The sequence below is a fragment of the Ranitomeya imitator genome, chromosome 4, assembly GCF_032444005.1.
Source record: "Ranitomeya imitator isolate aRanImi1 chromosome 4, aRanImi1.pri, whole genome shotgun sequence".
In the NCBI taxonomy this organism is placed as follows: Eukaryota; Metazoa; Chordata; class Amphibia; order Anura; family Dendrobatidae; genus Ranitomeya; species Ranitomeya imitator.
The window spans coordinates 187,142,608-187,214,696 of record NC_091285.1 but is presented as its reverse complement, the minus strand read 5'-3'; the positions used below and the strand labels follow the sequence as shown (position 1 = coordinate 187,214,696).

The window sequence follows — 72,089 nt, the reverse complement described above, 5'->3', positions numbered from 1 at the left end:
GGTTTCTAAATTCTTCCTGAAAAAATCATTTTATTCTATTATTTTTTTTTCCTAAAGTCTCCCTTAAAAAAAAAAAAATCAAATCAGTGGGAGATTAATATTTACATTTGTGCTTCAGTGACAGTCCTGCGTGTGTGGCATCTCTCTCATTTGTTGCCACCAACAACAGAGTGTGTAACATTGTGCCTGATTTTCGTTGTGGTCTCACTCACCTGTAAAGGGGTAGCTAAATCATACTGAAGTTATAGCTCACCGTGTAATTTGCGTGACAGCAACAAATACCGTTAGTTTGTTTACGTTTTTAAAACAATGAGGAAGTATGGTGGAAGAGGTCGTGGCCGGGGGCGTTCATTGTCAGCTGGTAATGAGGGTAGTGGTAGTGGTGGAGCATCAGCTGGTCGTGGGAAAAAAAATATTGCACCTAAGTCTGGAGCTGTGGAGCCAGGTTCGTCGTCTGGCTACACAAGGCCTCGAACGCTCCCATTTCTGGGAGTAGGAAAACCGCTTTTAAAGCCGGAGCAGCAAGAGCAAGTTTTGGCTTATCTTGCTGACTCAGCCTCTAGCTCTTTTGCCTCCTCTCGTGAAACTGGTAAATGTCAAAGCAGCGCGTCGTTAGTGGATGTTCACGGTCAGGGACAAGTCGCTTCCTTGTCCTCTTCAGCAAAAACAACAACAGAGAAGAATGCAGCAGGCGACACAACGGGTTACTCCATGGAGCTCTTTACACATACCGTCCCTGGCTTAGAAAGTGAAGCAGTTAACAGTCCATGCCCATTACAAGTTGAATCTGACATGGAGTGCACTGATGCACAGCCACAGCCAGACTACTATGCTGGTCCTTTGACTCAGACCACAACATTGCCCTCGCAGGGTGCTGATCAAGAATCAGACCCTGATGAGACTATGTTGCCCCATCACGAATGCTATACCACCGACCGACACGGTGACACAGACGAAGTTGCACACGAGCTACAAGAAGAGGTAATAGATGACCCAGTTCTTGACCCCGATTGGCAGCCATTGGGGGAACAGGGTGCAGGCGGCAGCAGTTCTGAAGCGGAGGAGGAGGGGCCGCAGCAGGCATCAACATCGCAACAGGTTCCATCTGCCGGGCCCGTATCTTGCCCAAAACGCGTGGCAAAGCCAAAACCTGTTGGAGGACAGCGTGGCCATCCGGTTAAAGCTCAGTCTGCAATGCCTGAAAAGGTATCCGATGCTAGAAAGAGTGCAGTCTGGCATTTTTTTAAACAACATCCAATTGATCAGGGCAAAGTCATCTGTCAAAAATGTTCAACTACCTTAAGCAGAGGACAGAATCTGAAAAGTCTCAATACAAGTTGCATGCATAGACATTTAACCACCATGCATTTGCAAGCCTGGACTAAGTACCAAACGTCCCTTAAGGTTGTAGCACCCTCGGCCAATGAAGCTAGTCAGCAACGCAACATCCCTTCCGGCAGTGTAGGGCCACCATTTTCCGCACCACCTGCAGTATCTGTGCAGGTTTCTTTGCCAGGCCAAAGCAGTCAGGGTCAGGGAATCACCAGTTTCGTAGTAGGAAACACTGCATCTAGGGCACCGGTGGCAACAATACCATCTCCCACCGTCTCTCAGTCTGCCATGTCCACCGGCACCCGCGCTAGTTCCACGATCTCCAGCTCTCCAGTCCAGCTCACCCTACATGAGACTATGGTTAGAAAAAGGAAGTACTTAGCCTCGCATCCGCGTACACAGGGTTTGAACGCACACATAGCTAGACTAATCTCGTTAGAGATGATGCCCTACCGGTTAGTTGAAAGCTTTCAAAGCCCTGATGGACTACGCTGTACCACGCTACGAGCTACCCAGTCGACACTTTTTTTCCAGAAAAGCCATCCCAGCCCTCCACCAGCATGTTAAAGAGCGCATCGTCCATGCACTCAGGCAATCTGTGAGCACAAAGGTGCACCTGACAACAGATGCATGGACCAGTAGGCATGGCCAGGGACGTTACGTGTCCATCACGGCACACTGGGTAAATGTGGTGGATGCAGGGTCCACAGGGGACAGCAAGTTTGGGACAGTTCTGCCTAGCCCACGGTCTAGGAAACAATTGGCTGTAGCCGTTCACACCCCCTCCTCCTCCTCTTCGTCCTCCTGCAGAAGCGAGAGCTCGTCCACAGACCGCAGTCGCACAACCACTCCATCCGCAGCTGCCACTGTTGCACACCAGGTCTCCCATTATGGGGCAGCTACTGGCAAACGTCAGCAGGCTGTATTGGCTATGAAGTGTTTGGGCGACAACAGACACACCGCGGAAGTTCTGTCCGAGTTCTTGCAGAAAGAAACGCAGTCGTGGCTGGGCACTGTAGATCTTGAGGCAGGCAAGGTAGTGAGTGATAACGGAAGGAATTTCATGGCTGCCATCTCCCTTTCCCAACTGAAACACATTCGTTGCCTGGCTCACACCTTAAACCTGGTGGTGCAGTGCTTCCTGAAAAGTTATCCGGGGTTATCCGACCTGCTCCTCAAAGTGCGTGGACTTTGCTCACATATCCGCCGTTCGCCCGTACACTCCAGCCATATGCAGACCTATCAGCGTTCTTTGAACCTTCCCCAGCATCGCCTAATCATAGACGTTGCAACAAGGTGGAACTCAACACTGCACATGCTTCAGAGACTGTGTGAACAGAGGCGGGCTGTTATGTTTTTGTGGGAGGATACACATACACGGGCAGGCAGTAGGATGGCAGACATGGAGTTGTCAGGTGTGCAGTGGTCGAAGATTCAAGACATGTGTCAAGTCCTTCAGTGTTTTGAGGAATGCACACGGCTGGTTAGTGCAGACAATGCCATAATAAGCATGAGCATCCCCTTAATGCATCTGCTGATGCAAAGTTTGACGCACATAAAGGATCAGGCGTCTGCAGCTGAGGAAGAGGAAAGCCTTGATGACAGTCAGCCATTGTCTGGCCAGGGCAGTGTACAGGACGAGGTAGCGGGCGAAGAGGAGGAGGAGGACGAGGAGGATGATGGGGATGATTATATTTTTAATGAGGAAGCTTTTCCGGGGCCACTGGAAATTGGTGGCGCGGCAAGGCCGGGTTCTGGTTTTTTGAGGGACACAAGTGACGTGGATTTGCCTGAAACTGCCCCTCAACCAAGCACAACCGCAGATTTGAGAACTGGAACTTTGGCCCACATGGCGGATTATGCCTTACGTATCCTCAAAAGGGACACACGCATAACTAAAATGATGAATGATGACGATTACTGGTTGGCCTGCCTCCTTGATCCTCGCTATAAAGGCAAATTGCAAAATATAATGCCACATGAGAACTTGGAACTAATATTAGCAACCAAACAATCAACTCTTGTTGACCGTTTGCTTCTGGCATTCCCTGCACACAGCGCCCGTGATCGTTCTCACACGAGCTGCAGGGGCCAGCAGACCAGAGGAGTTAGAGGGGCAGAAATCAGAAGTGGCGTTGGCCAGAGGGGTTTTCTGACCAGGTTGTGGAGTGATTTTGCTATGACCGCAGACAGGACAGGTACTGCAGCATCAATTCAAAGTGACAGGAGACAACATTTGTCCAGTATGGTTACAAACTATTTTTCATCCCTTATCGATGTTCTCCCTCAACCGTCATTCCCATTTGATTACTGGGCATCAAAATTAGACACCTGGCCAGAATTGGCAGAATATGCATTGCAGGAGCTTGCTTGCCCGGCAGCTAGTGTCCTATCAGAAAGAGTATTCAGTGCTGCAGGTTCAATACTAACAGAAAAAAGGACTCGTCTGGCTACCCAAAATGTAGATGATCTAACCTTCATTAAAATGAACCACAACTGGATTTCGAAATCTTTTGCCCCACCTTGCCCGGCTGACACCTAGCTTTCCTATGAAAAGGTCTTGCCTGTGGACTATTCTGAATGCCTTTTCCAATCTCGTAATTTTCTGCACCTGATTGTCCAGCATACGACATGTTTACACCTCACTAAATGGCCAAACTCCCCACACGGGGCCGTGGTATCGACACTTGGCGACAGCACCCGTGAGAGTGCAGTTTGTCTGAAGAGGTGGGTGAGCCCGCTTTTGGTCGACGGCACTGCCACTGGGTCCCTCCTAGTACAATAAAGTGTCTCTGGCGGTGGTGGTGCGCACCCAATGTCAGACACACCGTTGTAATATGAGGGGCCCTGGGCCTGTACCGCCGGCCACAAGACAGTTTCCCCCCACCCCAGCTCAAACAGTGCTCTACCACTTGCAAAATTATCTCACAGCTCCACCAATGTTTAGTCTATGCGCTGACATCCTTCAATGCCTGCCACTGACAATACCATTGTATTGACATTTTTGTTATGTTAGGCCTTCGATGCCTGTCTGTGGTCACTCCTTCCACTAGGCCTCCACTGACCACACCACTGCTGCCCGTGTACCCCTGTAACCAATTTAAAATTGCCTACAGCCATGTGTTATTATTTTAGGCCTTCGATGCCTGTCTGCGGTGACTCCTTCCACAAGGCCTCCACTGACCACACCACTGCTGCCCGTGTACCCCTGTAACCAATTTAAAATTGCCTACAGCCATGTGTTATTATTTTAGGCCTTCGATGCCTGTCTGCGGTGACTCCTTCCACTAGGCCTCCACTGACCACACCACAGCTGCCCGTGTACCCCTGGAACCAATTTAAAATTGCCTACAGCCATGTGTTATTATTTTAGGCCTTCGATGCCTGTCTGCGGTGACTCCTTCCACTAGGCCTCCACTGACCACACCACTGCTGCCCGTGTACCCCTGGAACCAATTTAAAATTGCCTACAGCCATGTGTTATTATTTTAGGCCTTCGATGCCTGTCTGCGGTCACTCCTTCCACTAGGCCTCCACTGACCACAGCACTGCTGCCCGTGTACCCCTGGAACCAATTTAAAATTGCCTACAGCCAGCCCAATTTTTTTATTTTAGGCCTTGGATGCCTGTAAGCGGTCCATTCTTTCTACTACTACTACACTGACCAGGGCACTGCTGCCCGTGTACCCCTGGAACCAATTTAAAATTGCCTACAGCCATGTGTTATTATTTTAGGCCTTCGATGCCTGTCTGCGGTCACTCCTTCCACTAGGCCTCCACTGACCACACCACTGCTGCCCGTGTACCCCTGGAACCAACATCAGAAAATATAAAAATAAGTATTTTGCTTATAAAAAAGAAAATACTGGAGAGATATCAAATGCAGACATTTTAACATTAAAAACAAACACATACAACAAAAATCTGGTACAGTACTAAAAATGGCCACCAGCTACAATAACTTTCTCCTGCAAGTAGTTAACTGAAAGGTTTTTTCAATTTTAAACACAGATATGGCATCCACCGAGTGTTGTCCTGTCGCGTCTTCTTTATATTATTGCCAAGAAGATGCAAAACAATGAAAATAATAAAATCATTATTTACCAAAAAAATAGAGTAAGTCAAAACCACATTGCAAATAAACATTCATTACAAATAAAGAAGCAGGGCGCGTCCGAGGGTGAGTATATACCTAATAAGAATATAATCACCCTCGGACGCGCCCTGCTTCTTTCCGACAGCCTTCCTTCCTAAGAATCAGCCCTTCTGTGGTGTAGAGAGAGGGTTTGTTACACTCCAAGGTGTTCCCCAGGTTGCCTTTCCTGAGCTTCGATCTTCCGGCTCTCGTTTAGTAGTTGTTGGAAACTACGCTGCATTGGGCCAACAAATTGGGTATGGGGTGTAGAGAGATGGTGTGTTCCACTCCAAGGTGTTCCCCAGGTTGCCTTTCCTGAGCTTCGATCTTCCGGCTCTCGTTTAGTAGTTGTTGGAAACTACGCTGCATTAGGCCTACAAATTGGGTATGGGGTGTAGAGAGATGGTGTGTTCCACTGTAGAGAGATGGTGTGTTCCACTCCAAGGTGTTCCCCAGGTTTCCTCTCCATTGCTTCGATCTTCCGGCTCTCGTTTAGCAGTTGTTGGAAACTACGCTGCATTAGGCCTACAAATTGGGTATGGGGTGTAGAGAGATGGTGTGTTCCACTCCAAGGTGTTCTCCAGGTTTCCTCTCCATTGCTTCGATCTTCCGGCTCTCGTTTAGTAGTTGTTGGAAACTACGCTGCATTAGACCTACAAATTGGGTATGGGGTGTAGAGAGATGGTGTGTTACACTCCAAGGTGTTCCCCAGGTTTCCTCTCCATTGCTTCGATCTTCCGGCTCTCGTTTAGTAGTTGTTGGAAACTACGCTGCATTGGGCCTACAAATTGGGTATGGGGTGTAGAGAGATGGTGTGTTCCACTCCAAGGTGTTCTCCAGGTTGCCTTTCCTGAGCTTCGATCTTCCGGCTCTCGTTTAGTAGTTGTTGGAAACTACGCTGCATTAGGCCTACAAATTGGGTATGGGGTGTAGAGAGATGGTGTGTTACACTCCAAGGTGTTCCCCAGGTTTCCTCTCCATTGCTTCGATCTTCCGGCTCTCGTTTAGTAGTTGTTGGAAACTACGCTGCATTAGGCCTACAAATTGGGTATGGGGTGTAGAGAGATGGTGTGTTCCACTGTAGAGAGATGGTGTGTTCCACTCCAAGGTGTTCCCCAGGTTTCCTCGCCAATGCTTCGATCATCATGCTCTCGTTTAGTAGTTGTTGGAAACTACGCTGCATTAGGCCTACAAATTGGGTATGGGGTGTAGAGAGATGGTGTGTTCCACTCCAAGGTGTTCTCCAGGTTGCCTTTCCTGAACTTCTATCTTCAGGCTCTCATTAAATTGTGGTTAAACGGAACAACTGCATTTGGCGTACTAGTTGGTTTGGGGCCTACTATCGGTGTCTGCCGCTCCTTGCTGTTCTCCTGGTTTCCTGTCCTGAAATTCCGTTTTCAGGCGCTCGTTAAGTAGTTGTTAATGTTAGACTGCATTTGGCCTACTAGTTGGGTTGGGGCCTACTATCGGTGTCTGCCACTCCTTGCTGTTCTCCTCCACTGAACAAAGCTGTGCCGCCTGTTTACTACTGTTGCCAATTTTGAACTGCATTTCGACTACTTACTGATTTGGGCCTACTCTCTGTGTCAGCCTCTCATTCCAGTTGTCCTCCACTGCAATGCCCCCTGATTAGTCCTGTGTTACCAATTTTGAACTGCATTTAGCCCACTTTATTCTTTGGGCCTATATCTGTGTTTCCTCCTCATCCTGCCCATTGCCCAGCCAGTGATAGATGAGTCTGCTGGTACATTGACCCATAACGCAACATTTCCCGTGCACGCTACACTGCAAGATTGTGACCCTGCTGAAAGTCAGGTCCCCCTTCCCGCATACCATACCACCTTACACGGGGACAAACAGGAAGGTGCAGATGAAAGTGCAGGTTCCTTCATCAGGTGGGGGGAGGAATACTAGTTGGCGACGTCACTGGCACAGGGCCTCTCATGGTACGCAAAAGTGTTGCTGCCGGTGGGAGGCGCCCCCGCCGTGCAAACACACCGCTGTACTTTGAGGGGCCCTGTGCCAGTGCCAATGCCAACGAGTGGGCCCCCCCTGCTTGCTCAGGTTCACAGCACTTGCAAAGTTGAAATACTTACCTATCCCTGCTCCACTGCCGTGACGTGGTCCAGATTTCCTGGGCCCACTAATTACTTGAACCAGCCCTACCCACCACAACTTTAGCCAAATGACCCCCAATTTCAAATGCCTTCCAATTATTATAAGGTAAATTACGCTTGACAAGCTTCATTAAGAAGAATGGATGGTTTTGACATTAAAATGGGCACTCTAGGTGTTTTCCTGGCCCCCACTCACTGCCGACTATGCTGCCCCATTGACTTGCATTGGGTTTCGTGTTTCGGTCGATCCCGACTTTACGTCATAATCGGCCGATTTCACTCGACCCGACTTTTGAGATAGTCGGGTTTCGCGAAACCCGGCTCGACTCTAAAAAGGTCAAGGTCGCTCAACTCTATGTCAGTATTGTCTTTTGCTTCCTCCCCTGCCCGGGAGCTGTGGTATGTTCTGTACACAGTCAGACACAGACAATTTTTAAAATGAACTTTTGTTCATGGGAAAACCCCTTTGAAAAGCAAATAACAACGCCAACATGGCTCCTCCTAAAAAGTACACCAATGACAATGAAAGGAAAGCAGCAAAGGCACAACATCAAAGATAACAACGGGCAAATGAGACTCTTGAAGAGCAATTCTCAATGCTGCAAAGCCTGCCCCCATTGTGATATTACCGCCCTCCATCTAGTAGTAACATAGTTAGCAAGGCCAAAAAAAGACATTTGTCCATCCAGTTCAGCCTATATTCCATCAGAATAAATCCCCAGATCTACGTCCTTCTAAAGATCCTAATAACTGTAAGATACAATAGTGTTACGCTCCAGGAAGACATCCCCTGGACTGAGTTCGCCATCACCACCTCCTCAGGCGAAGAATTCCAGATTCTCACTGCCCTAACAGTAAAGAATCCTCTTCTATGTTGGTGGAAAAACCTTCTCTCCTCCAGATGCAGAGAATGCCCACTTGTGACCGTCACCTTCCTTGGTATAAACAGATCCCCGAAGAGATATTTTTGGCCCCTTATATACTTATACATGGTTAATAGATCACCCCTCAGTCGTCTTTTTTCTAGACTAAATAATCCTAATTTCGCTAATCTATCTGGGTATTGTAGTTCTCCCATCCCCTTTATTAATTTTGTTGCCCTCCTTTGTACTCTCTCTAGTTCCATTATATCCTTCCTGAGCACCGGTGCCCAAAACTGTACACAGTACTCCATGTGCGGTCTAACCAGGAATCTGTACAGAGGCGATCATCCTGTGTGCATGGAGAGTCATTGACTGTCAATGTGCTGCAATGAATGACGATTTTTACACTGTTTACATTGGCCGATTATTGGCAAACGGGTGTTCTTTAGGAATGCTCACTCAAGAAAATTGGCCAGCGAGAATGCAGCTTTACACTATACAGAGCACTTAGTTCAGGCACTCTGTTTTTATCTTGCGCCCCATCACGCTCCACAGCAGATGCATGTCTTTTGTAGATATACAGTACTATAAATTTCCACGATGGATAAAACTCTTGGTGGCCATACACATTATAGAGACTGGCTAACCATTCAATGTGCTTGTTTGTGTGCTGAGTCTTCCCCAAAGGTGGATGTCTTGGGGGAAATAGATGATTCTTGCAATTGCTTTACACCCTCTCCACATTGAGGATGCATGCCCACATCCCACTGTGCATGGTTATGGTAGTCAAAAAGAATAGTGGTATGCTTCCACGGTCAGTAAACGCTGCGGATAGGACGCTGCGTTCATCCGCAGCGTCCAATCCGGAGCGGCCAGATGTTACAGCATAGTGGATGGGATTTTATGAAATCCCATCTCCACTATGCATGCGGCGCATCTTTCTAGACCGCAGCATGTCAATTTATCTTGCGGAGACGCTCCGTCTCCGCTAGATGAATATCACAGTCCAATGTATAGAATGCGGTGATTCCGCATGGTTTAATGAACACATGCAGAATCACAGCGTGTAAAAAAGCTGGTAGCGCTTTGGACGGAGCAGACATGTGCTGAGTCCAAATCACTGCTAATACTGAACGTGTAAACATACCCAAGCTGTTGGCATGTGTGTATAGCCATCTTTATTATGATTGTAGGTGAGAACACCAACATCAGGTAGCATGGTGGCTCAGTGGTTAGCACTGGGGTCCTGGGTTCAAATCCCACCAAGGACAACATCTACAAGGAGCTTGTATGTTCGTGTTTCCGTGGGTTTCCTCCAGGTTCTCCGGTTTCTCCCACAGTACAAAGACATACTCATAGAGAATTCGATTGTGAGTCCCATTGGGGACAGTGCCGATAATGTCTGTAAAGCGCTGCGGAATTGATGGTGCTATGTAAGTGAGTAAAATAAATAAATACATACATCCCACAATTTTACAGAATAAAGTTCATCCACTTCTTTGGCAGCACAGTACAACTCTGGAACATAGAAGCTGTAAGCCTGGGTTCACACGCTGCGTATTTGGTACATATTTTACACCTAATTTCCACAGCATTTTACATTACCAGCAAAGTGGACGAGCATTAAAAAAGTCTCATCATTTACTGCCTTTTTTTGGTGCAGAGAAAAAAATATTTTTTTGGTTCAGATTAATTAATTTTAACAAGTACTAAATCCGCTGGCTTGGAATTTCTTTGGTGTGTTCTTTTGTGTGCAGTTCCGTAAATTAAAAAAAAAAAACAACAAAAAAAAACATAAAAATTCATGAGTAAGAACGGGAAGTAAACAGAAACGCTGGATATTTGTTGTTTTGTTTCTAAACGGAAATCTGCAATGTGTAAACCAAGCCTAAAGCCTCATTCAGACATGTGATTTTCACCTACATACGGTGTCCGCGGTTTTCACAGATCGGAACGTAGCCATTATAATCTATGGAGCTATTCACATGTCGGTGCTTTTTGCAGAGTCAGTAAATCAAAAAATCACGCAGACGTCTGGTTTTTGATCAGCGTCGTGGATCAAAATGACCCATACAAGTCTGAAGGATTGTGAAAATTACGGACAGCACGCAGACGGCATCGTGTACTATCTTTGTCTTGTCCATGATGGTAAAAACTGAAACAATAATGAAAATCAAAACCAAAACACCGATGACCGTTTTTTTGCTTACGTGAAAAATCACGAACGTCAGAATGAATATGGCCTAAGGGTACGTTTACGCAGATTATTTTTTACATTGATTCTGAAGCAGATCTGTGCCACGATCTACACAACATACACTTCAAATACTCTTTCAAGTTATTTCCTATTGATTTCAATAGGAAATCCCCATCGCTGTTGAAACTGCAAATTATTTTATAATTTTTTTTTTGTTCAGTTTATTTCAAACAAGGTTTGGAAAACCTCGGTGCGGGGATAAAAAAAAAGTGACAAATCGCTTTGCGGATTTCAAACTTGACACTTCCAAGCCAAAAGGTACCGGTATGTTCACAAAGTATTTTCATATAGATTTTGAATTTTTAAGCGAATCCGCTTTGAAGTCCATGTCAAAAAGCTCTTTGTGAACATATCGAAATGCTGCTATAAATCACGTGGAAAAAAAATTATAAAACTGTCTTCAAAACTGCTTCATAAACCAATTTAATCTATATTCACAGTTTTGGGTTTTTTTTTTTAAGGCTTTGGAATTTTCTGGTTGAAAAATCCTTTTTAAAAGTTTTTTGTTGTTGCTGTTTTTACACATTTTTTGGTATGAGACCTTTTTTCTGCTTCGGTTGCTTCAATAGTCCGATTTGGAACGTTTATTCAAGCAGAATCCCCTCCAGAGTTGACACTTGCTTTTTTTTCACATGAAAAGTAGTGCCATGTGTACTTGTCATGTTTTCACATTGAAATCAACGATAATCTGATCTGTTTTGTTTGGGATTTTGGAGCAGATCAGTATGGACGAGTGGTGTAGCGATGGTGGGAAGAGAGGCCAAATTTTATGTGGGTGCAAAATTTCACATCACCCCCACTTATTCAGAGGCATAGTTGCTACCCCCCACCCCTCAAGCTAACTGGATGATTAAAGTATCTGTTAAGGTATCTAGGTTGGTGAATGAAATTGTAAACTGCTGTTGCGTTCTGCATAGGCAGCAACCGAGATTGGAAAGCTCTCAGTATGAGGAAGTGTGCTTTGTCATCTCCATTGCTGCCTATGCAGAATGCATCAGACAATGACAAACTCCACTTGACTGCTGCATTCGGCAGCGGCAGCCACTGATGTAACAAAGCTCTCAGTATGACGAAGTGGGCTTTGTCATCTCATTCGCTGCCTATGCAGAGTGCAGTAAAGAATGCAAAACTCAACTTGTCTGCTGCGCTCTGTATAGGCAGCGACCGAGATGACAAAGACTGCAATGTCCTTTCCCATAACTGTTAATTCTCTGAAAACAGTAACCGAGACCTGCTAGGAAAACTGTCCTGATTTTAAAAAGGTGTCCCATGTAAAAAAAAAAAAAAGAGAGAAAAAAACCCAAATAATATACTAACCCTATGATTTTTACATTTTTTAAACCCTATCCTATCATTAGTGATAGGAAAATGTTTATGGCTAAAGTAATGAAATAGTTACTAAAAAACTACCACATGTAATCAGAAAAAAATAAAAAGTAAAGAAATATAAAAATGTATATATAGTGTGTGTGTGTGTGCGTGTGTGTGTGAGCCCTTGAGGTGCTGTGTGACGCTTTTATTGTGAGGCTGTGTGCACACGTTCAGGATTTTTCGCTTTTTTTCCGAGGTTTTCCCTCTATAAAAATGCGATAAAACCGCTAAAAAAAACGCTTACATTGAGCATCCTATTATTAGAATGCAATCCGCAATTTTTCTGCACGTTGTGTTTTTTTCCTGCAAAAAAACGCATCGTGGAAAAAATCGCAGCCTGTTCATTAATTTTGTGGATTTTTCGCGTTTTTACCGCTGTATTATCGAATTGGGGAACGCAAAAAAACGCGATAAAATGCATGCGTATTTTCTGCAGAAAAAGTCCAGTTTTGTTCAGGAAATTTCTGCAAAGAATCCTGACGTGTGCACATAGCCTGAATGATGAGAGATCTTGAGGCTGGAGATATAATGAATATTAAGACCACGTGCACACGGTCAGTATTCGGTCAGTATTTTACCTCAGTATGTGTGAGTCAAAACCAGGAGTGGAACAATCAGAGGAAAAGTATAATAGAAACAAGTCACCACATTTCTCACCCACTCCTGGTTTTGGCTTACAAATACTGAGGTAAAATACTGACCAAAACCTGACGCGTGAACATGGTCTTACGCTAAGCATTTTGTCTATGGAGTTATAATCATTTGGTTGCGACACTGGAAATCTGCTCCATTTGTCCAACGTTTTGTCATTTATAAGACGTATTTACTTCTCGGTCATTAATGGCTTATACCCATGCCTGTAGCTATAATTTTTTTTTATTACAGTGCAAGAATAATGCATGAGGTAACGTAAAAAGCGCCATATTTTCCACAGAGCAAGTGGATTTCTGTAGGACATATATATGTCCCTTTCCTGACACAAATGATAAATATGGACATGTTCACGTCGATGGGCAGTGAAGTCGCCATTATTGGTGCCAGTCTTTCCACAGAAGCAGCCCCATGTTGGTGAAGATGTTTGGGAGCTGGCACTGCCTGTGACAATGAGCCACCCCTGGTCCCTCACATAACTGCTAGGAATGTCATCATTAGGTCCAGGGCTATTGTATGGAGAGGCTGGAGCCATGCTGGGACTCAGAAAGCCCAGAGCTGGGCAGCAAAGTGAAGCAGTTTAATCCTCCCGCACAAAGATGGGGGAGAAGTTAGCTAATTTGAGTGTGAAAGGGTGAGGAGAATGGGGGGAGGGCAGTGAATAAGCCCAGAGGAGGGAGGGCGAGCAGGGCCTGGGGGCGGCGTTTGTGGTGGGATTCCCTGCAGCATTGCACCCTTATAGTCCATTGTTAGTGCTGGGGAGGAGAGTGGACACGAGCTCCGAGGCTGGGATGTGTGTGAGGAGCGCGCACTAGGCTGCTGTATGGGCACATAGGAGCTGGCACAGGGCGGCGCTGGCACAGGGCGGCTATCTACAGGCTGGAGCCCCTGCACCAACCGCTCCGGATTTGACTGCGGGACGGAGGCGCAGGATGTTTGGCGCATGAGGAGGATTTGTCGCAGTGGGGCTGTTTACTATGACGGATTTATGGTGACGGGACGCTTCTCATCACCGGGGAGAGCCAATAAGGGAGTTATCAGGTGAGGGGCTTCTACACCGTGCTGTGGGGGGCAGTGGGCACGGGGAGGGGTGCCAGCCCAGCACTCTCTCTGTGGGGGGGGGGGGATACTGTCATCAGTCCTCCGATATCGGATGGGGAGGTAATAGTATCCTGTGGCTACTTAGTGTGCTGAAATGGCTACTCGGGTAGGGTCAGTGGCTTTTATGTGCAGGTATAAGATCACAGCAGAAGATATTGGCTATTGATTATACTGAAGTGGCTACTGATTTGGGATATGGGCATGTACAGGATGATAGTGACTGTAGATTATGTGACTGGCTGCTTATTATACTGAAGTGGCTACTGATTTGGGATATGGGCATGGACAGGATGATAGTGACTAGATTCTGTATGTGACTGGCTACTTATTATACTGAAGTGGCTACTGATTTGGGATATGGGCATGTACAGGATGATAGTGACTAGATTCTGTATGTGACTGGCTGCTTATTATACTGAAGTGGCTACTGATTTGGGATATGGGCATGTATAGGACGATAGTGACTGTAGATTATGGGACTGGCTGCTTATTATACTGAAGTGGCTACTGATTTGGGATATGGGCATGTACAGGATGATAGTGACTAGATTCTGTATGTGACTGGCTGCTTATTATACTGAAGTGGCTACTGATTTGGGATATGGGCATGGACTGGACTATAGTGACTGTAGATTATGGGACTGGCTGCTTATTATACTGAAGTGGCTACTGATTTGGGATATGGGCATGTACAGGATGATAGTGACTAGATTCTGTATGTGACTGGCTGCTTATTATACTGAAGTGGCTACTGATTTGGGATATGGGCATGGACTGGACTATAGTGACTGTAGATTATGCGACTGGCTGCTTATTATACTGAAGTGGCTACTGATTTGGGATATGGGCATGTACAGGACTATAGTGACTAGATTCTGTATGTGACTGGCTGCTTATTATATTGAAGTGGCTACTGATTTGGGATATGGGCATGGACAGGACTATAGTGACTGTAGATTATGCGACTGGCTGCTTATTATACTGAAGTGGCTACTGATTTGGGATATGTGCATTATTATGATCGCAATGACTGCAGAAATTGCACATCGCTGGTTATTGATTATTGAGAAGTGGCTACTGATTAGGTGTTAGTTCCCATTATGTGCACCTACAGGATCACGGTGACTTTGCAAAGTTTTTATTGGGTTGGCTAATTATTATACTCAGGTGGCTACTGATTAGTGATCAGTTGCCAATTTGTGCACCTATATGATCCTACCAACTGCTCATTGCTGGCTGTTGACTATAGTGAAGTGGTTACTGACTTGGGATCAGTTGCCATTATGTCCACTTACAAGATCATAGCGATGGCAGAAGTTTCATGTAGTTGGCTATTGATTATGCTAAAGTGGCTACTCATTTGGGACCAGTTGCTTTTTCATGTATAGGATCATAGTGACAGGCGATGTTGGATGTGGCTGGCTATTGATTATGCTAAAGTGGCTACTGATTTGGGATCATTTGCCATTATGTCCACCTATGTAGTGACACAGGCTTCATACCGTTGGCTATTTATTATACTACTCATTCTGGTCAATGATTCTTATCTTGGGCTCCTGGCATTTTAGAAAGTAATACATGTGACTATAACTAGAGTGGCTAGTTTGGCTCCAGAAGTGGCAGTGCTGGCATGTAAGCGGGAGGGTCTGGCAGTCTCTGGGGTTTGTCTTGTCTGATTTTCGGTTTACTTCTCCTTATCTCTGCTGATTGCGGAGCTGCTCTGTGTAAACTCTCACTCTGGTACCATAGCTATTCTGTCAATCTATAACCAGGGTAGCCTTGGCGCACAAAGGCCTTTGTGGTTTTGTGTTCAAAGATTAAGCTGGAGCCCCGGGTCCCTGCCGCTAGTTACACATTGATATCCCTTGGAATGCAGCGACTGGAGGGGAATTCTACCCCCACCTACATACAGTTAATTTCTCTATTCCCTAATGTCCCTGCCGGCTGATCTGCTGGACAAGGGGATCAGTGATCTAATGAGAAATCGATCTGCGCTGTATACTGTGTGTATGGCTTAATCTCACATCTGTGTTCTCAAATCCAGTGGATTCGAGAGATGTCATAGGAATGTAATGGCAATTACGGTGTTAAATCTGACTCGCTATCTGGTGTGCCATGTTTTCAAGTGGATTATGATGCTTTCCATAAAGCCGAAATCACCGAAAGTCATTTTGCTTCACGTTGGAAGCCATCGGTGGATATATTGGACTTGGGATCGGCAGACTGATTTTATTGCACGTCAGATCAGTTTTGTTTTTGCAGATGAAACAGATCGCTGTCGGATCCATTGGCCAATTTGGGTTAATAGTGGACAAAAGTTGGTTGTCCCATTCTATGTCATTCTACAGTTTAATATTCATCTGATTGGACAAATTGTTCAGCTACTTTACGATATCTTATTATCATTCTCTAAGGCTACTTTCACACTGGCGTTTTTTGCCATACGTCGCAATGCGTCGTTTAGGGGAAAAAACGCATCTTGCAAAGTTGTTTGCAGGATGCGTTTTTGCCCCATAGAGTAACATTACCGACGTATTGATACACGTCGCAGCCGTCGTGCGACGGTTGCACCGTGTTGTGGCGGACCGCCGGGAGCAAAAAGCGTTAAATGTAACGTTTTTTGCTGCCGACGGACCGCTTTTTCTGACCGCGCATGCGCGGCCGGAACTCCACCCCCACCTCCCCGTACCTCACAATGGGGCAGCGGATGCGCCGGATAAATGCATCTGCTGCACCCGTTGTGCGGCGCATCAAACGCTAGTGTCGGAATATCGGCCCGACGCAATGCGACGGGCCGAATCTGACGCTAGTGTGAAAGTAGCCTAATTTGATATTGTTTCAATTAGAACAATTGGTCAGATATCTTTATTCTATATTATTAGATTAATATTGGTCTGGCTGGACAGAAGATGGTCAGATATCTGATTTTAATTAATTCCATAATTTGATAATCGTTTGATCGGACAGAGTTTGGTGAGATTTCTCATTGTACAAGTTGAGTGATCCTGGATTTTTGGACAAAAGTTAGTCAGCTATCTGATTTTTATAATCTATAATTAGGTTAATATTGGTCTGATTGGACAGAAGTTGGTCAGATATCTGATTCTATATCGCTCTATGATTTGATACTCGTCTGGACAGAATTTGGTCAGATTTCCTATTCTATAGCATGTTTTCTAATTAGATTGTTTTTGAGCTGATTGGACAGAAGTTGGTCAGATATGCTATTCTCTACGATATTCTATAATTATATTGATATTCATCTGATTGTACAGAGGTTGGTCAGATAACTGATTCTAGAATTAGCTTGAGATTGGTCTAATTGGACTGATGATGGTCAGATATCTAATATATTCCAGAATTGGGTCTGATTGATCAAAAATTGGTTAGATGTCTGATTCCATATCATTCTATAATTAAGCCAGGTGTACATGTTAGACGGCTGTCGGCCGAACGATGCTTGGACCGATCATTCAGCCAACAGCTGTCTCTGCCATACGTAGGAGCGCTGGTTCTGCCTATCGTCTTGGTGAGAAAGCCACTGACACATCTGCCGGCAGCTTATCTCCCGGAGAACAAACCGATCGGCTGACCAAATTCAGACCTGTCTGGTCACCATCTTCCCTGACGGTAGTTGGTTGGCCCTTGCACCCATACACATTAGAGTGTCAACTTAACCTGTCGATATCAGCAAATTCGACCAGCTTAATATGCTCTTGGTCCTTTTAGATTGGACAAGAATAGGTCAGATATCTGGCTATTTTTGTATCATATTCTATAAATATAGAATATGTAGAATTATATACACATCCATACATTTTTATTAAACTATCTGTATTTGGAAGTGATGTTGAGGCCACATAACGTATAAAATACATATAATACCTAATGTGAATGTTCTTAGTGTATTTTGTAAAGATTTATTTCTCCATTCTTTTTCAGCCTTTCCACACTTGATTGGAGCATACACGTCCTGTCGAGACTATCTCTAAAAGTCCTTACCATGCAGCAGTTATTAAGGTGTCTGATTTGTCTTCTGGCCTTCACCATAACATCCTGCAGACCAGCAATGCCAGAAGAAGAAAGATTGAAAGGTAATTTAAAAGAAGAAAGAAAAAAAAAAATCCTTCGAAATCTTCCAAAAGATTGGATAAAATGATATAGAAATCCCGGTGGTCTGTTCGGCATTTAGTTCTAAGGTCTTGAGGCTTGGAAGTCCTGGTGGAAAATCGTCAACAGTCATCACTAGAAGTAAAGCGCCATAAATGTAACGGCATGATGAGAAATATTAGATTTGCTTCCCACCTCATGTATTTTTCTTGGTGATGGTAAAGTATGACATTCACCACTGACGAAATTCTGAAGCATGAACAAGGGTTCCGACCCGACCAAAGAGGCAGTGTTCATTTGGTCAGAAGAGATCATTGCTAATTCCTGAGATGTTAGTCATTTTTGTTAAAATAGTTTGGTTGGTTAAAGATGAACCTTACGTCTGTGGTCACCTTAACGGGAATCTGAGAGCAGCATAACATTGGACAAGAGAGCCTTATTTTAAGGATGTGTCACTTATGCTCTGGGCTATAGGTTCGATACAATCAGTGTTTTATCAGCAGGTGATTATCACTGCAGGACTAGGTCTCGCATGCACAGCAGTCAGTCTCACCTGTCCCCACCACCTACTGACAGCTTGCTGAAAATGCGCAGTTTACACAGGGGTCTGTCAATTGGGTGTGAACGGGGTTATATGCTGCTCAGCATTCTGCCCAATGCTACGCCTATATCAGAGAGAACTGCACCAAGCGGCTTAGTAAGTTATACATAGTTGGAATGCGACTCTTTTCCTGCCGACAGATTCCCTTTAACACTAATTTGACAACGGTCTGAACCCAACCAACAAATGGCACCAATGCCAAATAATTATTCTAGTACTTCTGAACATTTTTCTGAGTTACTACAATGAGAAGGATTTTTTTCCGCTGACATCTTATATACTGCTTAATGGTTAAAAGGGATGTTTCTTGCCGAGGTTGAATATGAAATATGCTAATAATAGTCAATATCTTGTTTCCTGTGGTGGATTGAGTCTTTGGACCACACAAGTCTTATTCTTTACACCAAGAGATGTAGTATTTGTAGGTCAAAAGGTGACCGCGAGGTCAAAAGACAAGTTCAGGATGGTAAAGTTGGCTGACGGTGTGAGAAACGGCACCCCTCTGGAGTGTGTCTTTTTCACACCGAGACCCCAAAAAGCAACAGAGTTCATCTAATGGTTAAATAAACACAAGTGTGTTCTGGGAGTGGCACTATATAGGGGTGAAATAATTGAATTGTGTGCTTATGATTTGGCACTGTGAAATCCTATATCTTGGCGTGGTGCTGTAGGGTTAAGGGATTGAATCCTATACTTAAGACCTATGTGCCATAGAGGTCACAAAATTATTGGCCCAAGACTGAAGAATGTTCCTTTTTGGCAGGGTATGCAGCCATTTCTGGCTTTTTATTTCACATTATTGACTTCAGAATATAAAGCCATAGCATGCATTACAGGCAACGTCTATAATGAAATAATACATCCAAGAGAATTGAAGAAAAGTACCATTCATCAAGGATGCGATTCAAGAGTCCTTGATTTCCAGTACATTGGAACAAGATCTGATTGAGCGGAGGGCAGGGTTTGTGCAGGGTAAGGAAGGATAACGATGGCCGTTTCGCGCAGTTGCGCTTCATCAGGGTGAACCCCACGAAGTGCAGCTGTGCAAAACGGCCCTCGGCTCAGTCAGATCCTGGTCCAGTGTACTGGAAATAATGGACTCTTGAATCGGATATTGCGTGAGTGCTACTTTTCTTCAATTTTCTCAGCTGCGTCATTTGAAACTCTAATGTGAGCACCACCTACAACACCTGGCAAAAATTATGGAATCACCGACCTTGGAGGATGTTAATTCAGTTGTTTAATTTTGTAGAAAAAAAGCAGATCACAGACATGGCATAAAACTAAAGTAATTTCAAATGGAAACTTCCTGGCTTAAAGAAACACTAAAAGAAATCAAGAACAAAAAATGTGGTAGTCAGTAATGGTTACTTTTTTTAACCAAACATAGGGAAAAAATTATGGAGTCACTCAATTCTGAGGAAAAAATTATGGAATCATGAAAAACAAACAAAAAAACACTCCAACACATCACTAGTATTTTGTTGCACCACCTCTGGCTTTTATAACAGCTTGCAGTCTCTGAGGCATGGACTTAATGAGTGTCAAACAGTACTCTTCATCAATCTGGCTCCAACTTTCTCTGATTGCTGTTGCCAGATCAGCTTTGCAGGTTGGAGCCTTGTCATGGACCATTTTCTTCAACTTCCACCAAACATTTTCAATTGGATTGAGATCTGGACTATTTGCAGGCCATGACATTGACCTTATGTGTCTTTATTCAAGGAATGTTTTCACAGTTCTTGCTCTATGGCAGGATGCATTATCATCTTGAAAAATGATTTCATCATCCCCAAACATCCTTTCAATTGATGGGATGAGAAAAAGTGTCCGAAATATCAACATAAATTGTGCATTTATTGAAGATGTAATGACTGCCATCTCCCCAGTGCCTTTACCTGACATGCAGCCCCATATTACCAATCACTGTGGAAATTTGCATGTTCTCTTCAGGCAGTCACCTTTATAAATCTCATTGGAACGGCACCACACAAAAGTTCCAGCATCATCACCTTGCCCAATGCAGAATTGCGATTCATCACTGAATATGACTTTCATCCAGTCATCCACAGTCCACGATTGCTTTTCCTTAGCCCATTGTAACCTTGCTTTTTTCGGTTTAGGTGTTAATGATGGCTTTCGTTTAGCTTTTCTATATGCAAATCCCATTTCCTTTAGGCGGTTTCTTACAGTTCGGTCACAGACGTTGACTCCAGTTTCAACCCATTCGCTCCTCATTTGTTGTGTTATGCATTTCCTGTTTTGGAGACATTGCTTTAAGTTTTTGGTTTTTGGTCTTCTTTAATGTGTTCCTTGGTCTACCAGTATGTTTGCCTTTAACAACCTTCCCATGTTGTTTGCATTTGTCCAGATTTTAGACACAGCTGACTGTGAACAACCAACATCTTTTGCAACATTGCGTGACGATTTATCCTCTTTTAAGAGTTTGATAATTCTCTCCTTTGTTTCAATTGACATCTCTCATGTTGGAGCCATGATTCATGTCAGTCCACTTGGTGCAACAGCTCTCCAAGGTGTGATCACTCCTTTTTAGATGCAGACTAACGAGCAGATCCTCTTTGATCTAGGTGTTATGTTTGGGTATGAAAATTTACAGGGTGATTCCATAATTTTTTTCCTCATTACCACCTCTATGCTGATGACACTCAGATCTACCTCTCTGGCCCAGACGTCACTGCTCTCCTGTCCAGAATCCCAGAGTGCCTATCAGCCATATCCTCCTTCTTCTCCTCTCGCTTCCTCAAACTCAATGTGGACAAATCTGAACTCATCATCTTTCCTCCATCCCACAAATCTTCCTTACCTGACCTATCTATCGCAGTCAATGACATCATGCTTTCCCCCGTACCCGAAGTCCGCTGCCTCGGAGTAACCTTCGACTCTGCCCTGTCCTTCAAACCACACATCCAAGCTCTTTCCACCTCCTGTCGCCTCCAGCTCAAAAATATCTCCAGGATCCGTCCTTTCCTCAACCCCCAATCTACTAAAATGCTTGTGCACGCCCTCATCATCTCCCGCCTTGACTACTGCAACATCCTTTTCTGTGGCCTCCCTGCTAACACCCTTGCACCTCTCCAGTCCATCCTTAACTCTGCTGCCCGACTAATTCATCTCTCCCTTCGCTACTCCTCCGCTTCCCCCTTCTGCAAATCTCTTCACTGGCTCCCATTCCCTCAGCGTATCCAGTTCAAATTACTAATACAGGTCAGTACAAAGCCATCCACAACCTGTCTCCTCCATATATCTCTGAACTAATCTCCCGATATCTTCCCTCACGTAATCTCCGGTCCTACCAAGACCTCCTTCTCTCCTCCACACTTATTCGCTCCTCATCCAATCGCCTCCAAGACTTCTCCCGAATATCCCCCATCCTCTGGAACTCTCTGCCCCAACACGTCCGACTATCAACCACAGTCGGATCCTTCAGACAGAACCTGAAAACTCATCTCTTCAGGAAAGCCTACAGCCTGCACTGACCCCGCTGCCGCCTCATCACTACCTAAGTTACCCTCTCACCAACACCGGAGCTCCTGCAACCCTCAACCTATTGTCTCCTTCCCCATAATCCTGTAGAATGTAAGCCCGCAAGGGCAGGGTCCTCGCCCCTCTGTATCAGTCTGTCATTGATAGTTTGTTTACTGTAAGTGATATCTGTAACTTGTATGTAACCCCTTCTCATGTACAGCACCATGGAATCAATGGTGCTATATAAATAAATAATAATAATAATTGAGTAACCCATAATTTTTCCCCTATGCTTGGTTAAAAAAAGTAACCATTACTGACTACCACATTTTTTGTTATTGATTTCTTTTATTAGTGTTTCTTAAGGCCAGAAAGTTGCCATTTGAAATGACTTTAGTTTTCTGCCATGTCTGTGATCTGCTTTTTTCTACAAAATTAAACAGAATGAACATCCTCTTAGGTCGGTGATTCCATAATTTTTGCCAGGAGTTGTATATGAGACACATGGCATATTGCTCTGCAAGCGAGGGTTGTATAGGGATATACACCGCTAAGGTGGGACTGGTGCCTAATTAGCTTCCCTGGATGCTTCTATAATTAAATACATTTTCAAACTTTTAATCTATCCATAATTCTTTGTAGAGATAATATTGAAAATATTCACTACTCTTTTCCAGCAGAGTCCTCACCTGAGCTTGAAGAACATCATCTTCTGGATCCTGGAAATGGTTTGCGTCTTTCCTGTGACACCAATTATAGTAGTAGCGTCAATTGGTATAGAGAACAGGAGCGACTACACACAGGAGGCAAGATACGTTTAGAAGGCTATGTTTTGGAAATTAGGGATATAACCTATGAAGACTCGGGACTGTATGTATGTGTGGTCCGTGGTACCGGCCAAATCCTGCGGAGGTTCTCTATATCTGTAATAGGTGAGTGTTATCAGGATTTACAATTGGTTGATTTGTGTATTTACTGTGTTTAAGGGAATCTGCCAGCAGATATTTGCTACCTAATTTGAGAAGCTTGTACTGTGGTGCCAGGGACCCCGATTCCAGTGAGGGTCACCTACTGGGCTGCTTAGGGCTTGTTCACACATTTCATCTTTGCTGCAGAAATAAGTGTTTTACAGTACCGTCAAGTGAATGAGACTTCTGGAATCTCATGCAATGATTGAATAAAAAAAAGCAGCCTAGTAAGTTACACATCGCTGTACTCAGGGTCTCTTCTCTGCTATATCATACAGAGAGTGGCAGAGCTATATATATAATCTAAATACATGAAGACACAAAAGAGCACAGTGAGGCCAAAAATACTCGGTTGTAAAAAAAACACAGTAATAAGCAAGTGCTAGTCAAAAGATGGACAAAACAGGGTATTTAGTTGATACTTTTTTTTTGCAAAAAAATGTATACTAAGCTAAGGGTTAATTGTACGTACTAAAGCTGTTCCATCTAGCAGGTCCACATGGATATTCCGTCTCTGAACCCTGCTTATACAGGTACTATACAGATGATCAGGTTTTTAAATACATCAGATGGGGATTATATACATTAGTTAGGACTGCTCTATATGGGTATACCTTGACGATTGGTGGAGCAGCTTAATATACATTTTTTTTGCATAAAAACCTATCAACTAAATACCCTGTTTTTTCCATCTGTTGATTAGCACTTGCCTATTACTGTGAGTTTTTTTTTACAAGAGAGTATTTTTTGGCCTCACTGTGCTCTTTTGTGTCTTCAAGGTTCTTGGTGGTGTGTGAACATGTTCCTACAGACTTGTTCAATGTGCAAGTAGCCCATGTGTTTCTGGTTCTATATCTAAATACATGTTGTTATAGGGACCACTCTCAGAATTCTTATTTAGTGCATTGTATACTGGCCTTTCTCAATGAATTTGCCTTTAAGGCAGCACTAATTTGTTCTAGCAGGATGTTCATGACCTGTAAAGCCTCATATAATTATGCATTGTTGCTACTAATATTAGGATTAAAAGAACAATGCCTTTGAGGCTCCATTTTCTTCATATTGTTCTCTGTGGTTCTCAGATTCAGAGTCATCTGGGGATGAAGATGATGAGGATGGCCGCAGGGATGATTTCCAGGATGATCTGAGCGAAGAACCTGAGGATACCTACAAAGGTGAGTGCTCGCCTGTCAGAATTACAAATTAGAGGTTATAATGACCTCGATCCTTCCAATCAAAGCAATAAACTCTAATGTTAGTGTGTAGCAGACATTGTCCACATACCACACCGCAGACTGTGATGGCCTGAGAGGTGAGCCTGTGACCTCTGCCCTGGGTTTTACAGATAAGCAGAGTAGAGTTGTATGTGCAGCAGTATTTCACCGCTGTAAATACTTCATCCATCCAGAAGAGACCTGTGTAGTCTCGAAAGCTTGCAATTTATTACCATCTTTTCAGTTAGCCATTAAAAGGTATCAACCACTGTGGACTCGTAATTCTAAATATTTTTCATCCATCTAGTTAGTCCTAGAAGTATTCGTATAGCTGTTTCATCAGCTGACATGGTTGCTAATGATGTTATTGTCTTTCAGCACCAAATTGGACCCATCCACGCCGTATGGAGAAAAAGTTGTATGCTTTACCAGCTGGCAATACTGTGAAGTTTCGCTGTGCAGCTGGTGGCAGCCCACTCCCAACCATTCGATGGATGAAAAATGGCAAAGAATTCAGAGGGGAGCATCGTATAGGGGGTATTCAGGTGAGAATGAACACTGAAAAATGGCGGCTTAGGCTACGTTCACATTTGCGTTGTGCGGTGCAGCGTCGGCGACGCAACGCACAACGCAAATGTAAACGCATTCACAACGCAGCGTTTTGTGACTCATGCGTCCACTTTTGCATGGTTTTTGGCGCAGAAAATACTGCATCATGCAGCGTCCTCTGCGCCCTGACGCATGCGCCACAGTGACGCATGCGTCACAAAACGCAAGTGCAACGCATGTCCATGCGCCCCCCATGTTAAATATAGGGGAGCATGACGCATGCGTCGCCGCGGCTGCGCCCGACGCAACGCTAATGTGAACGTAGCCTTACTGACAATAATTTATGCCAACATGTAATGAATGAAATGTTATTGATTTACTCCCTTCTAGCTAAGGCACCAGCATTGGAGTCTGGTCATGGAGAGCGTAGTGCCTTCAGACCGAGGCAACTACACTTGCGTGGTGGAGAACAAGGTTGGCAGTATCAGCTATACGTACATATTAGATGTACTAGGTAAGTAGATTTATGCAATATTTCATTGTAATATCTAAGTGCTCTTTAGCTATGACATGGAGTATTTTCACAGGACTACATGGAGAAATAGGCATATAAATGTGACTGGCATGTGTGAACAGGGAGCCCTAAAAATAACTGTTGTGTCCTAGCTCTGCTCAAACTTTCTGGAGCTTCAAAGTCAATAAGATACTATTTGTGTCATAAAGCTAATGAGGGTCGTTATCTGCTCTCCAGCCGGCCCTCTGATTAGCTACTACAACTGTCTAACTATCTGCCTTTATTGAGATACTGTCTGCACTGCAGTCCATCTTTTATGGCTGTTTGTCCTCTTAACGCTAACATTAGAGTTTGTAGGCGGTTTTACTTCAGGAGTCATGTTACAAAATCTTTTTATAAGTGTAAGTTTATCTTCAGACTTTGAACTGTAATTTCAAATTGACTTTATTAAGGGTGATCAGTTGTAAATGGAAGACCGTAATGTAATATCATACCTGTGCTTTATTTATCCGAACTAACTTTTATTTTCCTTTCGGTGGTCCCCAAAGAGAGGTCCTCGCACAGACCGATCCTGCAAGCCGGACTCCCAGCAAATACCACCGCTCGTGTGGGCAGTGACGTGGAGTTCCTGTGTAAGGTGTACAGTGACGCTCAGCCACACATCCAATGGCTCAAACACATTGAAGTGAATGGGAGCCGCTTTGGCCCTGATGATGCACCCTACGTACAAATCCTTAAGGTAGATTTGTCTAGTGTTTGGGCTTTTTCATTTATCGGTACCTTTTCAGTTTGTTTAAACTCTAAGTGAACCTATCACGTTATACATGCAGTCCGATCTGAGGACATCATGGTATTGAGAAGGGGAAGCTGAGTAGAATGATGTGTGGGAAAAGATTTAGTAAGACTTGTATCTTATGTATTGAAATGTATAAATCCGGTGGGCGGTCCTACTAGTGACTGACCACTATCTGCATGCACGTCACACGGAAGACTATCAATCTCTCAATAGGACCGCCCACTGGACTCAAGATTTTCAATACATTAAATGCAAGTTTTGCTGATTGTTTTCTAAAATGTTTATCAATTTGATCATCCCCTCCTGTTTTACAACATTTTTCTTGCAGATCAAGATACTATTTTCAATTCGCCCTTTAAGATTTTGAGATTTGATGGCTATCTGAAAATGATGTTTACTTGATGCCTTGACTGTATATTCACTTACAGTAGTCACTCTGTATTGAGTTCAATGTAATCTGTTCAGTCTCCTCAGCCTAATATAATCACTAACCGCTACCTGCAAGAAAATCAGGAGCCTGATCTTTCAATATTTAGGATGTTTCACATATTTGATCACTTCTTTATGAAAATGACATTTAAGTGTCCTACTTATATGAAATACTAAGTAGATTACTTGTTAATTACATTCATTATAATTGTGTATTTTTTTTTTTTTTTCAATTTATGTAGACAGCAGATATTAACACTTCAGAAATCGAGGTGCTTCATCTGCGGAACATCACAATGGAAGACGCTGCAGAATACACATGTCTAGCAGGAAATTCAATTGGTCTCTCTTATCAGTCTGCTTGGCTGACCGTTCTGCCTAGTAAGTAAAGAAAGCCTGTGAACATGTGCCATACTCGGCGGGGGAATGTGTGTGTGTATTATTTCTATATAAAGTTTGTAGAAATTAATGATACCATTGTAACTTCAGCCAAGGCACATCTGTAAAGGAAGTCGTGAGCTATCATCTCAAGTTGTGATTTGGTCAGAATAGGAGGAAATATGTGGGGTGAGAGTAGGCTAACAGATGGGAATAGCTAAGGAGGGAGACAAAGGCCATAAAGAAGGTCAAGGTCACAGATGTGGCACTGACCCTGTCTATTTTCTTCTCTCCCACAGATGAAGACCTCTTGGAGGAAGCAGAGCCTGCAGAGTCCAGATATGTGGATATAATAATATATGCTGCCGGATTCATTGCTGTGGCAATGGCTGTTGTCATTGTAATTCTGTGCCGTATGCAAACGCCACACAGCAAGCAAACCTTGCAGCCGCCCCCTGTCCATAAGCTCACAAAGTTTCCTCTTATACGGCAGGTAAGAAATAGTTAAAAGATTATAATGGCAATTGGTATATTTTTACCCATTATTTACTTTTCTATACCAGAAAAAAAAGTAATGGCTTTTTGACTTTTTCCAATATTTTTTTTTGTTTGCTTTGTTGCATTTATATATTTGATTGCATTTGCATCTTACAATTAAAAATAATTAGTTTGGTTGATTATTCATTAAATGTGTTCTCCTCCAACAGTTTTCCCTGGAGTCGAGTTCCTCAGGAAAGTCCAGTGCTCCTTTGATCCGCATTACTCGCTTGTCTTCCAGCTGCGCACCAATGCTCCCTGGTGTAATGGAGGTGGAGTTACCTTTAGATGCCAAGTGGGAGTTTCCCAGAGACAGGTTTGTCTTTTTTGTGTTAAAGCCAGCCAGCTGGAAACAGCTGAAGAGACAAAAAAAATGATCAGAGCAATGGTAGAAAATTGGCTACATTTAGCTGTATCAACTTGAAATCATTGTACAAAATGCATGAATGTTGTAGTGTTTTTGTTTATTTTATTTGTTAGATTAAAGGTGTTATCCAGGCTTGGAGTTCAAGCCCACAGTCACTCTATGTTACTCGTACTTACAGCCACATTCCAACTAGATGTCTTCAACCTTGCTCAATTCACTTTCATTGAGCAAGTCCATGAACATCTAGTCTGTACATTACCGAATGTGTGAAAATGTGGCCCCACGCTAACACAGGAGAATCCTGAGACTGATTGCAGTCTTGAAACCCAAGCATGGAGAACCTCATTAAGTTTTTAGTTTCAACTTCTTTTAGTTGCTCACTTTTTGTTTTCTTTTTTCATCCATCTAGGCTTGTTTTAGGAAAACCTTTAGGAGAGGGCTGTTTTGGTCAAGTAGTAAGAGCCGAGGCCTATGGTCTTGACAAAGATCGCCCTGAAAAACCTGTAACTGTAGCTGTAAAGATGCTTAAAGGTGAGTTCCATGCATTTTGTTGTGGGGCTCGGTGCACGTGGCAATATACAGTTGAATGAAAAATTGTTTGCCCCCTTCCTGATTAGCTCTTTTTTTGCATTTTGTCACAAATAAATGTTTCAGATCACCAAACAAGTTAAAATTTTAGGCATAGATAACACCAGTAAATACAAAATGCAGTTTTTAAATGAAGGTCTTTTATTAAGGGAAACATAAATCCAAACCTACAGGGTCCAGTGTGAAAAAGTGATTGCCCCCAAAACTGGTTGGGCCACCCTTAGCAGCAACAACTGCAATGAAGCATTTGTGATAATTGGCAATGAGTCTTTTAAAATGCTCTGGAGGAGTTTTGGCCGAATCATCTTTGCAGAATTGTTGTAATTTGGCAACATTGAAGGGTTTCTGAGCATAAACTGCCTTTTTAAGGTCATGCCACAGCATCTCAATCAGATTAAGGTCAGGTTTTTGACCAGGCCACACCAAGATCTTAATTTTGTTTTTTCTTAAGCCATTTAGAGGTGGACTTGCTGGTGTGTTTTCAATCGTTCTGCTGCATAACCCAAGTGTGCTTCTAGTTGATCTCCCAAACAAATGGCTGGACATTCTTGAAGATTTTTTGTAAGCAGCATTCATGGTTCCATTTATCACAGCAAGCTTTCCAGGTCCTGAAGCTGCAAAACAGCTCTAGACCATCACACTACCACCACCACCATATTTTACTGTTGGTATTATGATTCTTTTCTGAAATGCTGTGTTACTTCTATTCTATATGTAATGGGACATACACCTTCCAAAAAGTTCAACTGTTGTTTCGTCAGTCCACAGAGTATTCTCACAAAAGTCTTTTGGATCATCAAGATGTTTTCTGGCAAAACTGAACATTTGCCAATGTTCTTATTGCTCAGCAGTGGTTTTTGTCTTGGAACTCTGTCATGCAGACCAATTTTGCCCAGTCTCTTAAGGTGGAGTCATGAACACTGACCTTAACTGAGGCAAGTGAGGCCTGCAGTTCTTTGGATGTTGTTGTGGGGTCTTTTGTGACCTCTTGAATGAGTTGTCACTGTGCATTTGGGGTCATTTTGGTCAGCTGGCCACTCCTTGTAGGGTTCACCACTGCTCCATGTTTTCACCATTTGTGGATATTTGGCTTTCACTGTGGTTTACTGGAGTCCTAAAGCTTTAGAAATGGCTTTATAACTAGAGATGAGTGAATATGATCGGGTCAGGGCTTATTTGGCAAGCTATATAGCTTACCAAATAAGCTGCAGTAGGAACCCGGCTTCCTGGATTGCTCCGGCTGATCAGCTGCATGTGTCTCGGTTGTGTGACAGTCATGACACATGCATGGAGAGCCTAACAAATAGGCTTTCCGTGCATGTGTCGTGACTGTCACACAGCCGAGACACATGCAGTTGCAGAGACGAACAGCTTATCAGCCGGAGTGATCCAGGAAGCCATGTTCCCTGTGCAGCTTATTCAGTAGGCGCTATAGCTTGCCGAATAAGCCCTGACCTGATCAAATTCGCTCATCTCTATAACCTTTTCCAGACTGATAGATCTCAATTACTTTGTTTCTCATTTGTTCCACAATTTATTTGGATCGCAGCATGATGTCTAGACTTTGAGGATCTTTTGGCCTATATCACTTTGTCAGACAGGTCCTATTTAAGTGGTTTCTTGATTACTGACACCTGTTCTCAATCATGCCTGCATGTGGCTAGGGAATTTGTACTCCGCTTCCCAAAGATGTGATAACAATTTATGTTGTAAGGTGGGGGCCAATCACTTTTTCACACAGGGCCCTGAATGTTTGGATTTCTTTTTCCCTTAATAATAAAGACCTTCATTTAAATAATGAATTGTGTTTACTTGTGTTATCTTTGTCAAATATTTAAATTTGTTTAGTGATCTGAAACATTTAAGTGTGACAAACATGCAAAAGAATGGGAAATCAGGAAGGGGACAAACACTTTTTCACACAACTGCATTTATAGCCAATCACTACATCCTATTCAGTACTGTGACCTCAGGAAAGCTTTCTCTAAAGGTACCTTCACACATAACGATATCGTTAAGGATATCGTTGCAACGTCACGCTTTTTGTGACGTAGCAACGATCCCGCTAACGATATCTTTATGTGTGACAGCAACCAACTATCAGGCCCCTGCTGGGAGATCGTTGGTCGCTGGGGAATGATCAGGACCTTTTATTGGTCGCTGATCACCCGCTGTCATCGCTAGATGGGCGTGTGTGACGCCGATCTAGTGATGTGTTCACCTGTAACCAGGGTAAACATCGGGTTACTAAGTGCAGGGCCGCGCTTAGTAACCCGATATTTACCCTGGTTACCATTGTAAAAGTAAAAAAAAAAAACACTACTCACATTCTGATGTCTGTCACGTCCCTCGCCGTCAGCTTCCCTGCACTGTGTCAGCGCCGGCCGGCCGTAAAGCAGAGCACAGCGGTGACGTCACCGCCATGCTTTACGGCCGGCGCTTACACAGTGCAGGGAAGCTGACGCCGGGGGACGTGACAGACATCGGAATGTGAGTATGTACTGTGTTTTTTTTTTTTTTTTTACTTTTACAATGGTAACCAGGGTAAATATCGGGTTACTAAGCGCGGCCCTGCACTTAGTAACTCGATGTTTACCCTGGTTACCCGGGGACTTCGGCATCGTTGAAGACAGTTTCAACGATGCCGAAGTCGTTCCCCTGATCGTTGGTCGCTGGAGAGAGCTGTCTGTGTGACAGCTCCCCAGCGACCACACAACGACTTACCAACGATCACAGCCAGGTCGTATCGCTGGTCGTGATCGTTGGTAAATCGTTTAGTGTAACGGTACCTTAAATTTGCTTTTGTGCCATCGCATGGGAGTATAAGGATATCCTTATTCCCGTTCACCCTCATTGCTCTATTTATAGTAAGGCTCCGTTCACCCTAATGTCGTGGTTTTTCTGTTCACTGTTGTTCAGTTTTCATGTCCATCAATCTGATCAATTATATTTTTATTGTTTATATCTGTACACTTGGGAGCAAGATATTGTAGACCTGATATGAATTATGAAATGTTTTGACCAAAGTATCCATTTTTCTTTATCCAGATAACGGTAATGATAAAGACTTATCTGATCTCATCTCTGAGATGGAGTTGATGAAAGTTATAGGGAAGCACAAGAACATAATCAACCTGCTTGGTGTATGTACACAGGAAGGTAAGTGACATGTCATGTGCAAGTATAGTTTTGCTGGATTTGTAAAATAATAAAATGGAGGGAGGTTTTTTTTTTTTTTTTTTTTTTTTGTCCAAGCTGTAAAAAAGTGAACGTTATTACGTCTCTACTTAGGTCCCCTCTTTGTTATTGTGGAGTATGCCTCTAAGGGAAACTTGCGCGAGTTCCTGCGTGCCCGACGCCCTCCTACACCAGAAGATGCTTTTGATGTAACCAAGGTGCCTGAAGAGCTGTTGTCCTTTAAGGATCTTGTGTCCTGTGCTTATCAAGTTGCCCGTGGCATGGAATACCTAGAATCCAAAAAGGTAAGTTAAAGCAAGCTGATTTGATGAATAAATGTACTTTTTATCAACAAGAGATTAACACTGAGAGACTATAAAACCTGCTGCCATCTAGTCTTCGATATTCATAAACTCTCTATAGCTACACCTATGCTCAGTGTACACAGAAAGCTGTCAATTGGTGGTGTGGACGGGGGTTATACAGAGCTCAGCAATAGATCTGTAGCAAATAAAACTGATTTTATTAAAATGACAGCTTGCAGTCCAGTAAGTGATACATCTCTAAAATCAGGGTCTCTGCCCTTCATTACGCTGCTCTCAGATCGGGTCGTAAAAATCTGCTAATAGATTTCCTTTTTTATATATTTCTATTCTGACCTTAACTGTGTTTTTGTTTTTCCCTTTTCCTAAAGTGCATACACAGAGATCTAGCAGCCAGAAATGTTCTAGTAGCTGAAGATAATGTCATGAAGATTGCAGACTTTGGCCTTGCTCGAGGTGTTCATGATATTGATTACTACAAAAAGACCAGCAATGTGGGTTATTTTACTTTTTACTATATATGATTATCATGTTTTCTGGTCCATCTTCCAATGTCTAATTCAAGTGACCTATTCCAATAGGGTCGACTTCCTGTGAAGTGGATGGCACCTGAAGCTCTTTTTGACCGTGTTTATACTCACCAAAGCGACATGTAAGTTTTAGTTTGAATTTACAAGTGTTTAAGAATGACACTTTTCAATATAACCAGCAATTTAATGTCATGTCATAGTAAAAAAAAAAAAAAAAAAAAAAAAAATATATATATATATATATATATATATATATATATATATATATATATATATATATATATATATATATATATATATATATATATATATATATACTGCTATTGTTATATACAGTATCCTTTTTCAATCCATAATTAACCCAGTAAATTTAAGGGAACATGCCACTCGTTTCATGCTGCCCAGACTATGAGCAGCATCGGTCAGCCTGCCTGTGTAATTGCTGACAGGTATGTTTTTTTTTCTCTGCAGCACTCCAAAAAAAAAACAGTTCAAAGAGCCAGCCGATAAACATAGCGAGGCTTGTCAGGTCTCTCCCTATGCTGTCTCTTCAAATTTTGTTTTCTCTAAAATGCTGCCTGCAATTGTATAAGCAGCATGAATCGAGTGAAACGTTAACTTTAAAACTTCTATTTCTGCCATCTATAATATGCTGGTCCAGACCACAGCTGTCAGACACAGCCTGCGACACTGCAGAGAAGACAGAAGCAGTTTATCACTAATTCTGTCTTCTCTTTTGCCAACTACATAGTGCTCAGTGATCGCCGTATATGGGAACGGAAGCATTGACATTGCTGATGTGTCCAAGCATAACAAAGCTGCTGGGTGCTAACAAACCTAGATGAGCTCTGCCAGTGACATCTGTCAATATAGGAAGCTGTTTTCTCTTTAATTAGAGCTCCTATAGATGCCACAGTTGCAATGGGAAAAATGAGCTAAAAGGAAAACAATGTCCCTCAGAAATTGAGTACCTCTGCAAAAGCAAAGTATTAACAGTGTCCTGGCACAAAAATATAAAAAAAAAAAAAAAAAAAAAGTTTTGCTTGCTGGGTTCAGTGGTTGGCTGACTAGAGTGGTAACGTCAAACGTCTAGCCACTCACTGAGCTTCTGTGCTTGAGGAAAAAGGTTGACAACAAGTGCTGCTGAGCTCTTGACTGGCTGACTATATATCACGGGGTTACCGCAACAGCGTGGAGCCTGAAGATTGCACGGTCTGATTGCTCCTACACCTGCGCTGAAAAGAAGCACTTCTCCTTCTTACTAAATGGTGTTTATTTCTTTTGGCAGTACATGGGTTAATCGGACATCTTGGAGACTCTGGGAGTTTGAGCTCTCAGCTGAGCTTGGTTAGCCACTCCTATCCCCTTTATAATATGGGTCCTGATTCAAACCAATATCAGAGCTAGCTTTTGCTGCATGGCTTGGAGGAGAGGTGTTTATATGAGGAGTTTGGTGGGTTTATCTGTGACTGTTGCGTGGGTTTGTAAGTGTGATAATTCTCTTGCCTCCTCTTACTTTGGTTTTTCCCCATCCTCCACTCCCCAATGCATTCCTCTGTTATATGTGAGTGAATATTTGTGTGCCTGGTATTTTCAGTTACCCTTGTTTGTCTTTCCCTTGTTCGTCGGGTTGGTCTACTCTGGTGCACAGTAGTGCGCCCCTCTTTCCTTGGTGGGGGAAGTGAACAGACAGAGGACTGATTCAGGAGATAAGGCAACGGTGGAGTCCCTGGCATCTTCACCTTCAGAAGTATCCCAGGGAATAGGGTAAGCTAGGATGCTCCCTAGTGGTAGGGACAGGGAAGGAGCCCCTGGTCCCGGGTCACCCGACTGTCATGACACGATAGGTGGGACATCAACTCCCATAGGTAGTCACTTTGCTAAGTTGTGGACGCACTCAGCTCAGTCGCGCATGCTGTCACCCCCTGCATGACTACAGAAGCTTAGTGAATGGCTAGAGTATTAATCCAGAAAGTACATAAAATGCATAAACTTTATTTTCTCAAATTGGAAACCCTTTTTTAACCCGAATGTTAAAACTTTCTAAAGCTCCATACTTTTTAGTTCCTAAACTATGAAGTTAATTATAATATAATGTAAAATAGATTCTGGATAATAAAAAAATATGATCTTGTCAACAATAAATATTCTCCAGGGTATTTATTTATTTATTTATTTATTTTAAATAGATGGTCATTTGGAATTTTAACTTGGGAGATCTTTACTCTGGGTGGTTCTCCATATCCTGGCATTCCAGTGGAGGAGCTGTTCAAACTGCTACGAGAAGGACATAGAATGGACAAGCCTTCAAATTGTACTCATGAGCTGTACGTATTTATTTTAGACTTTCTATACTTTATTTTACAGAAAGTTACAGAAAATGTGTGCTATATACCGTATTTTTCGAACTATAAGACGCACTGGACCATAAGACGCACCCTAAATTTGGGGTGAAAATTGCTGAAAAAAAGATTTTTTTATAAGATGGGGGTCCGTCTTATTGCCCAAATTTACAGTATTTTACCTGAGGGCTGGCGGTGCCAGAGCAGGGTCACAGGAGGCATGGTGTCGGCAGAGGTGGGGTGTTGCGGTACGGCGTGCACCTGAGCAGGGTCCCTTCCTGCTTAGGTGGGCGACGCCACGACCTGGTGTCCATGGGGGGGTTGCAGCAGTGGTGTGGCGACGACAGAGGTGCGGGGATAATGAGCGGTATGGCATGAGCAGGGTCCCTTCCACAGGTGAGGTGACGCAGCGGCCCGGTATCCATTCCAATGTGAGCAGCAGAGCCGGGTTAATTACTGGTTTATCGGTGGCGGCCATCTTCCTGAGGCCGCGCGTGCTCAGATGGAGTGCTTTGCTTCCCGGGGCTTCAGGAAAATGGACGTGGGAGGCCGCGCGTGCGCAGATGGAGATCGCGGCGGCCATTTTCCTGAAGCCAAGATCTAAATCTGCAAACTCGGCTTCAGGAAAATGGTCGCCGCGATCTCCATCTGCGCACGCGCGGCCTCCCGCAGCCATTTTCCTGAATCCCCGGGAAGCAGAGCACTCCATCTGCGCACGAGCGGCCTCAGGAAGATGGCCGCCACCACCGATAACACCATGATTCACCCAGCTCTGCTGCTTACCGGGCTGCTGCGTCACCTCACCTGTGGAAGGGACCCCGCTCACGCCATACCGCCTCCTCATCCCCGCACCTCTGCCACCGCCGTACCTCTGACGCCGCCACACCACTGCCGGTAAGCCTGTATTCCAACTATAAGATGCACCCCCCATTTTCCCCCCTTTTTGGGGGGGGGGGGAAAAGTGCATCTTATAGTCGGGAAAATACGGTATGTCAACCATGATTTTGGTTAGCCATGCTTTAATATCTTCAATGTGTGGCCTCATTTGCAATTGTGATATTTGGGGACGGGGTAGATATTGGCAAAGTTGAGCTGACGAATCAATACATTATTTGCTTTAATTCAGGGAATGGAACCAGTTGCTTGAAAACTGTTTATATAGTTTGCTACTTTTTCGTTTGTGTTTTAATCATAATATTATGAACCATTTTACTTTATTTTGCAACAGTCTTTGGTTAATTAAAAAGTAAGGGAATGAAACACAAGTTAGTGTCTTGTATAATTTATTGTGATCCCTTAATGAATGAATGGCCTCATTTGTAGGTACATGTTGATGAGGGAGTGCTGGCATGCTGTCCCATCACAAAGACCGACATTCAAACAGTTAGTAGAACAGCTCGACCGAATCCTCACTGCCGTCTCAGAGGAGGTAAGATTTACTATTTTTATTAATATTTGCGAGTATAGGTAGACTCGCCTTTTTCCTTCCTAGGAATCTAAGGCACAGCATGGCATGGTGGACAGATTTTACTTTGGCCAGCTTTTATTTACTACAGTTTAGCATATCAGGTTTGAGTTATATTTTAGCCTGGTTCTCACCATGAGTATCTCAGTCCTGTTCTGCCCTTATTCATATTTATGTCATTTGACATATGGTACATACTAGAGGTTAGGACTGTCCTGAATTGGGTCACCTTGATGCTGTGGGATATCTTTTACATGTTTCATGCACTGTGGCGATTTCCTGCTGGATATTTACTCGCTTTTTCTTAGACTTTGTCTGTTTAATGGCCAGTGTGAATAGGCACCTACACGTTTCAGGCATTCCAGCTACTATTCCAGTTCATCTCTTTAGGCTTTTATTATATGTATATGGATACACCTGGGTGGGCCATTTATAAAGTTGGATCCAAAATGGCCACCATGGTCACCACCCATCTTAAAAAGTTTTTTCCCCTCCCATATACTAATGTGCCACAAACAGGAAGTTGATATCACCAACCATTCCCATTTTATTTAGGTGTATCCATATAAATGGCCCACCCTGTACTATAGCATACCAGCTTTGATTAAAGTTATATTGTAGCATGGTTCTCATCTTGATTTTCTCTTTTTGCTTAGTATTTGGACTTATCGATGCCCTTTGAACAGTATTCTCCATCCTGTGAAGACACTGCAAGCACATGTTCCTCTTCTGATGACTCTGTGTTTACCCATGACCCTGTGCCATCTTCTTTGTGCGTCTTCAACTATCACAATGTTCATTCTCATCTGGGGACCTGAAAAAGCTATGAATGCTCATAAAGGAGGAGTATGGACATTATGAATACACGCTTCCTGGGAACCTAATTTATTTAAGAGACCTGAACCGTGTCTAGTTTTGTAGACACTGGTGAAACCCTGTGCTGCTTTTCTGTTTTGCTTGGGAGAAAAAAGAAGTTAAGTTGGTGCTGCCCTCAAGCCTCCGGATGCAAAGCACTGTAAGCCCGACTGGCTCTGTCAAGCCATGTCTGGGAATATGTAGTAAGACACCATGGTGTGGATGTGACGGACTACCACTGGCAGGAATGCTTTTCCCAGTCGTGTTCTAAAGGACGTCAGAAAGCTACTGGGGAGCGCTGTGCTGCTGGGAACATAGCTTTACCTGCCTGCTAATATTCTCTGCATTTGTAATGCCAAGCTGCAATCTGGAATTACAAGTGGCCCGAAAGTGCCTGGAGTTTTAATAGTTCGAAAGTTTGTAGATATTTTCTAATAGAAATATTTATGTTCCGTTTTTGTTTTTAATGTGATTTTAATAGGTCATTCTCCACATGTTGAAGTGAGGACCTAAAGCCTTGTTTCAGTATTTCATGGTTTCTCTTCTAGCAGCCATATAATTTATCTTCCCTGATATTTTTTATATTAACCTACTTTGGACTTTGAAGGATCTTTACAACCAGAATGCTTTTTATACACTATAGATATATTTAAAACAGAATATGCTCTTTTGCAGTTTACCAAAAGTTTCATATTTCAAGTTGATTTATTTTATATATTGTAAAAAAAAGTAACTTTTAATATAAAGACTTAAATTATATCAAACTAACAATTGCTTGTGAAAACTTTATTTGTTTGTTGTGGGGGGTTTTCCTCCCTTTTCCCATCTTGTAGATTTGAAAGTTTAACTCATTAGTAATTAAACTTTTTAACTTCCCAATCATTCAGTCTGATAGCACATCGGTATGACGTATATTCAGACCAATGGGGTTCGTTAGCTTTTCTCTGACAAGCAGGTCTGTGGTGTCTGAAAGCCAAACATCCGACTGCTCAATTTCCCTGATACCCCCGCAACTCTGACTCCAGCACTGGTCACTAGGGTTGAGCGACCTTGACTTTTTTAGGGTCGAGCCGGGTTTCGCGAAACCCGACTATCTCAAAAGTCGAGTCGAGTGAAATCGGCCGATTATGGCGAAAAGTCGAGGATCGACCGAAACACGAAACCCAATGCAAAGCCAATGGGATTTTTTTTTTTTTTTTTTCTCTCTCTCTCTCTCTCTCTCTCACACTCTCTCTCTCTCTCTCTCTCTCTCTCTCTCTCTCTCTCTCTCTCTCTCTCTCTCACACATTGCAAATCGCTACAGCGCACAAGCGACAACATGGCGATAGGTCTTAGGGGCGTGGACGCCTATGTCATCACTCTGCCCACGCCCCTTCATTGGCTGAAAAAAAATGGCGCCAAGCGCGTCATACGAAACGCGACTTTGGCGCGAAAGTCGCGTACCGCATGGCCGACCCCACACAGGGATCGGGTCGGGTTTCATGAAACCCAACTTTGCCAAAAGTCGGCGACTTTTGAAAATGAACGATCCGTTTCACTCAACCCTACTGGTCACTACTGAGCATGTGCATAATGTGCAGCACAGATTCATCTCTACTAAAAGCCGAGGTCATTAGATCAGGAACAGAACAGACATTTATAGGACATTTCATAAGTTTACTTATAAAAAGTATTCAGCACATCCTGTACTCAACCCCTGTACAAAATGAATTATTAAATTTAGGAGTCGGGGTCAGTCCATCTTATACCTGCTCCACCAAAATGGACACCGACTCCACAGCCCTGCTGACAAGTGCCACCATTGTCCAGGAGCTGAGTCTCGATTGGTTCAGAAAAAAAGTCTTTAGATTTATTGCATTTATTGTAGGGAATCCATAGAATGGGATATTTTATGGCATGCCCCAGTGATTACACCACTCTAGGCATCAATAGAAATCTCATCAACTATTGGTTTTATGTTTATTTAATAGTTTACATCTATTTATGTTAATTTAGTTTATAAAACGATCACATAAGCTTATTTCTAAATGTTTGGATTTGCTGCAAGCCAATGGACTGCGTCATTGTGAAACAAACTCGTGACGCAGGCGCTCGAAGCATTGACCGGAGTTCCACCAGCCAACATATGTGTCACCTTAAATGGCCTAGGGTTAATCAAAGTTCATGTTTTAAATCCACAAAAAGTTTGATTGATTAGAATTTTTTTTTTTTTCTACTTGGAAGATCTCCATGGGGAAGCAAATGATTGACTTGTAGACTGTTAGCCCCTTTGCAGTAAGCAGGGGGCCTGTGATTGATCTCTGATAGCAATGGATAGGCAGGGGTTTAGTTACTTGGCCGCAGACCCTTTGGCCATTTCCAATAGTAACATTTGATGCATGCTGCACATTGACTGAATACCTGGCAAGACACTGCTGTCCTGAGGGAGAAGCAACTGCTTCCCCGCCGCCATGACATTGTTCTATGTCCAGAAGGACAGGCTTAGCAGCCCGGGGAGCTCTGGCTACACATTATCTAATGCGGCTCCTCCCTTGCATCTTAATGAAAAGAGGCCTTCATACACACACACCTGCTCCCCCTTACAAACACATGCAATTACACAGCTGGGGGGTTACACATTTACGAAAAAACAATACTGGGAATTGAATATTTAACTAAAACACAACTGAGGTTTTGCCAGCAATTTCTGTGGGGTTTTGTATTTTTTCTTTTTGTTAAATATTTTTTGGGTAATGCAATATTATATAATAAATGCGTGTAGCCTTTGTCAACCCTTCAAACACTTTTACACATGGAAATCTGTAACTTTTCTCGGTAAGTATAGTTCATTTTCTATCTTTATTGAACTAATTTTAAAAATTTAGAAATAAAACATTTATGACTTGCATGTTGCCATATTTTTATATAATTTATTATGAAGAAACAACCAAGTTCCCACGGTTACTTGCTTCTTTACATACATTTTTATGTATGGGATGCCTTGAAACGTAGGTCTCCCTTGGATCATGGTTGAGTTCCAAGAAAGCGTAAGTGCTCAAGATCTGCTTTAGTAACCCTCACAATAACCCTGTATAGTTTGATTTATTTTAACATAGTTTTTTTCTGGATGAACATGAAAGATGAATCTGCAAGACCATTTGTAAAAAGACCAAAATAAGTAGTGACAAAAGAAATCCTATTTGCTGAGCAATTGTTTTCCGGCTGGAGAAATGTGGGTTGGTTGATGCCCACCGACCATCCAGTGGTCGGTGCTCATAGCAAGTGAGTAAATCTGCTTACAGAGGCGATCTGATCATTGCCTCTATGTAGCAGAGCTGATCGAGTTGTGCCAGCTTCTAGTCTCATGGAGACTATTGAAGCATGCCAAAAGTAAAGAAAGAAAATGTTTTAAAAAATATATATATAAAAGTTCAAATCACTCCCCTTTTGTTCCATTCAAAATAAAACAATAAAAATAAAATCAAACATGCACATATTTGGTATCGCTGTGTTCAGAATCGCCCGATCTATCAATAAAAAAAAGGATTAACCTGATCGCTAAACAGCATAGCGAGAAAAAATGCAATAGTGGGCGATCAAAAGAACGTTATCTGCACCAAAAAGGTATCATTAAAAATATCAGCTCGGCACGCAAAAAATAATCCCTCACCCTATCCGAAATCACGAAAAATGGAGACGCTACAGGTATCGGAAAATGGCGCAATTTTATTTTTTCTTTAACAAAGTTTTGAATTTGTTTTCACCACTTAGATAAAACATAACCTAGGCATGTTTGGTGTCTATGAACTTGTAATGACCTGGAGAATCATAATAGCAGGTCAGTTTTAGCATTTAGTGAACCTAGCAAAAAAAAGCCAAACCAAAAACAAGTGGGATTGCTCTTTTTTTGCAGTTTCACCTCACTTGGAATTTTTTTATCCCATTTTCTAGTACACAATATGGTAAAACCAATGGTGTTTTTCAAAAGTACAACTCGTCCCGCAAGAAACAAGCCCTCACATGGCCATATTGACAGAAAAAAATAAAAAAGTTATGGCTCTGGGAAGAAGGGGAGAGGAAAACGAAAACGCATAACTCTAAAAAGCTCTGGGGGTTAAGAGGTTAATAGCTGTTGTGCGAATATTATAAGTTTATATCTAGTATACTCGATGCTGAGTCTATTAATAATGTAGGGTTTTATCAAAACAGATGAAGATTTTCCTGTTCCATGACAGTGGGGACTGTGACACACATGCAGATGTCTACCTTTTGACCTTTTAATTTTCAGCAGGGAGCACTCTATTAGACCGTGACACCTTATTGAGTGACAATACAATTAGGCTAAAAAAACAATCCTATCTAAATCAACCCCTACACAAAAGTTTAATTAGATGCAAAATCCACAGTCCCACAAGATGTTACATTTGCCACTGAGTTAAAATTATATGTGGGTATAAAAGTAAATTAGTTGGGATCACTGGGCGGTATTGGCAGTTTCCTCAGATGCCAAGTCATACAATTTTAAGGTAAATCCAGGACATTGTGGCATTTTTATCCAATGGTTACGTCTAAACTATTTCTTGCAATACATTGTAAAAAATGAAACTTCTTGTAGATTGTGCTGTATGTTAAAAATTTTAAATCCAGCATCTACACACCAGACCAATCCACGAGCGCCGTATACTCAGTCATTCGCTACTTCTACCCGGCTAATGCTACTGACATTATTCCCTTATGCTTTTAAGCCTGGCTCAGTCAGAGGCCAGATGCTTGGTTATTTAAAGGGGTTGTCCGGAACTTTCCTATTGATGGCCTATCCTTGTCATAGGTCAGCAATAGCGACACCCGGCACTCCAGCTGAATAACTGTTCAGCTGCGGCGCTGAGTTACGTAGCTTAAGAGCTCCGTCAAGGAGCAAGGTACTGTACATCTGCAAATTATTTGAATCAATAACAGGCAGATGTGCAGTACCTGACCGCACCACTATGCAGTTGATGGAGCTCTGCAACTCGGGACATCTGGCTGGCACCAAGAACAGCTGATCGTTGGGGTTCCTGGGTGTCGTACCTCTACTGATCATATGTTGATGACCTGTCTTAAGGATAAGAAAGGAGAAAAGGTTGCTTACAGCTCCCGGTAAAAAGTTGACTTTATTAGAAAATGTAAAACCTGTTAGTATATGTGGACTCCAAAAATATGATCATCAAAAGTAGCTATGCATTTCAGAAGCACATCAGCCTCCTTTGTCCATGCTAACAGTTATTAACCAGTTTTACATTTTCTAATAAAGTCAAGTTTTAGCAGGACCTGGAAGCAAGCTGTTCTCCTTTCCTATGGACATACACAATTGGTCAGAATGGATCTCCATGCTCCTGGACTATGAGAACCATATCGGGTGAACTGGCTATACATCGTCTCTCTTGCTGCTCTTTCCTAACGGTAGGCCATCATTATAAAACTCTCAGACAACCCCTTAGCAATACCCACAAAATATTTCAAGGAGTGGGCTCAGCTCCACCCAAATGTCTTTTCATATTTTCAACTTCTGACTTCCATGTTACCATCAACATTACTTACATGTTTAGTCCACCTTACTAGGTATCTACACCTATCTCTCAGCAAGCAAGTTACTGAATAGCAGGGTGTGTGTTCAAAATTAAAACTTAACTTTAACTGAGATATATTAAAAATCACACCAATAATAATTCTAAAAACACCAGTTTCTGACAACACACACAATCCACATTGGTAAAGGGGAGAGTCAGTTAAGAATGAAATTGAGAGAAACCATTAGGTTCATGCTGACAGTGGTCAGTCACTCAGCAATAGTTTTAGTATAGGTTAAACTGTATCTGTATTGCTGTGACAGTGCTTGGATAGACAATTACCATGAGTCCTTGTCAGGGGCGAGGTCCAAATATCAATTGACAATCCAGCGGATACCTTCTTGTGCACACAGGGATAGAAATGCGGACCTGGTTATTGGTAAGTGGCTGACCACCACTGTTGCCGTGCGCCGCGCCTGGTTATGTGCGCCATTCTTTCTGTGTCTCAGTGATTGATAGGCTGCTGTTCACATACAGCAGCCCTGCCCTGCCTCAGGCTTTGTTTAATTATGCACCTGTGCCTCAGCCTGTTTCACTCTTCATCTGTGGCTCTAGATGGGCAGTGTGGAGGTTGGATCCGAAATGTCTGTCTGGACCTGGTCAACCTTTATCCTCGCTTGCCTACTCTGGCGCCATGGGGGTGACTCAGTATATGCTCCAGGTACAGCATGTTTTTAATGTGGTCTTGCATTTAGTTCATTTAGGAGGCCTTTATGGCACAGCGAATATAAAAAACGTAGTGTAGGACTGCCCCAATATGAGATTGCCGTGAAGAGGCGGGGTGGCTCAAAGAATTGATCAATTGTTTGCTAAATGTCTCATTTTGAAAATACAGTTAGAAATTAATATGTGCATTTGCACTTTATGTATTGCGTGTTAACCTTAGGCTGCGCTGGCTTCTCCCCTTTTTTTGCTCTCTTCAGTTTTTGACAGGTTCAGTTTCAGATAGAGGGAGGACATGATGTTAGAGACAGCGGTAAGACAATCACTGGTATTTTCTAAAAACGTCATCGTGATATCAGGAGAAGTGTATAATTGGGTGTCGTCAGCATAGAGATGGTAATGGAAACCAAATCTACTGATTGTTTGTCCAATAGGGGCGGTATACAAAGAGAAGAGGAGGGGGCCTAGGACTGATCCTTGAGGAACTCCTACAGTAAGGGGAAGGTGAGAGGAGGAGGAACTAGCAAAAGATACACTGAAGGATCGGTCAGAAAGATAGGAGAACCAGGAGAGAACGGTGTCCTTGAGGCCGATGGAGCGGAGCATAGTGAGGAGGAGCTGATGATCCACGTGTCGAATGCTGCGGAGAGATCCAAGAGAATTAGCATGGAGTAGTGACCATTAGATTTAGCTGTTAGTAGGTCATTAGAGACTTTAGTGAGGGCAGTTCCAGCAGAGTGTAAAGAGCGGAAACCAGATTGAAGAGGGTCGAGAAGAGAGTTATCTGAGAGAAAGCGGGTAAGACGGGAGTGGACCAGGCATTCGAGGAGTTTAGAGATGAAGGGAAGATTAGAGACAGGTCTATAATTAGCAGCACAGTTTTGATCGAGGGATGGTTTTTTAAGAAATGGATGTATGATGGCATGCTTAAATGAGGAGAGAAAAATACCGGAAGTGAGAGAAAGGTTGAATATTTTTGTTAAGTGAGAGGTGACAGCCAGGGAAAGGGACTGGAGGAGATGTGACAGAATGGGGTCACTGGTGCAAATGGTTGGGCGAGAAGATGCAAGGAGCCTGATTACTTCTTCTTCTGTAACTGGTTCAAAGTCAGAGAGTGAACTAGATGCAGTGGGGGAGGGAGGACAATGCATGGTATGAAGGGATTGGGAGATAATTTCCTGTCGAATGTGGTCAATTTTTTCTTTGAAGTAATTGGCCAGATCGTCAGCGCGGAGATCCGTGGTTGGGGCCTGCACTCTTGGGTTGAGTAGGGACTGGAAAGTGTCAAAGAGACGTATAGGGTTATTGGACAGCGAGGTGATGAGGATGTTGAAATAGGTTTGTTTGGAGAGGTGAAGGGCAGAGTTGTATGTTTTTAGCATGAACTTATAATGGATGAAATCTTCGGGTAGATTAGATTTTCTCCACAGACGTTCGGCGCACCTGGAGCATCGCTGCAGGAAACGTGTTTGCAGTGTGTGCCACGGTTGTCACCATCTGTGCTGAGTTGTTCTATGTATAGGAGGTGCAGCTTCATCCAGGGCACTTTGCAGGGTTTCATTGTAATGCTTCAGAGCAGAATCAGGACATGAGATGGAGGAGATTGGGGCCAATGAGGACTGCAAGTTCATCATAAGTTTCTGGGTGTTAATGGCCTGTATGTTTCTATAAGTGTGAAAAGTGGGGGTGACCTGAGCGGGATGGCAGGTAAAGAAGCTGTGTACCTGATACTCAAGAGACAGGAGAATGAGCTTTGAAAACCAAGGATATTTATTAAAGAAAGCTCAACAAAAGTGAAAAGATGTCTGCCAGGAGAACCCTCTGGATCACGACACTGTACCATGTAGTGGAGCACCGGGCAAGGTATACCCATATACAGGGATTCCTCCATTGCAACCCCAGGAGGCCTTAATGTCACGAATCCTGGACCAGAGCTGCAACCCGTACAGACAGTATAGAAGAGACTGTGGAATACTGGCTCTGTCGGTGGAGAGAATCCTGGAAGATCCGTGTAATCCCAGAAAGGCTGATCTAGCCGGTAGTGGTATCTGGATGGTTCCATGAGGAAAGCCTTGATCTGCCTGGAGTGGAAACCAGAGTGTCCAGAAGGATCCAGGATAGGGAACTGCCAGCAGAGGATTCTGAGGAGACAGAGGTACTAGTATAATAGCAGAGCAGAGTGTGGCCTGAGCAGGAGGCAACGATCCTACAGAATGAACACATTGCCCAGGCACCATCCTCAAGGGGAGGATACCTTTTAGGCACAGAGTATCACAGCACAGACAGTCGTAATCAAGAAGAAGTGCCCTGCTGCTTTAAGTATGTGCAGGAAGCAGGGCGCGCCTCCTAAGAGCATTTCCAGGAGACCTGCCAAGGGGATCGTCTGGAGCCACAGAAAGGGTGAGTGAGGTGCATAGCACCGCATGAAGAGCTCCGGTCTCCCTGTCCATGAGAGACTGGACCCGCTGCTGAGGGCATGACACAAGTGAAGGTAATACCAAAGTGATGGTCAGAGGTAATGTACCATTATGAATGCTAGAATATCAAGTTCTAGGACATCAGCCTTGAAAGTGAACTTAGCAGCTGATATCAGAACCAGGAAATATGTGTCAGACACTAGCTATATGATCTCAGCCATATATGTTTCACTCTGAAACGTTACAGCCTTTCAGAAAAAACATATGGAGCGCCCCCAGACACAGAGCCAAAAGTCACTCGGTACCGGTCCCTTCTCCTTCTGTTCTGCGGTTGTCACGGTGGCTGGACCCGGTCGTGACCCTGCTAAGGGGCATCCAATGAAAATGGTTGTACAGTCTGTCAGTAGTTCGTGACGCCACCTGTGGTGTTCGGTCAGGGCGACCGACGCTGCTGTGGGGTCCGCTGGGGTGATGAAATGGCAGCTGGATGGTATACCTTCCCACAGGTGAAGTATGTCCCCAGGGCTTTCCAGTAAGGTGGATGGTGATGGTGTGAGGTGCAGGCAATAACGAGGACACAGGGTTGCAGTCTCTTTACCTTTTACTGAAGGCTTCAGTACACTCAGTCCAGAGCACGTTCAACCGGGCTATCAGAGACCGGCCGGTCCGATGGGCACATCTAGAGTTTCCCTCGCAGATGGAAATCGTTGCCTACCAATAGCGCCTGTGTGTTGTAGTCCTACCCTACTGAGCATTCGGAATAGTCCTCACAACTGCTGTTCTCTTTCATTCGTTCTCTACAGCTCTCTCTCGTTCTTTGGTTCCAGATGTTGCTAGTTTCTAACGTCCCCCAGATAAAGTATGGCTAGGACGCCACCCGGTTGACGGGAAGGCTTGGAGGTCTTCCGGGACCCTAGAGACGCCCCTCTCCCAATGTTGCCCCCTATGTCTTCGTAGGTGTAAAAGGTAGACAGCCAACCTATAATCAACTGTCCAGCGGAATTTGAAGTAAGGCCTGAAGTCAGTTACTCCTACGGTGATCCGGCCACCGACTACGCGCCTCAGTAAGATGTTGCCTTCCTCTCTCGGCACGACTCTTACTGGCTCTCCTTTGTGCTGATCTCGTTTACACTGTTCCACAATATTCTTCCCCTCTTGTCTCTTCCTTAGGATACCACCGCAAGGTGTGCAGGCGCGGTTCCGTTACGTTCTGTCGCTAGCACCTGCCAGGTTACCACGCCTGACAGGGACCCCCCTGTGTCTTCTCCCCGCAACACCCCCTGCCACGGGATGTTGCCTGGTTCCAACCCAGTCAGCTTCTGACTAACTTCCTCCCCAGCCCCTAGTTTTACCAGTGTGAGGAGTGGCCCAATAAATAAAGCCTTTTGCTCCCCCTAGTGGCCGGAGTGTGAAGTGTAATGTGTTCTGGTGATACCTGGTCAGGAGAACTCTTTAGTGCCATCGGACGTACCGCTACTCGCCTTGGGGCCATACTGCAACGACCAGGTCTCTGGGGCGCTGCACATACTTTAGAAGCCATCAGGGACAAATCTGCATGGGAGACTAGTGGCACAGGCAGGTCTCTGGGGCTTCTACCTGCCCTCTGTCTTGTACTGTCAAGTTTCTCCATTGGAGGACGAATTGAGTGAGACCTATCAATCCCCCCAGCAGGCGGATAGAAGTCACCTGTGCCACTCAGTCCCCAGCGGCTATTAAACTATGTTTTTCTCTGAAACGCTGCAGCATTTCAAACATATTTGGCTTAGATCATACAGCCAGTGTGTGATACATGCTGCCTGTTGATCAGGCAGAATGTAACATAGTAAGGGTATGTGTCCACTTTCAGGATGGCCGGCGGTATCGTCGGAGCGGCTTTGCCGTTCTGCGGTAAGCCCCGCCCCCTTCTGGGACGCGATGATGCCGGATGTGTTCACAGCACACATCCGGCATCATCGCACCCATCGCATAGGGCCCTGTGCTATATCTTGCGGCGACGCAGCGTCGCCGCAAGATATACGGACATACTGCGATCTGAAAAGACGCGCAGCATGTCCGGAGTCGCAGGGCCGACGCGTGCGTGTTACCACGCATAGTGGAGACGGGATTTCATTCAATCCCCTCCACTATGCTGTAACATCTGGACGCTGCGTGTCTGACGCTGCGGCTCTATGCAGCGTCAGACACGCAGCGTTTACTGCACGTGGACACATACCCTAACAGTAACATAGTTATTAAGGTTGAAGGAAGACTTTAAGTCCATCTAGTTCAACCCATAGCCTAACCTAACATGCCCTAACATGTTGATCCATGTCTCAGCTGTCAGAAAAGATATATTTCTTTGTGCCGTGTTAGCCAGTAGATAGAAAAATATTTAGAAGTGGGAGTCCTCAGTGGTTAATACCTTTTCAGCTGTCACACTCTTTTTAAAAGCTGATGCTTTAAAACCTCATATTCTAGCATTCTATATACAGTGTCTTGCAAAAGTATTCGGCTCCCTGGAACTTTTCAACCTTTTCCCACATATCATGCTTCAAATGGTAATTTTTGGTGAAGAAAAAGCGGTGCATTTGACATGTGAAACGCTAGTTGGGGTTTACTACACCTGGCCCAGGGTCCTTCAATCTCTGAACGTGGTAAGTTTTGCCCCTCTTTGTGATTACTTTTGGACGAATTTCACTTGATATCCTTCCTGAGGGGCTCTCTTGCCATTTTATATATTACTGCACTGGCACTTTATATAATATATTCTTCCATGCACATCCAGACAGTTGCCATTGTTGGTACCCTGGTTCCTCTGATTCCATCCTTCTGTTTTATCGTGCACAATTTTGATGGTTATTTTGGTTATATATGTGTTAGTGAGGAAAGAATGGTTGTAGATGAGGAAAAAGCTAACATATTAAACACCTTCTTCTCCACGGTATTCACGGTGGAAAATGAAATGCTAGGTGAAATCCCAAGAAACAATGAAAACCCTATATTAAGGGTCACCAATCTAACCCAAGAAGAGGTGCGAAACCGGCTAAATAAGATTAAAATAGATAAATCTCCGGGTCCGGATGGCATACACCCACGAGTACTAAGAGAACTAAGTAATGTAATAGATTATTTCTTATTTTTAGGGACTCTATAGCGACAGGGTCTGTTCCGCAGGACTGGCGCATAGCAAATGTGGTGCCAATATTCAAAAAGGGCTCTAAAAGTGAACCTGGAAATTATAGGCCAGTAAGTCTAACCTCCATTGTTGGTAAAATATTTGAAGGGTTTCTGGGGGATGTTATTCTGGATTATCTCAATGAGAATAACTGTTTAACTCCATATCAGCATGGGTTTATGAGAAATCGCTCCTGTCAAACCAATCTAATCAGTTTTTATGAAGAGGTAAGCTATAGGCTGGACCACGGTGAGTCATTGGACGTGGTATATCTCGATTTTTCCAAAGCGTTTGATACCGTGCCGCACAAGAGGTTGGTACACAAAATGAGAATGCTTGGTCTGGGGGAAAATGTGTGTAAATGGGTTAGTAACTGGCTTAGTGATAGAAAGCAGAGGGTGGTTATAAATGGTATAGTCTCTAACTGGGTCGCTGTGACCAGTGGGGTACCGCAGGGGTCGGTATTGGGACCTGTTCTCTTCAACATATTCATTAATGATCTGGTAGAAGGTTTACACAGTAAAATATCGATATTTGCAGATGATACAAAACTATGTAAAGCAGTTAATACAAGAGAAGATAGTATTCTGCTACAGATGGATCTGGATAAGTTGGAAACTTGGGCTGAAAGGTGGCAGATGAGGTTTAACAATGATAAATGTAAGGTTATACACATGGGAAGAAGGAATCAATATCACCATTACACACTGAATGGGAAACCACTGGGTAAATCTGACAGGGAGAAGGACTTGGGGATCCTAGTTAATGATAAACTTACCTGGAGCAGCCAGTGCCAGGCAGCAGCTGCCAAGGCAAACAGGATCATGGGGTGCATTAAAAGAGGTCTGGATACACATGATGAGAGCATTATACTGCCTCTGTACAAATCCCTAGTTAGACCGCACATGGAGTACTGTGTCCAGTTTTGGGCACCGGTGCTCAGGAAGGATATAATGGAACTAGAGAGAGTACAAAGGAGGGCAACAAAATTAATAAAGGGGATGGGAGAACTACAATACCCAGATAGATTAGCGAAATTAGGATTATTTAGTCTAGAAAAAAGACGACTGAGGGGCGATCTAATAACCATGTATAAGTATATAAGGGGACAATACAAATATCTCGCTGAGGATCTGTTTATACCAAGGAAGGTGACGGGCACAAGGGGGCATTCTTTGCGTCTGGAGGAGAGAAGGTTTTTCCACCAACATAGAAGAGGATTCTTTACTGTTAGGGCAGTGAGAATCTGGATTGCTTGCCTGAGGAGGTGGTGATGGCGAACTCAGTCGAGGGGTTCAAGAGAGGCCTGAATGTCTTCCTGGAGCAGAACAATATTGTATCATACAATTATTAGGTTCTGTAGAAGGACGTAGATCTGGGGATTTATTATGATGGAATATAGGCTGAACTGGATGGACAAATGTCTTTTTTCGGCCTTACTAACTATGTTACTATGTTACTATGTGTTGTATTGAACTATCAATAAAATATACCTTTCATTAGCTATACCGGAGTGCTCCTTTTTCTCCTCTCATATATATATATATATATTTTGGAGAGGGTACTTGATCTGCCTTTCTTGGAAGGGCTACTTATAGCCCTATTCTATGACATTTAATATGTCGCTGAGGTTTTTGTGTCTACTAACAAGTGGAACACAATTGTGAAGTTGAACAAAATTTATTGGTTATTTTAAATTTTTGTGGAAATTCAAAAACTGAAAAGTGGGGCGTGCAATATTATTCGTCCCCTTTAACTTAATACTTTGTTGCGCCACCTTTTGGTGCGATTATAGCTGCAAGTCGCTAGGGGTATGTCTTTCTCATTTTTGTACATCGAAAGACTGAATTCTTCCCCATTCTTCCTTGGCAAACAGCTCGAGCTCAGTGAGGTTTTATGGAGATCGTTTGTCAACAGCAGTTTTCAGCTCTTTCCACAGATTGTCGATTGGATAGAGGTCTGGACTTTGACTTGGCCATTCTAACACCTGGTTACGTTTATTTGTGAACCATTCCATTGTAGATTTTGCTTTATGTTTGGGATCATTGTCTTGCTGGAAGACAAATCTCCGTCCCAGTCTCAGGTCTTTTGCAGAATCCAACAGGTTTTCTTCAACAATGGCCCTGTATTTGACTTCATCCATCTTCCAATCAATTTTAACCATCTTCCCTGTCCTTGCTGAAGAAAAGCAGGCCCAAACCATGATGCTGCGAACACTAGGGTTGAGCGACCTTCACTTTTATAGGATCGGGTCGGGTTTCACGAAACCCGACTTTTGGAAAAGTCGGGTCGAGTGAAATCGGCCGATCCTATAAAAAAGTCGGGGTCGGGGTCGGCCGAAACTCGAAACCCAATGCAGTGCATTGGGTTTCCATGGTTCCCAGGGTCTGAAGGAGCGGAAACTCTCCTTCAGGCCCTGGGATCCATATTTAAGTGTAAAATATAGAATTAAAATAAAAAATATTGCAATACTTACCCTCTGACGCGCCCTGGTACTAACCGGCAGCCTTCCTCCTTCGAATCCGCGCTTCTAGGACCTTGCCGTGACGTCGCGGTGACGTCGCGGCTTGTGATTGGCCGCGCGGCCGCCCATGTGACCGCTCGCGCGGCCAATCACAAGCCGCGATGTCACCCGCGACGTCACCGAAGGTCCTGGAAGGGCTGATTCTTAGGAAGGAAGGCTGTCGGAAGGAAGCAGGGCGCTTCCGAGGGTGAGTATATTCCTATTAGGTATATACTCACCCTCGGAAGCGCCCTGCTTCCTTCCGACAGCCTTCCTTCCTAAGAATCAGCCCTTCCAGGACCTTCGGTGACGTCGCGGGTGACGTCACGGCTTGTGATTGGCCGCGCGGCCAATCACAAGCCGCGACGTCACCGCGACGTCACGGCAAGGTCCTAGAAGCGCGGATTCGAAGGAGGAAGGCTGCCGGTTAGTACCAGGGCGCGTCAGAGGGTAAGTATTGCAATATTTTTTATTTTAATTCTATATTTTACACTTTAATCTGAATTCCGATACCAATTCCCGATATCTTAAACATATCGGGAATCAGGATCGGAATTCCGATTCCAGATTCAAAAGATCGCCGACTTCATGGCCGACCCCCCACTGGGGTCGGGTCGGGTTTCATGAAACCCGACCTTGCCAAAAGTCGGCGACTTTTGAACAATTTCGACCCGTTTCGCTCAACCCTAGCGAACACCATGTTTGACAGTGGGGATGATGTGTTCAGGGTGATGAGCTGTGTTGCCTTTACACCAAACATATTGGCTGGCATTGTTGCCAAAAAGTTTGATTTTGGTTTCATCTGAGCAGAGCACCTTCTTCCACATGTTTGGTGTGTCTCCCAGGTGGCTTGTTGCAAACTTTAAATGACACTTTTTATGGATATCTTTGAGAAATGGCATTCTTCTTGCCACTCTTCCATAAAGGCCAGATTCGTGCAGTGTACAACTGATTGTTGTCCTATGGACAGACTGTCCCACCTCAGCTGTAGATCTCTGCATTTCATTCAGAGAGATCATGGGCCTCTTGGCTGCATCTCTGATCAGTCTTCTCCTTGTTTGAGATGAAAGTTTAGAGGGATGGCCGGGTCTTGGTAGATTTGCAGTGGTATGATACTCCTTCCATTTCAATATGATCGCTTGCACAGTGCTCCTTGGGATGTTTAAAGTTTTGGAAATCATTTTGCATCCAAATTCGGCTTTAAACTTCTCCACAACAGTATCACGGACCTGCCTGTTGTGTTCCTTGGTCTTCATGATGTTCTCTGTGCTTCAAACAGAACCCAGAGACTATCACAGAGCAGGTGCATTTATACGGAGACTTGATTACACACTGGTGGATTATATTTATCATCATTAGGCATTTAGGACAACATTGGATCATTCAGAGATCCACAATGAACTTCTGGAGTGAGTTTGCTGCACTGAAAGTAAAGGGGCCGATTAATATTAACCAATAAATTTCGTTCAACTTCACAATTGTATTCCACTTGTTATTGATTCTTCACCAAAAATGTACATTTGGTATCTTTATGTTTGATGCATGATATGTGGGAAAATGTTGAAAAGTTCCAGGGAGCCGAATACTTTCCCAAGGCACTGTAGTACATTTCCTCTGACCATCACTTTCTGATGACCTTTACTTGACTTTTCACCCTTTTAACACATTTTGTTTCCTGCTACAGACTTGTCAAGCGTATTGACACTTTTTGTACTTGGATATATTATTTTCTAAACATAAATCAGTGGGGTCTCAAACAGGGCATAACTAAACATTCATTCAGAGGTGTAAATTAACGCTTAATGTAAATTCAGTGACATTTTGCATCCCCAGTAGCTATGCAGTTGCATTTATTGATATCCAAAATATATGTAATACATTGGCACTATGAAATATGCAGTGTATGGAATTTCAACATTCACACATCAAACAAATGTAGCAGGAGGTTTGTAGGCTACCTAGACTTTGGAACATATTTGTTACTAAGACTTTTTAACTTGTTTAGGTACAACATGCTTTCTTCTTTAAAATACTTTTTAAGTATTAAAGTATGTTCTTTCACAATTTTATTTATTAATTTTTGTATAGCTGTAAATTTTAGTAAACTTTTTAGCCTTTTAATGCCATAGCCTGTTTTCACCTTCCTGACCAGGCAAAGTTAATCAATTCTGACCAGTGTCACTTTATGTGGTAATAACTCTGGAACACGTCAACATATCCCAGTAATTCTGAGACTAATTTTTTTGTTGCACATTATACTTTATGATAGAAGTAAATTTAGGCCAATATGGTTTAAGTTAAAGTATGAAAATATGAAAAGTTTACAAAAATGTTCAACAATTTGCAATTTTCAAACTTTTAATTTTTACACCTTTAACCCTGCTGTTCTGTTGGTCAAAAATGACCGACTTTGAACTTCAATATTCTTTAAAATATTCAAGATGCGGCTCTGAAACCCGTGGCCGACCGACCCATCCTCATTTAAGTCAATCAACCACAAGTTTCAGAACCGCATCTTGAACACCCCAAAAAATACCAAAGTTCAAAATAGGTCTCCCCAGACCGAACAGAACAGCAGGGTTAAAACAGATAGTCATACAACACAAAATAACTGTCAAATAACATTTACAATTTGTCTACTTTACTTCAGCATCATTTTTTAAACAATCTTTTTTTAGTTAGGATCTGCCGAGAGTTATATTTTAGCAGAAATTTCTAATTTTCTTTCAATAAAATGTGCAAAATCTATTATTTTTAGGGCCGACTTCAATTTTGATTTTTGAGGGGCCTTTTTGTGAAACAAGATCCCATTTTAAATCTGGACCCTCTCTGTATTCAAAACCATATGTAGAAAGTTTGTTTACCCTGTAGGTGCTTCAAAGAAATTAACTTAACCTCTTAACGTGCAATGACAGGCAGAGTCTGTCATTGGACGCCTCCCCCTGTTTGGCGCTCATAGCAAGTGAGCATATCTGCTACACAGAGCAGGGCTGGAACGCTTCAATGGATTCTGATGATTCTGACATTGTTTTTTCGGGACATATCGTACTTCATGATAGTGGTAAAATTTCTTCAATAAGACTTATTTGTGAAAAAAATGGAAATTTTGCGAAAATTTTGAAGATTTTGCAATTTTCCAACTTTGAATTTTTATGCCCTTAAATCAGAAATATGTCAGACAAAATACTTAATAAGTAACATTTCCCACATGTCTACTTTACATCAGCACAATTTTGGAACCAAAATGTTTTTTGTTAGGGAGTTATAAGGGTTAAAAGTTGACCAGCGATTTCTCATTTTTACAGCACCATTTTTTTTAGGGACTACATCTCATTTGAAGTCATTTTGAGGGGTCCATATGATAGAAAATAACCAAGTGTGACACCATTCTAAAAACTGCACCCCTCAAGATGCTCAAAACCACATTCAAGAAGTTTATTAACCCTTCTTGTGCTTCACAGGAATTTTTGGAATGTTTAAATAAAATGAACATTTAACTTTTTTTCACACAAAATTTAATTCAGCTCCAATTTGTTTTATTTTACCAAGGGTAACAGAAGAAAATGGACCCCAAAAGTTGTTGTACAATTTGTCCTGAGTACGCCGATATCCTATATGTGAGGGTAAACCACTGTTTGGGCACATGGGAGAGCTTGGAAGGGAAGGAGTGCTATTTGACTTTTCAATTGACTGGAATTGAGATGGGACGTCATGTTGCGTTTGGAGAGCCACTGATGTGCCTAAACATTGAAACCTCCCCAAAAGTGACACCATTTTGGAAAGTAGACCCCCTAAGGAACTTATCTAGATGTGTTGTGAGAGCATTTAACCCCCAAGTGTTTCACTACAGTTTATAACGCAGAGCCGTGAAAATAAAAATTATTTTTTTCCCACAAAAATTATTTTTTAGCCCCCAGTTTTGTATTTTCCCAAGGGTAACATTAGAAATTGGACCCCAAAAGTTGTTGTCCAATTTGTCCTGAGTACGCTGATACCCCATATGTGGGGGAAACCACCGTTTGGGCTCATGGCAGAGCTTGGAAGGGAAGAAGCGCCATTTGGAATGCAGACTTAGAAGGATTGGTCTGCAGGCATCACATTGCATTTGCAGAGCCCCTAATGTACCTAAACAGTAGAAACCCCCCATAAGTGACCCCATATTGGAAATTAGACCCCCCAAGGAACTTATTTAGATGTGTTGTGAGAACTTTAAACCCCCAAGTGGTTCTCTACAGTTTATAACGCAGAGCCTGGAAAATAAAAAATCATTTTTTCCCTCAAAAATGTTTTTTTAGCCCCCCAAATTTTTTTCCCCAAGGGTAACAAGAGAAATTAGACCCAAAAGTTATTGTCCAATTTGTCCTGAGTGCGCTGATACTCCATATGTTGGGGTAAACCCCTGTTTGGGTGCACGGGAGGGCTCGGAAAGGAAGGAGCACTGTTTTACTTTTTCAACGCAGAATTGGCTGGAATTAAGATCGGACGCCATGTCGCATTTGGAGAGACCCTGATGGGCCTAAACAGTGGAAACCCCCAATTCTAACTGAAATCCTAACCCTAGCCCCAACCCTAGCCCTAACCCCAACCCTAGCCTTAGCCCTAATCCTAACCCTAACCCTAACCTTAGCTCTAACCCTAGCCCTAACCCTAACCCTAGCCCTAACCCTAGCCCTAACCCTAACTCTAACCCTAGCCCTAACCCTAGCCCTAATCCTAACCCTAGCCCTAACCCTAGCCTTAACCCTAACCCTAGTCCTTGCCCTAACCCTAGCCTAACCCTAGCCCTAATCCTAACCCTTGCCCTAATCCTAGCCCTAATCCTCACCCTAGTCCTAACCCTAGCCCTATCCCTAGCCTTAACCCTAACCCTAGCCTTAACCCTAACCCTAACCCTACCCCTAATCCTAACCCTAACCCTAGCCCTAACCCTAGCCCTAATCCTAACCCTAATCCTAACCCTAGCCCTAATCCTAACCCTAGCCCTAACCCTAATGGGAAAATGGAAATAAATACATTTTTTTAATTTTATTATTTTTCCCTAACTAAGGGGGTGATGAAGGGGGGTTTGATTTACTTTTATAGTGTTTTTTTAGCGGATTTTTATGATTGACAGCCGTCACAGACTAAAAGATGCTTTTTATTGCAAAAAATAGTTTTTGCATCTCCACATTTTGAGAGCTATAATTTTTCCATATTTTGGTCCACAGAGTTATGTGAGGTCTTGTTTTTTGCGGGACGAGTTGTCGTTTTTATTGGTAACATTTTCGGGCATGTGACATTTTTTGATCGCTATTTATTCCGATTTTTGTGAGGCAGAATGACCAAAAACCAGCAATTCATGAATTTCTTTTTGGGGGTTGCGTTTATACTGTTCCACGTTTGGTAAAATTGATAGAGTAGTTTTATTCTTCGGGTCAGTACGATTACAGCGATACCTCATTTATATCTTTTTTTTATGTTTTGGCTCTTTTATACGATAAAAACTATTTTATGGAAAAAATAATTATTTTTGCATCGCTTTATTCTGAAGACTATAACTTTTTTATTTTTTCACTGATGAAGCTGTATGGCAGCTCATTTTTTGTAGGACAAGATGACGTTTTCAGCGGTACCATGATTATTTATATCCGTCTTTTTGATCGCGTGTTATTCCACTTTTTGTTTAACTAGTGGGACAGTTTTATAGGTGGGGTCATTACGGTCGCGGCGATACTAAATATGTGTACTTTTATTGTTTTTTTATTATTTAGATAAAGAAATGTATTTATGGGAACAATATTTTTTTTTCTTTATTTAGGAATTTTTTTTTTCTTTACACATGTGAATATTTTTTTTGTTTACTTTACAACATTGCCCCAGGGGAAGGCATCATGCTATAGGGTCAGATCGCTGACCTGACACTTTGCAGAGCACTGTGTCAGATCAGCGATCTGACATGCAGGGCTGCAGGCTTACCAGCGCTTGCTCTGAGCAGGCGCTGGTAAGCCACCTCCATTCAGGACCCGGATGCAGCCCCACGGCTATTTTGGATCCGGGGCCTACAGGGACAAGAAGGTAGGAGACCCTTCGCGTTGCTCCGAGGGTCTCAGGGAAGCACGCAGGTAGCCCCCTCCCTGCGCGATGCTTCCCTATGCCACCGGAACACTGCGATCATGATTCACCACCCAATGGAACAAAATTATGTATACACCTATGTTGTTAATATGCTCATTGTGTGGGGTTTTTACAGTTAAGGCACATCAGAAGTTCTGCAAACACAGCATGGCATCTGCTATCTGAGCCAATTTTGCACTCCAAAAGTCAAAAGGTGCTCCTTCCCTTTTGAGCCCTGACATGTGCCCAAAGAGTAGTCCATGTTCTTCAGGTGTACTTGTGAAAATGAAAAATTTGAGGCTAAAGCAACATTTTTGAGGGAAAAATTTGATTTTTAATTTTCATGTCTCAACGTTATACAATTCTGTAAATTTTGTTGGAAAAATTAAAAATTACTGATACATTTTTTATACTTCTAACATCCTAACAAAAACATTATGTTTAAAAAATGATGCAGATGTAAAGTAGACATGTGGTAAATGTTATTTATTAACTGTATTGTATGGTATAGCTATCTGGTTTAGGCCACATTCACACATTTAGCATTAGGTTAGTATTTTACATCAGTATTTGTAAATCAGGAGTGGAACAATCAGAGGAACAGTATTCTAGAAATACATCACCACTTCTGTATTTATCACCCACTCTTGATTTTGTCTTATAAATCCTGATGTAAAATACTGACCAAATACCGAAGATGTGAGCATGGCTTTACCGGTATAAAAATTCAAAGTTTGAAAATGTTCAAATTTTTTGTCAAATTTTTGTTATTTTCGAAAGGAAACGCAAATCATATCACCCAAAATTCACTACTAACATGAACTACAACGTGTCATGAAAAAACTCTCAGAATCACTGGAATACATTGAAGTATTTCAATGTTATTACCACATAATGCAACACTGGTCAGAAATGAAAAAAATTTCCCCAGCCAGGAAAGTGAAAATTGTCTTGGGGATGAAGGGGTTAATTTATTCATAGACTCAAAGGTCAGCATTAACTTAACCCCTTCCGACCTCAGCCAATTTTCATACTTGCTCTTCAGTTATTCTCTTCTTTTCTTCCAACAGCCATAACTTTTTTTTTTACACATAGCTGTTTGAGGGCTTGTTTTTTGTCACATGAGTTGTAGTTTAGAATTACACCATTAACTTTACCTACTAATGTATTGAAAATGTGAAAAATTTACATGTGCTCACAAAATGGTTAGTACCTAGCAGCACGCCCTTTAGAAAGTATCACAGCTCGTAAACGCCCTTTGTAGCCAGCCAAGAGTCTTTCAATACTTGTTTGAGGGGTTCTCATCCATTCTATCTCGAAAACTTCTTTCAGTTCTTTGAAATTCCTGGGTAGTCTTGCATGCATTGCTATTTTGAGGTCTAAACACAGATTTTCAATGATGTTCAGTTCAGGGGACTGTGAGGGCCATTGTAAAATATTCATCTTCATTCGCCTTTTGAGGTCGTCTATTGTGGATTTTGATGTGTGTTTAGAACCTTTATCCTTTTGTAGAAGCCATCCTCTTTTCAACTTCAGCTTTTTTTTTACATATGGTGCTATGTTTGCATCAAGAATTTGTAGAAATTTCATTGAATCCATTCTTCCCTCTACCCATGAAATGTTTCCATTGCCTGCAACTCAACCCCAAAGCATGATTGATCTACTCCCATGCTTAATGATTGGCAAGATGTTCTTTTCCTGAAATTCCAATCCCTTTTTTCTCCACACATACCTTTGATCATTGTGGCCAAGAGTTCTATTTTAACCTCATCAGTTCACAGGACTTGTTTCCAAAATGCATCAAGCTTGTTTAGATATTCTTTTGCATACTTCAGATGCTAAATTTTACGGCGAGATCGCAGGAAAGGTTTTCTTCTGATGATGCTTTCAAGAAGGTCATATTTGTGCAGGTGTTTCTGAACAGTGGAATATTGTAATACAACTGTAGTGTCTGCTAAATCTTTCTGAAGGTCTTTTGCAGTGAAGCGTGGGTTTTAATTTTTCTCTCTAGCAGCTCTCAATGAAATTTTGCTTGGTTTTATAGACCTTATTCTGACATCCAGTGTTTCTGTGAACTGCCATTTCTCAATTACAGTTCAAACTGAAGAAAGAGCAACTTGAAAATGGTTTGCTATCTTTTTATTGCCTTCTCTTGTTTTGTGGGTATCCACCATTTTCATTTTCAGAGTGCTAAGCAGCTGCTTAGAAGAACACATGGCTGCTGTTTTTTTTGGCACAAGGTTTGAGGAGGCTGGGTTTTTATAAAGCTTGGAAATCTGCACCACGTGGCCTTTCCTAACGATGATAGTAAATGAGCCACAATCCTAACAGGCAAATTAAGGTCTGAAACCTTGTTCAAAGTTATCTGCGCACCTAAATCTCCAAGGATGTCCAAACATTTGCATCAGCCTATTTTCATTTTTGTAATGTTTAACCCCTCTCTGACCTTAGACGTACTATGTCGTCAAGGTGACCTGGGCCTATCTGACCCTTGACGGGATCTTACGTCATACACAATCAGCCGCACTCTCGGGGAAAGCCCAGCCGATCGCGGCCAGGTGTCAGCTGATTATCACCACTGACGTCTGGCACTATGTACCAGGAGCGGTCATGGACTGCTCCCGGCACTTTAACCCCTGAAACACTGCAATCAAACAAGATCATAGGGATGCATCGCGCAGGGGGTGGGCTCCCTGAGTTCTTCCCTGAGACCCTCAGAACAACGCGATGTGATCGCATTGTTCCGAGGGTCTCCTCCCTGCTGAGAGCAGGCGCTGGCAAGCCTCCTGCGCTGCCTGTCAGATCGCTGATCTGACAATATATAGTGATGTCCCACCCTGGGAAAAAGTAAAAAAGTAAGAAATAAAAAAAAATTAACATGCGTAAAAATATTTTTTTTTAATTCCTAAATAAAGAAAAAAAAATATTGTTCCAATAAATACATTTCTTTATGTCAATAATAATAATAATAATAATAAAAAGTACACATATTTGGTATCCCCACGTCTGTAATGACCCGACTTATAAAACTGTCCCACTACTTAACCCCTTCAGTGAACACCATAAAAATGATCGCATTGTTCCGAGGGTCTCCTCCGGTCTCCTCCCTGCTGAGAGCAGGCGCTGGCAAGCCTCCTGCACTGCCTGTCAGATCGCTGATCTGACAATATATAGTGATGTCCCACCCTGGGAAAAAGTAAAAAAGTAAGAAATAAAAAAAAATTAACATGCGTAAAAATATTTTTTTTTAATTCCTAAATAAAGAAAAAAAAAATATTGTTCCAATAAATACATTTCTTTATGTCAATAATAATAATAATAATAAAAAAGTACACATATTTGGTATCCCCACGTCTGTAATGACCCGACTTATAAAACTGTCCCACTACTTAACCCCTTCAGTGAACACCGTAAAAAAAATAAAAAAACTAAGCAAAAAACAATGCTTTATCATCATACCGTCGAACAAATAGTGTAATAACACGCAATCAAAAAGGCAGATATTAACAAGCATGGCACTGCTGAAAACATCATCTTGTCCAGCAAAAAATGAGCTGCCATACAGTGCCATCAGCAAAAAAATTAAAAAAGTTATAGCTCTCAGAATAAAGTGATGCAAAAATAAATTATTTTTTATAGAAAATAGTTTTTATTGAATAAAAGCACCAAAACATAAAAAAGATATAAATGAGGTATCGCTGTAATTGTACTGACCCGAAGAATAGAACTGCCTTATCAATTTCACCACACGAGGAACGGTATAAATGCCCCACCCAAAAGAAATTCATGAATTTCTGGTTTTGGTTTTCATTCTGCCTCACAAAAATCGTAATAAAAAGTGATAAAAAAAACATAAGCTCGCCATGCAAAAAACAAGACCTTACATGACTCTGTGGGCCAAACTATGGAAAAATTATAGCTCTCAAAATGTGATGATGCAAAAACATTTTTTTTTGCAATAAAAAGCGTCTTTTAGCGTGTGACAGCTGCCAAACATAAAAATCCATATAAAAACCCACTATAAATAGTAAATCAAACCCCCTTTATCACCCTCTTAGTTAGGGAAAAATAATAAAATTAAAAAAAGTATTTATTTCCATTTTCCCATTAGGGTTAGGTTTAGGGCTAAAGCTAGGGTTAGGGTTAATGTTAGGGTTGGGGCTAAACTTAGGGTTAAGGATGGGGCTAAAGTTAGGGTTGGGGCTAAAGTTAGGGTTGGGGTTTGGATTATGTTTATGGCTGGGATTAGGGTTAGGGTTGGGATTATGTTTATGGGAGTATCAGGGTCAGGGGTGTGGTTAGGGTTATGGTTGGGATTAGGGTTAGGGATGTGTTGGGGTTAGGGGTGTGTTGGGGTAAGGGATTTGTTGGGATTAGGGTTAGGGGTGCGTTGGGGTTAGGGGTGTGTTGGGATTAGGGTTAGGGGTGTGTTGGAGTTAGAGTTGGAGTTAGAATTGGGGGTTTCCAGTGTTTAGGCACATCACGGGCTCTCCAAATGCGACATGGTGTCCGATCTCAATTCCAGCCAATTCTGCGTTGAAAAAGTAAAATGGTGCTCCTTCCCTTCTGAGCTCTGACTTGTGCCCAAACAGTGGTTAATCCCACACATATGGGGTATCAGCATACTCAGGACAATTTGGACAACAACTTTTGCGGTGCACTTTCTCCTTGTACCCTTGGGAAAGTATAAATTTGGGGGCTAAAAATAATTTTTGTGGGAAACAATATTTATTATTTTCACGGCTGGGCATTATAAACTTTAGTGAAACACTTGGGGGTTCAAAGTTCTCACAACGCATCTAGATAAGTTCCTTAGGGGTTCTAGTTTCCAATATGGGGTCACTTGTGGGGGGTTTCCACTGTTTAGGTACATCAGGGGCTCTGCAAACGCAACGTGACACCAGTAGACCATTCCATCAAAGTCTACATTCCAAAATGGCGCTCCTTCCCTTCCGAGCTCTACCATGCGCCCAAACGGTGGTTCCCCCCCACATATTGGGTATCAGCATACTCAGGACTAATTGCACAACAACTTTTGGGGTCCAATTTCTCCTGTTACCATTGGGAAAATAAAAAAATTGGTGGGTGAAAAGATTATTTTTGTGAAAAATATGATTTTTTATTTTTACGGCTCTACATTATAAACATCTGTGAAGCATTTGGGGATCAAAGTGCTCACCACACATCTAGATAAGTTCCTTATGGGGTCTACTTTACAAAATGGTGTTACTTGTGAGGGGTTTCCACTGTTTAAGCAGATTAAGGGTTCTCCAAATACGCCATGGCGTCCGATTTCAATTCCAACCAAATTTTCATTTTTTCACAAATAAACACATGTCATATCAAAGAAAGTTTACCACAGTCATGAAGTACAACATGTCACCAGAAAACATTGTCAGAATCACCAGAATCCGTTGAAGCGTTCTAGAGTTATAACCTCATAAAGGGACAGTGGTCAGAATTGTAAAAATTGGCATGGTCATTAATGTGCAAGCCAACCTTGGGGGTAAAGGGGTTAAAATTAAAAAAAAGACTATATATACAGCTCTGGAAAAAATTAAGAGACGGCTTAAAAATGTTCAGTTTGTCTGATTTTTCTCTTCATAGGTATATTTTAGAGTAAAATGTAAATTGTTCTTTTAGTCTATAAACTTCTGACAACATGTATTCGTATTTCCAAGCAATAAATTTTGGATTTTTTTTCTGAAAAGGAGAAATGGTCAAAATTTAAAAAAAAATGCATTGCTTTCAGACCTCAAATAATGCAAAGAAAGCAAGATCATAATCAGTGAGAAACAACAATACTCATGTTTTAACTCAGGAAGAGTTCAGAAATCTGTACTTTGTGGAATAACCATGATTTTTAATCACAGCTTTCATGCGTCTTGGCATGCTTTCCACCAGTCTTTCACACTGCTTCTGGCACAAAAATTTAAGCTGTTCTTCTTTGTTTGATAGCTTGTGACTATCCATCATCCTCATAAATAAATAACTTGGCACTCAACTTGGTGAATAGTGGTAGACAAGAAAATCAAAATTTATTACTTAGGATAGCAGTCCAGCAAATTATTAGACGTTTCGGTCAGACATTAAGACCTTCTTCAGTAAACTGCACAAGTATATAACAAAATGTGACAATTACAATGTTGAAAATAACAATATCGAAAACATATGAACAAAATTACAAGGAAAATCTCATAAACAGAAGTATGTGGTGGGAGGGAAGGAGAGAGAGGTAGGGAAGTCATAAATTTTACATACCTGACTGCTGTGATGTGGGAGTATAAACGGCACTTTGTATGTATATGACTGAGTGGTCCTGTGAATAAAACCGTAGGACCTGAATGGTAATGGTAGGTGGCCTAAAACAATAGAGCATCCTATGAGGAAAACGTACCGTATCTGTACCTAGATAATGTGGAGAAGTAGTACTAACCGAACCAGGAAATATCTGTTCTAACCCACAGGAAATGGATGCAAAGAATAACTTCGGAGAAGGAGCTGCAGAAGTTGGATGATAGATAATAAATAGAAAACCTAAACCACAAACAAAGTATAAATAAAGAAAACGGGATAACACCTACTAGGGATAATTATGGCTCCGAGAGTGGTGTCGCATACACGGCAAGTAATAGTATCCAAAGGATAACTATGGGTAAAAAGAAACAAGACAAGATACTATAGTAGGGGCTATGAGGTAGGGAACTATATTTAGAATCAAATGGTGCTCACCTAAAGTGAGGAGGTCTCAATTGAGACGCACCGTAGAGAATGGGAGCGGAATTGTTCTAAAGAAATATCTGGTAAAAAACAGAAAAGACAATGTATAAGGCTCTATAGTGAAGTGTAACCAAAATAAGAGGGGAAGAAACCAGGGGCAAAAACAGCTCACCTATTATATAAGGAATCCAGGAATAATCCATAAAAAGTAGCAGTTATGAGGCAGCTCCTAAAGCATATAAATAGTAAGTAGCGGACCAAATACCGGCAGGCAGGGGACTGGAGTAGTGCAATAGACTCACCGAAAAGGCGTGGACCGAGGAGGAACATCAACGCGGTATCCACCGCTGGTTGAATGATCCAAAGCAGAATGAGCCGGGCTACATAGCGGAGAGGCGGGACTACCCACCGGAAGTTCGGCCGGCCGGAAGCTGGCGTGAGGCACTATGGGACATGTAGTCTCGGTGGCGGTATACCGAGGTACGCGTCATCTCTAGGATGACGTCTAAAAGGCTAGAATCAGACCGGAAAATACTAAGGGACATATAGTCCCGGGGCGGCAGCAATCAATGCGCTGTAGGAGGAGGAACTATAGTAGATGGGCACATTCTCTAAACACCACAAGTCGAACCGGAAGTGGGCGCAAAGCACTGTGGAACATGTAGTCCCGGGAACACCGCAGGTAGAATAGTGTCCAAAAGAAGATGATAGGGCCCACGTTATGACAAAATTGAAACAGTTAGGCATATTAGTACATATAGTAGAGAGGAAAGCTGTCTGGTAAAATGTAGATGTGGATAGTCAATGTAACATGTAATATGTGTAATCATAACCGAAAGTGAAAGAGTGGATAAGTGAACTAAGACAACACAGGTAACTGACTGTAGCAAAATAGCAGCTGGGTAGGGAACAAGGAGGGGGAAATCCGAGGGGGAGGGAGCAGGCAGTGATTTGCATGTTGAACGTCAATAAAGGCGGCTCTGTGAATAGAAACCAACAAATTAGTATACGGCGTATTTTACAGATAACTTATAAACAGCTAACATATACGCACTATCTCATGGAAGTGACATTTTGAATATAGACCTAATTTAGATGAAGGCCAGGGGGTCATATTCTCTGTTTAGACCCTTAGGAGACAACGTTTGTAGTTCATGGATCCAGTATGCCTCCTTCTTTTTAAGGAGGTGGATTCTATTCCCGCCTCGTCTCTGTACCGGGATGTGTTCCAATATTTGAAATCTTAATTGAGATATGTTGTGGCCCTTGGATATAAAATGGGATGGAAGTGGTAGCAATAAGTTCTGACAGCGAATCGTGGATTTGTGCTTGGAGATATGAGATCTAATAGGCTGAGTAGTCTCACCAATATATAGGAGGCCACATGGACATTTAACCGCATAGACCACAAATGGTCCATGTCCATGGTGAATGTGTCGAATCTATATGAGGGGCAGAAGGAGAGGCCCTTCTGCAGGACACTATGTTCCGCAATGCTGAGAGTCTTAGATGAGATGTTAATCACCAACAGTGCTTTACCTGGGACCGGGTCACCCTGTAGAAGTCACATAGAGAGAAGACATATTGAACAGGAGATCAACAGGACAAATATACAAAATTATCAAAAAGTATTTATTAGTGAACAGTCCAATAAGCGCACAATACAATTAAAAACAATTAAAAAACACACAGAGGTGCCCGTAATACCGGGAACCACAGAAAACCTTAGCCCACAGACAAAAATACTGGATATAGTGGCACCTGAGAGAGCTTAACATAAATAGAGGAGCGTTTCCAGAGCAAAGGATTAACATGAAAGTACATGTAATATATCCCAGTTCAATAAAGAAATAATAAATAAATAATAATAGAATCAAATAACCCTGGAACACACTCTAAACTCCTGAGGGGCAGACAGACCACATATGTAACCAAAACACCCTATTTAAAGACCTATAGTAGTCCACATGTCATTACACTCACACATGGATATGGTGATCCCACTAAAAAAGATATATAAATAAATAATACTCTAAAGGTGAGGTGTAGTAAGTGGACATACCAAAAAAGTAATCAAAAAAATGCGAGACCCATGCGGGGCCATAGAGGGTGAATAGCAGGTAAATGACAAGTCAAAAAATTACCGGTCCAGTCCGTCCTATCAGTCAGGGTGCCAGTCAGATAGTCATAAAAATTGTGTCCATGGGGCTAAGTTGCCCTACGCGTGTCGCCGCATGCAAGCAGCTTCATCAGGGGCAGGCATGCCCCTGATGAAGCTGCTTGCATGCGGCGACACGCGTAGGGCAACTTAGCCCCATGGACACAATTTTTATGACTATCTGACTGGCACCCTGACTGATAGGACGGACTGGACCGGTAATTTTTTGACTTGTCATTTACCTGCTATTCAACCTCTATGGCCCCGCATGGGTCTCGCATTTTTTTGATTACTTTTTTTGTTTGTCCACTTACTACACCTCACCTTTAGAGTATTATTTATTTATATATCTTTTTTAGTGGGATCACCATATCCATGTGTGAGTGTAATGACATGTGGACTACTATAGGTCTTTAAATAGGGTGTTTTGGTTACATATGTGGTCTGTCTGCCCCTCAGGAGTTTAGAGTGTGTTCCAGGGTTATTTGATTCTATTATTATTTATTTATTATTTCTTTATTGAACTGGGATATATTACATGTACTTTCATGTTAATCCTTTGCTCTGGAAACGCTCCTCTATTTATGTTAAGCTCTCTCAGGTGCCACTATATCCAGTATTTTTGTCTGTGGGCTAAGGTTTTCTGTGGTTCCCGGTATTACGGGCACCTCTGTGTGTTTTTTAATTGTTTTTAATTGTATTGTGCGCTTATTGGACTGTTCACTAATAAATACTTTTTGATAATTTTGTATATTTGTCCTGTTGATCTCCTGTTCAATATGTCTTCTCTCTATGTGGTTTATGCATTTTTACGTGTTGAGGGGGATTCAGGACGTCTTGATTTATAATTTATGTTTAAGGTGGTGCCCTCCATCTATATAGTTACTACCCTGTAGAAGTCCGCGTCTCTTCTTTTGTTGACTCCTCCTTGTCCTCTTCTTCTTTGTGGTTGTCGTCTTCTTCGCTGGCCTAAAAAACCGTTGGATCTGCTGGGATGTTCACGTCTGTCTGTTTCTGAACCTGAGGTAGAAAAGTCAATGGAGGAATGAAAATCAGGTCTGGTAGTGTTAGAATGGGATGCAGTTTTATCCTGCCAACGATAGACTCGATTGTTTAGATAATCATCAGAGTCTCTCTGAAATTTAGATCTTTTTCTGTACTCAGTATCCCGTCTATGTTGGTCAGTGACTGTTTTAAGACGGATCTTCAGGGCCTCAATTTCCTCGACAGTGCCAGAAGATGATAGTTGTGTCTCGATGTTCTTTATGGTATCTTTGCTGGAGGTTATGGCTTTCTGTAAGTGTTCCACTGTAAGAGTCATTAGGTCAAATGAGCACTTATTAAGTATCTGTTCATACTTTTGACAAAATTCCTGACAGTCACTGAACAAGGTGGGACGGAGGGGAACCCGCAAACCTCTCGGGATTCTCTTAACGCGTAAGTATTCGGTAAGGGTGGCACAATGTAGTTCCAAATTGATCTGGTGTCGTTGTTCACGCTCCAAATCCCTCCCTCTTGTTTCTCTCGGGGGTGCTTTGAGAAAATCACTGGGGAGATTTAACTTAGAAAGTATGGTATTAGTTTCATCCGGATTATATGAAAATGTCAAAGATGACATTACAGACAGCGTGCTCACGTAAAGGGAAGTCAACGGTAAAGTATAACGTGGCACAGCTGTGTCGGTGCTCAAGTGAGGTTACCCACACCAGTAAATCTAATAAATAAATAACTTGGCACTCAACTTGGTGAATAGTGGTAGACAAGAAAATCAAAATTTATTACTTAGGATAGCAGTCCAGCAAATTATTAGACGTTTCGGTCAGACATTAAGACCTTCTTCAGTAAACTGCACAAGTATATAACAAAATGTGACAATTACAATGTTGAAAATAACAATATCGAAAACATATGAACAAAATTACAAGGAAAATCTCATAAACAGAAGTATGTGGTGGGAGGGAAGGAGAGAGAGGTAGGGAAGTCATAAATTTTACATACCCGACTGCTGTGATGTGGGAGTATAAACGGCACTTTGTATGTATATGACTGAGTGGTCCTGTGAATAACACCGTAGGACCTGAATGGTAATGGTAGGTGGCCTAAAACAATAGAGCATCCTATGAGTAAAACGTACCGTATCTGTACCTAGATAATGTGGAGAAGTAGTACTAACCGAACCAGGAAATATCTATTCTAACCCACAGGAAATGGATGCAAAGAATAACTTCGGAGAAGGAGCTGCAGAAGTAGGATGATAGATAATAAATAGAAAACCTAAAACACAAACAAAGTATAAATAAAGAAAACGGGATAACACCTACTAGGGATAATTATGGCTCCGAGAGTGGTGTCGCATACACGGCAAGTAATAGTATCCAAAGGATAACTATGGGTAAAAAGAAACAAGACAAGATACTATAGTAGGGCCTATGAGGTAGGGAACTATATTTAGAATCAAATGGTGCTCACCTAAAGTGAGGAGGTCTCAATTGAGACGCACCGTAGAGAATGGGAGCGGAATTGTTCTAAAGAAATATCTGGTAAAAAACAGAAAAGACAATGTATAAGGCTCTATAGTGAAGCGTAACCAAAATAAGAGGGGAAGAAACCAGGGGCAAAAACAGCTCACCTATTATATAAGGAATCCAGGAATAATCCATAAAAAGTAGCAAATCCCAGAATTTCAAGATCACTTTCTGCCATGTTATAAGCGCTCTAATAATATCCGTGATTCACTAGTCAAAGCTGACTTAGGCACCAATAAGGATAGTACACAACGCTTTCTCACTCAACCCAAACATGGCACCTTTCCATCTCTACATTGCAACCAATGTAATAGCGTTATCAAGGGTGACGTTCTTCATCCTCCCCACTCTGGCAAAAGATATAATATCAAAGGGTACTTCACTTGTGACTCGTCATTTGTGGTCTATGCGGTTAAATGTCCATGTGGCCTCCTATATATTGGTGAGACTACTCAGCCTATTAGATCTCGTATCTCCAAGCACAAATCCACGATTCGCTGTCAGAACTTATTGCTACCACTTCCATCCCATTTTATATCCAAGGGCCACAACATATCTCAATTAAGATTTCAAATATTGGAACACATCCCGGTACAGAGACGAGGCGGGAATAGAATCCACCTCCTTAAAAAGAAGGAGGCATACTGGATCCATGAACTACAAACGTTGTCTCCTAAGGGTCTAAACAGAGAATATGACCCCCTGGCCTTCATCTAAATTAGGTCTATATTCAAAATGTCACTTCCATGAGATAGTGCGTATATGTTAGCTGTTTATAAGTTATCTGTAAAATACGCCGTATACTAATTTGTTGGTTTCTATTCACAGAGCCGCCTTTATTGACGTTCAACATGCAAATCACTGCCTGCTCCCTCCCCCTCGGATTTCCCCCTCCTTGTTCCCTACCCGGCTGCTATTTTGATATTTTGCTACAGTCAGTTACCTGTGTTGTCTTAGTTCACTTATCCACTCTTTCACTTTCGGTTATGATTACACATATTACATGTTACATTGACTATCCACATCTACATTTTACCAGACAGCTTTCCTCTCTACTATATGTACTAATATGCCTAACCGTTTCAATTTTGTCATAACGTGGGCCCTATCATCTTCTTTTGGACACTATTCTACCTGCGGTGTTCCCGGGACTACATGTTCCACAGTGCTTTGCGCCCACTTCCGGTTCGACTTGTGGTGTTTAGAGAATGTGCCCATCTACTATAGTTCCTCCTCCTACAGCGCATTGATTGCTGCCGCCCCGGGACTATATGTCCCTTAGTATTTTCCGGTCTGATTCTAGCCTTTTAGACGTCATCCTAGAGATGACGCGTACCTCGGTATACCGCTACCGAGACTACATGTCCCATAGTGCCTCACGCCAGCTTCCGGCCGGCCGAACTTCCGGTGGGTAGTCCCGCCTCTCCGCTATGTAGCCCGGCTCATTCTGCTTTGGATCATTCAACCAGCGGTGGATACCGCGTTGATGTTCCTCCTCGGTCCACGCCTTTTCGGTGAGTCTATTGCACTACTCCAGTCCCCTGCCTGCCAGTATTTGGTCCGCTACTTACTATTTATATGCTTTAGGAGCTGCCTCACAACTGCTACTTTTTATGGATTATTCCTGGATTCCTTATATAATAGGTGAGCTGTTTTTGCCCCTGGTTTCTTCCCCTCTTATTTTGGTTACGCTTCACTATAGAGCCTTATACATTGTCTTTTCTGTTTTTTACCAGATATTTCTTTAGAACAATTCCGCTCCCATTCTCTACGGTGCGTCTCAATTGAGACCTCCTCACTTTAGGTGAGCACCATTTGATTCTAAATATAGTTCCCTACCACATAGGCCCTACTATAGTATCTTGTCTTGTTTCTTTTTACCCATAGTTATCCTTTGGATACTATTACTTGCCGTGTATGCGACACCACTCTCGGAGCCATAATTATCCCTAGTAGGTGTTATCCCGTTTTCTTTATTTATACTTTGTTTGTGGTTTAGGTTTTCTATTTATTATCTATCATCCAACTTCTGCAGCTCCTTCTCCGAAGTTATTCTTTGCATCCATTTCCTGTGGGTTAGAACAGATATTTCCTGGTTCGGTTAGTACTACTTCTCCACATTATCTAGGTACAGATACGGTACGTTTTCCTCATAGGATGCTCTATTGTTTTAGGCCACCTACCATTACCATTCAGGTCCTACGGTGTTATTCACAGGACCACTCAGTCATATACATACAAAGTGCCGTTTATACTCCCACATCACAGCAGTCGGGTATGTAAAATTTATGACTTCCCTACCTCTCTCTCCTTCCCTCCCACCACATACTTCTGTTTATGAGATTTTCCTTGTAATTTTGTTCATATGTTTTCGATATTGTTATTTTCAACATTGTAATTGTCACATTTTGTTATATACTTGTGCAGTTTACTGAAGAAGGTCTTAATGTCTGACCGAAACGTCTAATAATTTGCTGGACTGCTATCCTAAGTAATAAATTTTGATTTTCTTGTCTACCACTATTCACCAAGTTGAGTGCCAAGTTATTTATTTATTAGATTTATGGTGTGGGTAACCTCACTTGAGCACCGACACAGCTGTGCCACGTTATACTTTACTATCCATCATCCTCTTGATTACATTCCAGAGGTTCTCAATGGGCTACAGGTATGGAGGTTGAGCTGCCCATGACTGGGTTTTGATGTGGTGGTCTCTTAATTTTTACCAGAGCTGTAAATATATATGTATATATATATATATATATATATATATATATATATATATATATACTACCGTTCCAAAGTTTAGAGTCACTTAGAAATGTCTTTAATTTTTAAAGAAAAGCACAGTTTTTTAAAATGAAGCTAACTTTAAATGATTCCGAAATAGATTCTATGCATTGTTAATGTGGTAAATTACTATTCTAGCTGCTAATATTTGTAATGCAATATCTTCATAGGTGTATAGAGGCCCCTTTCCAACAACCATCACTCCAGTGTTCTTATGGTACTTTGTGTTTGCTAATTTTGTAAGAAGGCTAATTGATGGTTAGAATACCCTTGAAAACCCTTGTGCAAGTATGTTAGCACAGCTGAAAACAGTTTGGCTGATTAGAGGACCTATAAACCTGACCTTCCTTAGAGCTAGTTGAGAATCAAAATGGCTAGAAAAAAAGAACTTTCATGTGAAACTCGAAAGTCTCTTCTTGTTCTTA

General features: G+C 42.5%; 1 protein-coding gene across 2 annotated transcripts; it reads left to right on the top strand.

Moving 5' to 3' along the window:
• Positions 1-13,414: 13,414 nt before the first annotated feature.
• FGFR4 (fibroblast growth factor receptor 4) lies at positions 13,415-37,937 on the top strand. 2 transcript variants are annotated; one of them, XM_069764175.1, is made up of 18 exons: positions 13,415-13,767; positions 17,770-17,921; positions 22,702-22,956; positions 24,075-24,167; positions 24,585-24,751; positions 25,146-25,269; positions 25,818-26,008; positions 26,737-26,875; positions 27,172-27,365; positions 27,580-27,725; positions 28,186-28,307; positions 31,413-31,523; positions 31,656-31,846; positions 32,236-32,358; positions 32,446-32,516; positions 34,584-34,721; positions 36,060-36,165; positions 36,858-37,933. In XM_069764175.1, exons 1-18 carry the CDS (start codon positions 13,670-13,672, stop codon positions 37,017-37,019), a joined length of 2,583 nt encoding a protein of 860 aa, XP_069620276.1. In that variant the 5' UTR covers positions 13,415-13,669; the 3' UTR covers positions 37,020-37,933. The 2 variants fall into 2 exon arrangements, with proteins under 2 accessions (XP_069620276.1, XP_069620277.1); XM_069764176.1 differs by having other exon boundaries at positions 13,475-13,767; positions 22,705-22,956; positions 36,858-37,937.
• The last annotated feature ends 34,152 nt before the right edge of the window (positions 37,938-72,089 follow it).

What these genes read in the sequence shown, in the direction of transcription:
- FGFR4 (XM_069764175.1), top strand. Translation starts at nt 13,670, where the DNA reads ATGAGGAGGATTTGTCGCAGTGGGGCTGTTTACTATGACGGATTTATG. An exon ending in AGTTTCCTCTTATACGGCAG is followed by an intron (nt 27,366 to 27,579) that starts GTAAGAAATAGT and finishes CTCCTCCAACAG; the next exon opens with TTTTCCCTGGAGTCGAGTTC. An exon ending in TATACTCACCAAAGCGACAT is followed by an intron (nt 32,517 to 34,583) that starts GTAAGTTTTAGT and finishes TATTTTAAATAG; the next exon opens with ATGGTCATTTGGAATTTTAA.